The sequence below is a fragment of the Drosophila sechellia genome, unplaced genomic scaffold (assembly GCF_004382195.2).
Source record: "Drosophila sechellia strain sech25 unplaced genomic scaffold, ASM438219v1 Y_39, whole genome shotgun sequence".
In the NCBI taxonomy this organism is placed as follows: Eukaryota; Metazoa; Arthropoda; class Insecta; order Diptera; family Drosophilidae; genus Drosophila; species Drosophila sechellia.
Window position 1 is genome coordinate 64,258 of NW_022611417.1, and position 72,089 is coordinate 136,346.

Here is a 72,089-nt window from a genome sequence, read left to right on the forward strand (position 1 = left end):
CCAGCTGTTGTTGTTGGAGGTAGCGGAGGTAGCGGGGCTTCTGTCGGAGCTAGGAGAGCGGGGGAGCAGGAGCGCGCTCTTTCTTGATTTGTTGGTAGAATAAGGTTTTTTGGGCTATGGGTTATTGACCGCTCGATGTCTGCGTTTGGGATTGTCGGTGAGACGTAGGAGAAGTACGCGTTGTTGCGTTGAATTGAGAGCCGACGTTCGTCTTGCTCGCGCTGTCGCTGAGCGCGAGTGTCGTTCTGACTCATAGTTTTATAATTTAAGATAACAAATCACTAAATAATTAAGCGATCTTGCATCGCATAGAGCGTCTCTTTCGCTTTCGGATTTTTTATTTAGTTTACTTTTTTTGGCGTTCACTTCACTCAAAACAACCGATTTTGTGCGGAGCTCGGTAAAAACGTCTTCACACTTCGGCGGTCGAAATGACTATCCAAGCGGAAATGAATCAGAAAACTCGCGTGTTATTATTTATTGTAATAATTGTGCTTACTGTTCCGCATTGCCTATAGTAATCCTGTTTCTGCTTTCAGTGGTGCTGGTAACGTCGTTGCTGCCGGTATGCAGCACGCATTGGCCAGCTTGGCCCGTCAACTTTGGTGCACGCATAACCTTTTGTGAAGGGAAGGAAAAACATGCGCCGCAGTCCGCGTCGTCAATAGAAAAGGCTTAGGTTTGTCTGTGTGCTGGCGTGAGTACAAGCTGACTGATAGGACAAACATTTCTGCTCTCCCTCGTGTGGATTTAAACATTCAGATCATTCATTGGGACTTTTTGACCGAGGATCCGCTATTCTTGGGCGAGGACTCGGGCGATTCGAGCTTCATCAAGGCCGTCTCGTAAAAACCGGAATCCAAATAGACTGCAAATGTAAGCGCTTTGTGTAGAAAAGAACCAGGACTAAATTCGGAGAATTACTTACCGGGGGACGTCTAGGGCCGGCTCTCAAGTTCGGCCGCTGCGCGAAGAAGTTGTGCGAGAAGCTGGTGCCGAACATTGCTCCGTCCAGCTGTGTATCGTTACAGTGTCGTTACGTATCATCCACTCCTCGCTCCGACATGATGTATCGGGCGTGGATCATGCCGTACCACTTCTCCTCATCGCCGAAGACCCAATCCAAGGAACTGTCGAACACCGGATTCAGGATCACTTGCAGTGTCTCGGTGAAGTACTCCAGGCTCATCTGGTTGAACGTCTCCTGAATGTAGTCGATGGGTACGCGGCAGAGGAACTCGTTGATCCCGAGGAACCATCTGATGCAGCTGCTGTTGTTGTTGTTCTGGCTATAAGATTTTACTGTGAATTGCTATTTTTTCCATAGGAAAAACCTAGTTACTCACGGGCTCGATTTGTTGCCACTTCACTCGTATGAAATAATAAAAAGTACAGTGCGAAATGACAAGGCCTTCTATGCCATAATGACATCTATGTATCAGTTGGGACGCAATCCTTAATCGGCCGAGGACTGAATGGCCTTTACAAAAATCTCAATCTCGTCAAAGCGGCAAGCACAGCGTTTTTATATTATTTTGTAAATTGTATCCAAAGAAAAATGTTTAACATTAAATTGATTAATAAACTTATAACTCAGTTATCTATATATATCTATATGAGGGAGCGTAGATTTAATCCAAATTGTGAAGCGTGTCCCTGTAGTTTTCCTCTTATTGATTCTTGCCGCTGCGTGTGTGTGCTTTTCCTCGTTCTTCTCGATAGACTCGATCTCAATGTTGAAATCTCACAATCGATTACAACTCGTCCTATCGATAAGTCTCGTGAACAGTTAACCATCGATAGGGCGCCTATTTCAAAATATCATTCCCTTCTCCGACACGGCCATTCTGATAAATTACACGCCCCCGTGTATGAGCTACCCTCTGCAATAAATCAACCTTCAACCTTCAGTTGTACTCTTAATGTGACAATCTTATTCATTAACGACTTTGATTTTTTTTAACTTAATCTTTAACATTCATTATTCATTTCTTAGAATTCTTCAATTTCTTGACTATTTCGTTCATTTAAGCAATTTCTTTTCAAATCAACATTTTATTAATTTTCCTTCTTTCATCTAGTCTTTACTTATTCTATTTTCTCATTTTCTTTTCTCATTTTCGTCTCTTTTTTTCTTCTCTCCTTTTCTTTTCTCATTTTTTAACAACATTATCATTTTACCACTCAGGGTCAGGTACCGCCACGTAGCCATCGATAAATTGTGTACTTCCATACACCTTCCGCCAACTGTCTCTTTCAACAGTTTCCATTTCATATCTTTCAACAACTTCACTTACTGTCTCTTTCAACCGTTTCCATACCATTTCTTTCAACAACTTCTCTTACTGTCTCTTTCAACAGTTTACATATCATCTCTTTCATCAACATCACTACTGTCTCTTTCAACAGTTTACATTTCATCTCTTTCATCAACATCACTACTGTCTCTTTCAACAGTTTCACCTGGCGGACTAACATCGATCTCCAGCTCGCTTGGCACCTGCCCATCTGGCAATCTTCTTAATCTCTCATGCGCATACTTATACCGCCTATTACTTTTCAAACTCTTTAAAGTATATCTGTCATTATCCAATACCTCAATAATCTCAAATGGTCCTCTATATTTAGCTTCTAACTTTGTCTGGTTTCTCTCACTATTATTTAGCAACACAAAATCTCCAACACTGAATTTTACTATCTTAGCTCTGCCTTTATCAAATCTTTCCTTCTCATACTTTCCTGATCTTTCTATATTCTCTAAAGCTTGGGTTCTTATCTTAGTCAGATCTATTTCAGTTTCTGGTTCATGAATGGGAACAAGGCCTAAAGGTCGAGCAACCTTTCCCATTAATAATTCTAATGGACTCGCTTTTGTTATCTTATTAGCAGTACAATTAATAGCTAATTGCACGTCACCCAATGCCTCTTGCCACGATCGCGAACTCATTTCAACAGCTGTTAATAAATTTTTCAAGGTACTCATAACTCTCTCAACCTGGCCATTACCTCGGCTTGCTCCTGTTGCTATCAAATGTAATTTTATCTTTTGTGAAGATCAAAATTCAACGAACTTAGCACCTGTAAAACTTCTTCCCTGATCAGCCACAATACGAATAGGGACTCCGAACAACGAAATTGCTGATCTTAACGCCATTACACAGCTTTCTGCACTTAATGTGAACGTGTGGTAGAGATAAACATACTTGGTAAATGCATCTATCTGTACAATAACATATTCTTTACGATCGCTCTTAACACTATGCTTGCCTGATATGTCTATGTGAACATTATGCCACGGAATGTTTACTTTGGGAATAGGATGTAATTCCATTTGTAATTTTCCAGAAGATGATTTGGACACTCGGCAGGTTATACAATTTTCAACAAATCTTCGAACGTATTTGGCCATGCCCTCAAACCAATAGTAATCGTAAACCTTGTCAAGTGTTTTCTCCCAGCCCAGATGCATTATGGATTCATGTACTTGGTTAATAACTGACCATCTAAATCCACGAGGCACCACTGGCAAACATAGGGTCTTGCCATTTCTTTGTATGATTCTATACAAAGCTCCAGCTCTCAAATCATATGTCTTAGCCAAATCGAATGGACATTCATCATTGTTCATCTTGGCAACGATTTCTACGATATCTTGATCTTTCTGTTGCTCTGCACAAATCCAATCCTCAGATACTTCAGTTAAGTCGATTCGCTTTTCAACAACTTTCGCATATTCAGGGGAATTTTCTGGAGGAAGTGGATTTCTGGAAAAGAAATCAGCATGAGCAATACGCTTGCCTTCTCTATACTGTATGTCAAAATCGAATGTCTGTAAATAAGCCCACCAGCGATAGACTCTAGGCAACAACTCAATCTTATTTCGTGATAATTTTAAAGAATTACAATCAGTGAATATTACAAACTTTCTGCCATGTAAGTAGTGCCGGAAATGCTTGACTGCATTTACCACCGCAAGAGTTTCCAACTCATACGAAGTATATTTAGATTCGCATACACTTGTTGTCTTACTGTAGTATTCCACTACATACGGTTTATTTTCAATTCTGTGCAAGAGTATAGCACCATATCCGATTGCACTCGCATCGGTGTGTAACTCTATTGGATATTGCGGGTCAAAGATAATCAAAACTGGTTTATTAGTAAGAATGTGAATAATTTTTCTACGAATTTCCTCATGTTCTATATTCCACTCAAATTTATTTTTCTCTGAGGTGAGAAAATATAAAGGCGTCATTAGCTGTGAAAATCCTGGAACAAACTGACGAAAGTACGATGCTAACCCAATGAACTGTCTCAATGTTGTCACTGACCTAGGAGGTGGCAAGGCATTCAAAGATTCTACTTTGCGAGTATTTGGACTAATCTCACCTGCTCGTACTTCGAATCCTAAATATTGGAAGAAGTCCTCAGAAAGAAGCATTTTTCAACATTGAATGAAAATCCTGCCTTTTTTTTTTTTTTTTTTTTTTTTACGCACGGGTCCCACGGCCACACCTCCCGCCCAACCGACCGAGGGGCGCTGCCGTGTATCGTACGGCTCGATTCGCGAGAAAATATAGACGCGATATAAAAAATAGAATAGGAACGAGGAAATGAATATAATGTGGAAAAACTATGTTAAATATTAGTGTTAGTAGGATCTAATTATGTAATAGAAAAGTTAAAATCGATTGCTTTAATAGCGGCAGAGAGTCAAGATTACAGATAATAGGACAAAGTCTATTATAGTCAGAACATAAAACTCTGTAAGGGTCATGCAACTCATAATTAGATCTACAATGATTTAAGATAAGGGGTATATAGTTTCTAGTGACTCTACTTGGAACCGAGAAGTTAAGCCGACTAATCAAGTCGGGACTCTCAACATCCCCACGAATAAGCTTACAAATAAAGACTGTTCCAAGCATAGTTCTACGGTTAGCTAGGGATGGTAAATTAATTAAAAGTAGTCTACTGGAATAAGGAGGTAATATATGGTTTACATCCCAATTTAGGCGCCGCAAGGCAAAAAGTAAGAAGTTTTTTTGGACCGATTCAATGCGGTCCGAGTGGACTGCGTATTGTGGACTCCAAACATGTGATCCGTACTCGAGAATCGGACGGACTAACGAAATAAATAAGGTTTTAGTCAAGTAAGGGTCTTCAAATTCCTTAGACCACCTTTTTATAAAACCAAGCACACCCCTGGCCTTATTGACAATAGATGAAATATGGTCAGAAAATTTTAGTTTTGGGTCCAGAAGAACACCAAGATCATCAACTCGTGTTATTCTGTCCAGAGGGCAACCACTTAGAGTGTAAGTCGTGCGTATTGGGTTAGCACGACAAAAGGTCATAACTTTACACTTGGAGCCATTTAAGTCTAATATGTTATCACGGCACCATATTTGAAATCGGTCTAGATCGGATTGTAAGTCCAAATGGCAAGAAGTGTCCTTGTACTGGAGGCATAATTTAACATCGTCTGCGTACATAAGTACACGCGAATGTTTTATTATTAAGGGGAGGTCGTTAATGAATAAGGTAAAAAGAAGCGGACCAAGATGGCTCCCTTGTGGGACACCGTATGTGACTCGGAGAATAGAAGATAACGAATTTTTAAAGAGAACTTGTTGTGTCCTGCCATTCAGATAGCTTGAAATCCAATTTAGAAGATCAACAGGGAAACCTATAAGATCTAGTTTTTTTATTAGAAGGTAATGATTAACAGAGTCAAATGCTTTACTAAAATCAGTGTAGATGACATCTGTTTGAAGATTATTTTTGAAACCATGTATTACGAAAGAAGTTAGCTCCAAGAGGTTAGTGGTTGTAGATCTGCGTTTCATAGAACCGTGTTGACACCGTGATATGATAGATCTACAAAGGTGCTGCAAATGAGGAGTGGTAACATTTTCGAAAAGTTTTAGGATAGCCGACAATTTAGAGATTCCTTTGTAATTGCTTGCATCCAGTTTGCTACCTTTTTTGTGAAGAGGAATCACAAAGGACTCCTTCCATATATGAGGGAATTGTGAGGATTCCAAAGATAAGGTAAACAGTTTCAGTAGAGGCTTGCACAAGGCTTCCGCACAGAATCTGAGCACACAGCCAGGGATTCCATCGGGACCTGGCGAATAGACCGGTTTAACACGCTGAAGATCGTTAACCAGTAAGCTTTCGTTTATAGTGGGGCAAAATATTAGATTCGACTTAGATACCGCATAAGAGTATGCTGTTCGGAATGAGGTAAAGTTGAATATGTTGTTTGAAAAAACTTGGCGAATAGATCGGCTATTGCCTGATCCGATGTAACCGTAGAGTTTTCAAAAAATAGCGAGTAAGGGTAAAAACTAGTTTTTCGAACGAAATTATAAAACTGTTTCGGATCCTGTGCAAACTGGAACTTACAACGGTTTAAATAATTTTTGTAGCACTGAGCTTAAGCACGGTAAAGTTTAACTGAGCGCTTAAATTGACAGCTGATCAGTTGTGGAGTCCTGTTGATCATTTGCCCGTGGTTGCGGGGCCTTAGGCAGCCTACCACCAGCGGCTTTTTTGCGCTTTGGAGATTCATCTAATAGCTTAAGGCCATTTAACTGTGAATTAAGCGCGGAAAGAAGATCATCGGCTCGACGAAAACTATCTCTAGCTACGTCAAAACTGTTGATCAGTTCTTTCAAGCCACCTTTAGTTTGGTGCATAAATTGTTTCATCTCGTTCGCAACTACAAGGCAAGCATCACAACAGTAATTTAGATTTTTACCCTTTGCTAGGTCATCACTTGTACGGCCATTAAAACCAGCGCACTTAGTATGCACCATTCTATCACATAGCCAACAAGTCATTTTTGGCTGCTCAGGTTTTGTAACCTGGCAAAAATTTTTATAAAAGCAGACAACATTTACGGTTTCCATGTTTAACTGAAATCAGACCACGAAAAGACAAGACCACAACTTTCAAGCGAGCTGTTAAAAGAACCGCACGAGAGCAGTCTGCACGCTGAGAAATTTAGATTTTGTGTGGGAGAGCGAAAGAGAGAGAGAGAGAGAGAGTGAGATCGAAAAGTGCAGTTTATGTGCATGCAAAAAAAACAACACCAAACACCACTGCGAACAACGCACAAAAAGGGAGAGTAAACAAAACAAAGAGACGAAAAATGCAAACTACTTTGTATATTTGTTTAAACTACTGCACAAATCACAAAAGAATCACTCGCGAAGCGAACGGATCTATAATAATTATGTTTAGATATATAATTATTATAGAAAATTATTTAAAAACCACGGCTGGTTTGACAAACACAAAATAAAAACCGGGGAGCAAAAAAAACACGACCGTTCGCTTTGAAAGCTAAAGCTAATATTCCTTTGATAAAATATCCAAAACAATCTTTAACCTTTCGAGTGCCGTTTCCTTGGTTGGAGCTACAATCATTATGTCGTCCATATACACAATGACATACGAATAAGCGACCTCGCTTAATGCCTTTATAACTGCTCTTTGAAAGACTGATGGCGCATTCTTAAGTCCAAATGGCATCGACAGGAACTCATATTGGCCGTCAGGGGTGACAAATGCCGTGTACTCGACAGAGTTCGGATGCATAGGAGCCTGATAATAGCCACTTGCCATGTCCAAGCAAGTAAAGAACTTTGCACCACGAAACCTGGCTATCTGATCAGATATTAAAGGCAACGGAAACTTGTCAGCTACTGTATTCGAATTCAATTCTCTATAATCCACACAAAGCCTAGCTGATCCATTCTTCTTCTTCACCAATAGAATAGGGCTCGCAAAAGGGCAGCTACTCGGTCTGATAACTTTGCAATCTAATAATTCTTGAACTTTGTTTCGAACCACATCTCTCTCACTGGGGCTTCGAATGAGTTTTCTATGAACTTAGAGCACGAATTAACAGTTTTTGTTTCATTCTTAATTATTTCTACTCCTTTACAAGACACTACAGCAGCATATCCCTGAGCTAATACTTCTCGTCCTAGTACGATATTATTTGACATACAATCATCTGGTACTACATGAAATATTACATTTAAACTGTTTCCATTAATGAGAATATTGTTATCGATTTGAATTGTACTGCAAACATTTGCATTTCCAATACCTTTCAGGATTACTACGTTATTTATTATTTTACCGCTTATGTTTTTAGCAAAACTCTCTTTAATCAAAGAGCACTCTGCTCCAGAGTCAAAGATAATTGGAAAGTTCTCACCTCGTAGCAGCATACTTGTCTTTGGTTCATCCACCACGCACAGCTCAGCTCTCTTCTCGTTCCGACATCCAGCTCCACCACTTGCCATATTTTTGGGGCATTGTGAAGCTATGTGACCTTGCTCCTGGCAGCGATAGCAAGTTATACTGCCTTTACAATGCTGCTGAAATGATTGGCTTCCTCGGTGATCCCGTCTCGACATGCCAGCGCTCTGCTTCCTGTTTCGGCAGTCCATCATCTTGTGCCCCATTTTACCACAAAGATGGCACTTCAAGGGCGCGAACTTAGCTCGCTTTCCTCCAGATTCCTCATTTCCAGAATGATGTGTGCGCCTGTCAAAAGCGAAGACCTGCAACTCAGCCTGTAGGTCGCGTCTATTCTTGATCTCGGCAGTGTAGGCAATTCTTTGTAATCGGCGATCAAAGTTGGCCAAATGTCCCAAAACCACAGACACAGCAATCCTCTCGGTATCCAAGCCCTTCCATTTGCAAACGAGTGACGTCACCATGCGACTAGCATATATGGCAAGGCATTCACTGTTGCCTGGGCGACTGTTCAGTAACTGTAAAAACATGGCGGCTGGCGTCTCTGCATTTGCATAGAGTTATTGGAATAACTGCTTAAATTCCAACCATGTCACACCAGCATAGCACACTTCTGACAGCCATTGAACGCACTTCCTTCCAGCGATTTTGTTAAGGCCAATATTAATGCACTGCCTTCCAGAGGTTTTTCAGACACAATAATATCAACCGTAGAGCACCATTGAGTAGCGTCGGCGCCTGGAATGCCGGCGTTAAACTTTGGCAATGTGACGACGCCATTTTGTGCCGGTGCACAAGTGCAAGATGCGCAGTTGGTCCTCCATGGTGTGCAGACGAAGGCACAATCCCACTTCTGATAACGGAGCGTAGATTTAATCCAAATTGTGAAGCGTCCCTGTAGTTTTCCTCTTATTGATTCTTGCCGCTGCGTGTGTGTGCTTTTCCTCGTTCTCTTCTCGATAGACACGCACGGCCACACACTATCAGGGCCACACTCGATCTGAATTTTATTGAAATCTCATATCATTCCCTTCTCCGACATATATATAAAAATTAAACCCGTTTCGCGTTGTCACGGCATCACGTGTGAACGGCTGAACCAATTTCGATAATTCTTTTTTTTAAATGTTTGTGGAAGTCCAAGGATGGTTCTTACGGAAAAAAATATTAAGAAAATCTCTCAGAAATATTGAAAAGTATACATTTAATTTAGCATATTTTAAAAAAAGCGCGTTCAGTGTTGGCTAATGAATTTTCACCACCACATTTATGGGTGATTTTGCGACCAGCCGCGTACGGTCACACCATTGGCAAAGCACAAACAAAATACGAACTTTTCTGATAGAAGAATTACAAATCAGTTGATTCCGTTACTAATGAAGATGAAGTTGTGAATTATCCAACATAATTTTTAAATTCGCTGGAATTGCCGGGTTACCACCTCATAATCTGCAATTAAAAATCGGATCAGTAATTATTATGTTACGGAACATAAACCAGCCACGTCTGTGTAATGGCACCCGGCTTGCGGTGAAGAAATTATTGAACAACGTCATCGAAGCCACAATTTTGAAAGGGAATTACAAAGGCGAAGATGTTTTAATCCCACGCATCCCTATGATACCGAACGATATGCCATTCAGCTTTAAGCGTTTACAGTTTCCAGTGCGGCTTCCATTTGCAATGTCAATAAATAAATCACAAGGGCAGTCGCTAAGTGTATGTGGCATCAATCTAGAAAATCCATGTTTTTCACATGGCCAATTATATGTCGCCTGTTCCCGTGTAGGAAAACCATCAGCATTATTTATTTACGCGCCAGAACATAAAACTAAAATTATAGTGTACCAAAAAGCATTAGATTAAAGATAAAGCAGCATTAGAATAGAGAGAAACAGTGAAGGGTATAGAGGCTATTAGTTGTTTTCTAGAGCGCGCGTGGTGTTAAGCTCAGTATTTACTTCAAAATGCCAAGTTGTTCAATAGCGATTTGTAAAAATATAAGTGGAATTATTGAATCGTATGGAATAAACACTATTATGAAAATATATATTTTGTTTTGTATTTAATAAAATTAGGTCCTTTTCAGATATGGCGAGAACAGGGAAATAGGGATTAATTTATATATGGAGGATTATAGATGGATATATGGATATATTATAGATTCCAGTTTAAGTTGAATAGTTATTCATACCTAAGATAGGTCAACTATACAAAATAAAGTAGTGCATCAAAGCTACGCTAAGGCGGTACGAAGTTCGCCGGGTCAGCTAGTATTAAATAAAATACAATTCATATATTAATATTTTTTCAAATTTTTCTTAGTCTCGTAATGACAAAATATTAGATCTTTCATCAACTGACATTCAGAATTTTTATTTATAATTTCAAAAATGAATTTATATTAGAATATTTGTCAGAGTATTCAGCTTGCGACGTGAGAAAAATTAATAAGGCAGTGATTGTTGAGTGCTTGTGTCCGCACTTCGGGAAATTAAAGGCGAAATCTGATTTATTTTTTAATATTGGCAAGATAAACATTAAACATTAAACTTTTCGAAAATATTTTTAAAAATAATAAAAAACAAGTGTTATACAAAAATAGTGCCTTCTCATTATGGTTTTATGAAAATAATGAATGTTATGCACATAGAACAGATCTGTTAAACAAACTTATAAAGGTTTTGCAGGCGTGGATGATATGCGCCAAAAGTATGAGAGAGGCGACTTCGAAGTGTGTCCAAAGCTCTCCTGTAGGCAGAAAGCCCTGCCTGTGGGCCCCAGCGACGTGTGGGTCAAGTCCAACGTGAAGATCTGCTGCCCTCGCTGTAACAATGCACACCTGGACCAAAGACACTAGAATAACAAGATGCGTAACGCCATACGATTTTTTGGAACGCGATTTTTTGGCCGTTGCTCTAGAGGTGGCTCCAGGCTCTCTCGAGTTTTTGTTTGAGAGAGAAAGAGCGGAGAGCGCTACAGCAAACAGCTCTTTTCTACGCATACAGTGATAGCACACAACTGTATGTGTGCACACGTATGCTCATGCATTGTAAATTTTACAAAAAATTCCCTTCACATTAGAAGTTCGTAGACTTTAAATCTATATTATTTTTGATCAATTAGCACCATGTGAAAAATTCTTGTTTTGCATTGCCTTAACGTTATTCTTATTTAAATAAAATAGTAATAATATAGTAATAAATAGTAACAGCCGAATCATAATAACACAAACAAAATTTCAAAATTTCAAAATTTATATTAGAATATTTGTCAGAGTATTCAGCTTGCGACGTGTGAAAAATTAATAAGGCAATGATTGTTGATTGAGTGCTTGTGTCCGCACTTCGTGCCTCAAGATATGACTCTTGCAACAAACTGTTTTCATATTTTTATTTTCTAAATTTTTATTACTTAAATTTTTAATACTTTGGAAAACTGAAGACACCATCTGATCTTTTTTTAATATTTGTAAAAATATTTTTAAAAATAATAAAAAACAAATGTGTATAAAAAATTTAATTTAATTTAAATTAAATTAATTTTAATTTTAAATTTAAATTTAAATTTGTTAAAATTTATGCTCAACAGCATTAAGTGCACAAATAAAAGTAGTGCTTTCTCATTATGATTTTATGTAAATAATGAATGTTATATGTACATATATATTACACATAATTAATTATCGTCATAAATATAAATATGTAAAGGGTAGCTAATTCGAGCGGCGATCTTAACATACGAATTTAAAAAACTTTAAAATTATTAATAGTCAGGGCGTGAATTATTAATTTTAATTTTTTTCATCATATTGCCAAAACTCCAAATATGTAAATTCACATCTTCGATCAGAATCGAAAATCGTCTTCCAGCACAAGTACGCACACATACACACGTTCTCGTCTATTGTTTTTACTCACACAAGCAAGCAAATTCTATTTTTAGATTTCTTACGCTCTCAGCGTAAGCGAGCGGACAGAGAGCAATTTTGGCCGTCACTCTCTTAGCTTGTCGACTGAATAGTCGCTTCTGAATGGCCGTGTCATGGGAGGAGAAACGTGGTCTTCTGTCGTTCAAGTTTTGCCGAAAAGGATTTAGCATTGCCTTTCTGGCGGCCTCCTGGCGAGCTTCACCGATTGACCTGCTCAGGATTGCTAAGCTGTACGGCAAACGAGGGGTATTATTGCGTGGAGGTGGGCCTTGTCGTCTATACATGTTATTTGTTGGGTCTTTGATTGTCCGTATTTTGTTTATATCAATGTTGCTTGCCGCCAGAAACCGCCTTGTACGCAGTGTATGCTCTCCAGAGCAGTTGACGCAAGTGGCAGGGGTGGACTTAGCTTGGTGCAGCAGGATGACAGATGATCGCCAGTGCATTTCATGCATCTTGGCGGCCTCATCCATAAATTTTTGGCATGCCTGAAGCCCTGGCATCTGTAGACCGGCTCCCGTGTCCTTTCAATATCCACCCTTTGCCCAACGTTTGTTTGAGTGAGATAATTTTGTCATGATTGCCGTCCTTGGCCATGACGATCTCCACTTTAAACATTCGAAGGGGCCACCTGTAGCCGGATTCGTCATATTTCTGACGAAGCGCGCATGGAATTCGAGCTTCAGCAGCTCCTGGACTATCCACGAGCATGGAGTGGGAGTGGTGGAGATGTCTGATAACTACTCGAAAACCCCTCTCGGACTTGGGCTGGTTCGTGAATAGAGGGAAGCCGTTAGCTGTCAGGACTTCTTTAATTTTGAGGTAGGTGGTCGTAGCTCTGTATCTGAATTTTGACGGGGTGGGGGGGCATTCCCGGGTGGCGCCGCTGCGCTACGAGCAGAATCATTGATGCTGTAGGGTAACGGCTGGCGGGGGGGTCCATTCCTGGCTTTGGATTCCTCGTAAACAGATTGAGTTGCCTTGCTTTCTGAAAACGGGTGTGGTGAGGGGGGAAAAAGGCTGGGAGTTTCGAAGTTAGATGTGGAGCATAATCTTTTGTTTTTTTTTTTATACATTTTTAACGTCTATTGACGCTTTTCATTGTCCTCCGATTTTTGCTTAAAAATATATAGTGACAATTTGTGGCATATTACATTTTCGGATTTCTTGGCGGCAGATATGCGCGCCATACTTACAAGTATTAATTTATGATTTAAATTTGCGGAATACATTTTAGAATTACTTGGCGGCAGTTTTGCACGCCATGGTTCGAGTGTGGAATTTAAATTTAAATATTACGTTACTTAGGAAATAGCTTATGCAATAGGAAAAAATAGTTTTGGTAATTTTAGAGTATAGTCAAGCGATGACGTGGTATCCAACGATGAGACTATTATTGATGGCGGTGAGGATGAGCAGTTACCATCGTCCGATGAGATGGATAACACCGATGCCCATCCTCCTCTGGGTACAAGATTTTACTGTGATTTGCTATTTTCCATAGGGAAAACCTAGTTATTCACGGGCACGATTTGTTGCCAGTTCACTCGTATGAAATAATAAAAAGTACATTGCGAAATGACAAGGCCTACTATGCCATAATGACATCTATGTATCAGTTGGGCCGCAATCCTTAATCGGCCGAGGACTGAATGGCCTTTACAAAAATCTCAATCTCGTCAAAGCGGCAAGCACAGCGTTTTTATATTATTTTATAAATAGTATCCAAAGGAAAATGTTTAACATTAAATTCATTAATAAACTTATAACTCAGTTATCTATATATATCTATATATAAAAATGAAACCCGTTTCGCGTTGTCACGGCATCACGTGTGAACGGCTGAACCAATTTCGATAATTCTTTTTTTTTAAATGTTTGTGGAAGTCCAAGGATGGTTCTTACGGAAAAAAATATTAAGAAAATCTCTCAGAAATATTGAAAAGTATACATTTAATTTAGCATATTTTAAAAAAAGCGCGTTCAGTGTTGGCTAATGAATTTTCACCACCACATTTATGGGTGATTTTGCGACCAGCCGCGTACAGTCACACCATTGGCAAAGCACAAACAAAATACGAACTTTTCTGATAGAAGAATTACAAATCAGTTGATTCCGTTACTAATGAAGATGAAGTTGTGAATTATCCAACATAATTTTTAAATTCGCTGGAATTGCCGGGTTACCACCTCATAATCTGCAATTAAAAATCGGATCAGTAATTATTATGTTACGGAACATAAACCAGCCACGTCTGTGTAATGGCACCCGGCTTGCGGTGAAGAAATTATTGAACAACGTCATCGAAGCCACAATTTTGAAAGGGAATTACAATGGCGAAGATGTTTTAATCCCACGCATCCCTATGATACCGAACGATATGCCATTCAGCTTTAAGCGTTTACAGTTTCCAGTGCGGCTTGCATTTGCAATGTCAATAAATAAATCACAAGGGCAGTCGCTAAGTGTATGTGGCATCAATCTAGAAAATCCGTGTTTTTCACATGGCCAATTATATGTCGCTTGTTCCCGTGTCGGAAAACCATCAGCATTATTTATTTACGCGCCAGAACATAAAATTAAATTATAGTGTACCAAAAAGCATTAGATTAAAGATAAAGCAGCATTAGAATAGAGAGAAACAGTGAAGGGTATAGAGGCTATTAGTTGTTTTCTAGAGCGCGCGTGGTGTTAAGCTCACTATTTACTTCAAAATGCCAAGTTGTTCAATAGCGATTTGTAAAAATATAAGTGGAATTATTGAATCGTATGGAATAAACACTATTATGAAAATATATATTTTGTTTTGTATTTAATAAAATTAGGTCCTTTTCAGATATGGCGAGACCAGGGAAATAGGGATTAATTTATATATGGAGGATTATAGATGGATATATGGATATATTATAGATTCCAGTTTAAATTGAATAGGTACTCATACCTAAGATAGGTCAACTATACAAAATAAAGTAGTGCATCAAAGCTACGCTAAGGCGGTACGAAGTTCGCCGGGTCAGCTAGTATTAAATAAAATACAATTCATATATTAATATTTTTTCAAATTTTTCTTAGTCTCGTAATGACAAAATATTAGATCTTTCATCAACTAACATTCAGAATTTTTATCATTTCAAAAAAATTCTGATCAAAATACCGATTATTTTTTTTACAGAAAATGGTTTTTATTATATTATTCAAAAATCATTTTCCATCAAATTATTCATTTGTTTCAAAAATTTAATTTATACGATTGTAAATATTTTCGAGCGAAGAGCGCTACAGCAAACAGCTCTTTTCTACGCATACAGTGATAGCAGACAACTGTATGTGTGCACACGTATGCTCATGCATTGTAAATTTGACAAAAAGTTCCCTTCACCTTAGAAGTTCGTAGACTTTAAATCTATATTATTTTTGGTCAATTGGCACCATGCGAAAAATTCTTGTTTTGCATTGCCTTAATAACGTTATTTAAATAAAATAGTAATAATATAGTAATAAATAATAATAGCCGAATCATAATATCACGAACAAAATTTCAAAAATGAATTTATATTAGAATATTTGTCAGAGTATTCAGCTTGCGACGTGAGAAAAATTAATAAGGAAGTGATTGTTGAGTGCTTGTGTCAGCACTTCGGGAAATTAAAGGCGCCATCTGATTTATTTTTTAATATTGGCAAAATACACATTAAACTTTTCGAAAATATTTTTAAAAATAATAAAAAACTAGTCCAACGTGAAGATCTTCTGCCCTCGCTGTAACAATGCACAGCTGGACCAAAGACACTAGAATAACAAGATGCGTAACGCCATACGATTTTTTGGCACGCGATTTTTTGGCCGTGGCTCTAGAGGTGGCTCCAGGCTCTCTCGAGTTTTTGTTTGAGAGAGAAAGAGCGGAGAGCGCTACAGCGAACAGCTCTTTTCTACGCATACAGTGATACCAGACAACTGTATGTGTGCACACGTATGCTCATGCATTGTAAATTTTACAAAAAATTCCCTTCACATTAGAAGTTCGTAGACTTTAAATCTATATTATTTTTGATCAATTAGCACCATGTGAAAAATTCTTGTTTTGCATTGCCTTAACGTTATTCTTATTTAAATAAAATAGTAATAATATAGTAATAAATAGTAACAGCCGAATCATAATAACACAAACAAAATTTCAAAATTTATATTAGAATATTTGTCAGAGTATTCAGCTTGCGACGTGTGAAAAATTAATAAGGCAATGATTGTTGATTGAGTGCTTGTGTCTGCACTTCGTGCCTCAAGATATGACTCTTGCAAAAAACTGTTTTCATATTTTTATTTTCTAAATTTTTATTACTTAAATTTTTAATACTTTGGAAAACTGAAGACACCATCATCCATCCATATATTTTGTTTTGTATTTAATAAAATTAGGTCCTTTTCAGATATGGCGAGAACAGGGAAATAGGGATTAATTTATATATGGAGGATTATAGATGGATATATGGATATATTATAGATTCCAGTTTAAATTGAATATGTATTCATACCTAAGATAGGTCAACTATACAAAATAAAGTAGTGCATCAAAGCTACGCTAAGGCGGTACGAAGTTCGCCGGGTCAGCTAGTATTAAATAAAATACAATTCATATATTAATATTTTTTCAAATTTTTCTTAGTCTCGTAATGACAAAATATTAGATCTTTCATCAACTGACATTCAGAATTTTTATTTATAATTTCAAAAATGAATTTATATTAGAATATTTGTCAGAGTATTCAGCTTGCGACGTGAGAAAAATTAATAAGGCAGTGATTGTTGAGTGCTTGTGTCCGCACTTCGGGAAATTAAAGGCGAAATCTGATTTATTTTTTAATATTGGCAAGATAAACATTAAACATTAAACTTTTCGAAAATATTTTTAAAAATAATAAAAAACAAGTGTTATACAAAAATTTATTGTTGAGCAATGTATTAAGTGCACAAATGAAAATAGTGCCTTCTCATTATGGTTTTATGAAAATAATGAATGTTATGCACATAGAACAGATCTGTTAAACAAACTTATAAAGGTTTTGCAGGCGTGGATGATATGCGCCAAAAGTATGAGAGAGGCGACTTCGAAGTGTGTCCAAAGCTCTCCTGTAGGCAGAAAGCCCTGCCTGTGGGCCCCAGCGACGTGTGGGTCAAGTCCAACGTGAAGATCTGCTGCCCTCGCTGTAACAATGCACACCTGGACCAAAGACACTAGAATAACAAGATGCGTAACGCCATACGATTTTTTGGAACGCGATTTTTTGGCCGTTGCTCTAGAGGTGGCTCCAGGCTCTCTCGAGTTTTTGTTTGAGAGAGAAAGAGCGGAGAGCGCTACAGCAAACAGCTCTTTTCTACGCATACAGTGATAGCACACAACTGTATGTGTGCACACGTATGCTCATGCATTGTAAATTTTAAAAAAAATTCCCTTCACATTAGAAGTTCGTAGACTTTAAATCTATATTATTTTTGATCAATTAGCACCATGTGAAAAATTCTTGTTTTGCATTGCCTTAACGTTATTCTTATTTAAATAAAATAGTAATAATATAGTAATAAATAGTAACAGCCGAATCATAATAACACAAACAAAATTTCAAAATTTCAAAATTTATATTAGAATATTTGTCAGAGTATTCAGCTTGCGACGTGTGAAAAATGATTAAGGCAATGATTGTTGATTGAGTGCTTGTGTCCGCACTTCGTGCCTCAAGATATGACTCTTGCAACAAACTGTTTTCATATTTTTATTTTCTAAATTTTTATTACTTAAATTTTTAATACTTTGGAAAACTGAAGACACCATCTGATCTTTTTTTAATATTTGTAAAAATATTTTTAAAAATAATAAAAAACAAATGTGTATAAAAAATTTAAATTAATTTAAATTAAATTAATTTTAATTTTAAATTTAAATTTAAATTTGTTAAAATTTATGCTCAACAGCATTAAGTGCACAAATAAAAGTAGTGCTTTCTCATTATGATTTTATGTAAATAATGAATGTTATATGTACATATATATTACACATAATTAATTATAATTATCATAAATATAAATATGTAAAGGGTAGCTAATTCGAGCGGCGATCTTAACATACGAATTTAAAAAACTTTAAAATTATTAATAGTCAGGGCGTGAATTATTAATTTTAATTTTTTTCATCATATTGCCAAAACTCCAAATATGTAAATTCACATCTTCGATCAGAATCGAAAATCGTCTTCCAGCACAAGTACGCACACATACACACGTTCTCGTCTATTGTTTTTACTCACACAAGCAAGCAAATTCTATTTTTAGATTTCTTACGCTCTCAGCGTAAGCGAGCGGACAGAGAGCAATTTTGGCCGTCACTCTCTTAGCTTGTCGACTGAATAGTCGCTTCTGAATGGCCGTGTCATGGGAGGAGAAACGTGGTCTTCTGTCGTTCAAGTTTTGCCGAAAAGGATTTAGCATTGCCTTTCTGGCGGCCTCCTGGCGAGCTTCACCGATTGACCTGCTCAGGATTGCTAAGCTGTACGGCAAACGAGGGGTATTATTGCGTGGAGGTGGGCCTTGTCGTCTATACATGTTATTTGTTGGGTCTTTGATTGTCCGTATTTTGTTTATATCAATGTTGCTTGCCGCCAGAAACCGCCTTGTACGCAGTGTATGCTCTCCAGAGCAGTTGACGCAAGTGGCAGGGGTGGACTTAGCTTGGTGCAGCAGGATGACAGATGATCGCCAGTGCATTTCATGCATCTTGGCGGCCTCATCCATAAATTTTTGGCATGCCTGAAGCCCTGGCATCTGTAGACCGGCTCCCGTGTCCTTTCAATATCCACCCTTTGCCCAACGTTTGTTTGAGTGAGATAATTTTGTCATGATTGCCGTCCTTGGCCATGACGATCTCCACTTTAAACATTCGAAGGGGCCACCTGTAGCCGGATTCGTCATATTTCTGACGAAGCGCGCATGGAATTCGAGCTTCAGCAGCTCCTGGACTATCCACGAGCATGGAGTGGGAGTGGTGGAGATGTCTGATAACTACTCGAAAACCCCTCTCGGACTTGGGCTGGTTCGTGAATAGAGGGAAGCCGTTAGCTGTCAGGACTTCTTTAATTTTGAGGTAGGTGGTCGTAGCTCTGTATCTGAATTTTGACGGGGTGGGGGGGCATTCCCGGGTGGCGCCGCTGCGCTACGAGCAGAATCATTGATGCTGTAGGGTAACGGCTGGCGGGGGGGTCCATTCCTGGCTTTGGATTCCTCGTAAACAGATTGAGTTGCCTTGCTTTCTGAAAACGGGTGTGGTGAGGGGGGAAAAAGGCTGGGAGTTTCGAAGTTAGATGTGGAGCATAATCTTTTGTTTTTTTTTTTATACATTTTTAACGTCTATTGACGCTTTTCATTGTCCTCCGATTTTTGCTTAAAAATATATAGTGACAATTTGTGGCATATTACATTTTCGGATTTCTTGGCGGCAGATATGCGCGCCATACTTACAAGTATTAATTTATGATTTAAATTTGCGGAATACATTTTAGAATTACTTGGCGCGCCATGGTTCGAGTGTGGAATTTAAATTTAAATATTACGTTACTTAGGAAATAGCTTATGCAATAGGAAAAAATAGTTTTGGTAATTTTAGAGTATAGTCAAGCGATGACGTGGTATCCAACGATGAGACTATTATTGATGGCGTTGAGGATGAGCAGTTACCATCGTCCGATGAGATGGATAACACCGATGCCCATCCTCCTCTGGGTACAAGATTTTACTGTGATTTGCTATTTTCCATAGGGAAAACCTAGTTATTCACGGGCACGATTTGTTGCCAGTTCACTCGTATGAAATAATAAAAAGTACATTGCGAAATGACAAGGCCTACTATGCCATAATGACATCTATGTATCAGTTGGGCCGCAATCCTTAATCGGCCGAGGACTGAATGGCCTTTACAAAAATCTCAATCTCGTCAAAGCGGCAAGCAAAGCGTTTTTATATTATTTTATAAATAGTATCCAAAGGAAAATGTTTAACATTAAATTCATTAATAAACTTATAACTCAGTTATCTATATATATCTATATATAAAAATGAAACCCGTTTCGCGTTGTCACGGCATCACGTGTGAACGGCTGAACCAATTTCGATAATTCTTTTTTTTTAAATGTTTGTGGAAGTCCAAGGATGGTTCTTACGGAAAAAAATATTAAGAAAATCTCTCAGAAATATTGAAAAGTATACATTTAATTTAGCATATTTTAAAAAAAGCGCGTTCAGTGTTGGCTAATGAATTTTCACCACCACATTTATGGGTGATTTTGCGACCAGCCGCTTACGGTCACACCATTGGCAAAGCACAAACAAAATACGAACTTTTCTGATAGAAGAATTACAAATCAGTTGATTCCGTTACTAATGAAGATGAAGTTGTGAATTATCCAACATAATTTTTAAATTCGCTGGAATTGCCGGGTTACCACCTCATAATCTGCAATTAAAAATCGGATCAGTAATTATTATGTTACGGAACATAAACCAGCCACGTCTGTGTAATGGCACCCGGCTTGCGGTGAAGAAATTATTGAACAACGTCATCGAAGCCACAATTTTGAAAGGGAATTACAATGGCGAAGATGTTTTAATCCCACGCATCCCTATGATACCGAACGATATGCCATTCAGCTTTAAGCGTTTACAGTTTCCAGTGCGGCTTGCATTTGCAATGTCAATAAATAAATCACAAGGGCAGTCGCTAAGTGTATGTGGCATCAATCTAGAAAATCCGTGTTTTTCACATGGCCAATTATATGTCGCTTGTTCCCGTGTCGGAAAACCATCAGCATTATTTATTTACGCGCCAGAACATAAAACTAAAATTATAGTGTACCAAAAAGCATTAGATTAAAGATAAAGCAGCATTAGAATAGAGAGAAACAGTGAAGGGTATAGAGGCTATTAGTTGTTTTCTAGAGCGCGCGTGGTGTTAAGCTCACTATTTACTTCAAAATGCCAAGTTGTTCAATAGCGATTTGTAAAAATATAAGTGGAATTATTGAATCGTATGGAATAAACACTATTATGAAAATTTATATTTTGTTTTGTATTTAATAAAATTAGGTCCTTTTCAGATATGGCGAGACCAGGGAAATAGGGATTAATTTATATATGGAGGATTATAGATGGATATATGGATATATTATAGATTCCAGTTTAAATTGAATAGGTACTCATACCTAAGATAGGTCAACTATACAAAATAAAGTAGTGCATCAAAGCTACGCTAAGGCGGTACGAAGTTCGCCGGGTCAGCTAGTATTAAATAAAATACAATTCATATATTAATATTTTTTCAAATTTTTCTTAGTCTCGTAATGACAAAATATTAGATCTTTCATCAACTAACATTCAGAATTTTTATCATTTCAAAAAAATTCTGATCAAAATAACGATTATTTTTTTTACAGAAAATGGTTTTTATTATATTATTCAAAAATCATTTTCCATCAAATTATTCATTTGTTTCAAAAATTTAATTTATACGATTGTAAATATTTTCGAGCGAAGAGCGCTACAGCAAACAGCTCTTTTCTACGCATACAGTGATAGCAGACAACTGTATGTGTGCACACGTATGCTCATGCATTGTAAATTTTAAAAAAAATTCCCTTCACATTAGAAGTTCGTAGACTTTAAATCTATATTATTTTTGATCAATTAGCACCATGTGAAAAATTCTTGTTTTGCATTGCCTTAACGTTATTCTTATTTAAATAAAATAGTAATAATATAGTAATAAATAGTAACAGCCGAATCATAATAACACAAACAAAATTTCAAAATTTATATTAGAATATTTGTCAGAGTATTCAGCTTGCGACGTGTGAAAAATTAATAAGGCAATAATTGTTGATTGAGTGCTTGTGTCTGCACTTCGTGCCTCAAGATATGACTCTTGCAAAAAACTGTTTTCATATTTTTATTTTCTAAATTTTTATTACTTAAATTTTTAATACTTTGGAAAACTGAAGACACCATCTGATCTTTTTTTAATATTTATAAAATACGCATTTGAAATATTTTTAAAAATAATAAAAAACAAATGTGTATAAAAAAATTTAATTTAATTTAAATTAAATTAATTTTAATTTTAAATTTAAATTTAAATTTAATAAAATTTATGCTCAACAGCATTAGTGCACAAATAAAAGTAATGCTATCTGATTATGGTTTTATGTAAATAATGAATGTTATATGTATATGTCGGGTTATGAATATCAGGAGCCTCGCCGTCCGTCCGTCCGTCCGTCCATATCGGCGTCGCTCATATCCCTTTTCACTATATAATTTTATGCAGCTGTGCGCAGTCAACGAGTCCACTTGCGTCTGCTTTGGCTTCTCCACGATTAATGCCCTCACTCCAGTTTCGTGCAGCCTGCTTTGTCTCTTCTCAATTTTTGGCATTCCCTTTTCATTATATCGTTTTCCCTTTCTAACCAAGCAGCGCAAGTGGCCACTTTCAGCAACAGCTCTATCGCTCTCGTTTTTATAATAAATTGACAATAAAAAGGAACACGCATAATAGCAAAGGGAACATGGAGAAGAAGTAAACAGCGACTACACGCATACTCATATATATATTACAAATAATTAATTATCGTCATAAATATAAATATGTAAAGGGTAGCTAATTCGAGCGGCGATCTTAACATACGAATTTAAAAAACTTTTAAATTATTATCTCTTATATATATATCTCGCGTGACCGCCGAAGTGTGAAGACGTTTTTTATCGAGCTCCGCACAAAATCGGTTGTTTTGAGTGAAGTGAACGCCAAAAAAAGTAATCTAAATAAAAAAAAAAAAAAAAAAAAAAAAAAAAAATCCGAAAGCGAAAGAGACGCTCTATGCGATGCAAGATCGCTTAAATATATAGTGATTTGTTATCTTAAATTATAAAACTGAGTCAGAACGAAACTCGCGCTCAGCGACAGCGCGAGCAAGACGAACGCCGGCTCTCAATTCAACGCAACAACGAGTACTTCTCCTACCTCTCACTGATAACCCCAAACGCAGACATCGAGCGGTCAATAACCCATAGCCCAAGAAACCTTTTTCTACCAACAAATCAAGAAAGAGCGCGCTCCTGCTCTCCCGCTCTCTTAGCTCCGACAGAAGCCCTGCTACCTCCAACAACAACAGCTGGAGATAGACCGACAGCCCGCTCTACCTCGTCATCGGCTGCACCCGCTCACGCTCTGACTGAGTCACCGAAAGCAAAACCGCAAGCAATAAACGGTACTGTTGCACTACCAGCAAAACAAAACGAAAACGTAAACAAAAAAGCTGGGTCGACCTGGCAGACTGGAATGGACCGCTACATTACAATAAAGCGAAAGCTCAGCCCGGAAAATTCAGATTTGGAAAACAAGCCGAAAAATACAAGCGACAACTCTACCTTAATCAAAAATGTAGCCCCTGCAAATACCAACAGATTTGCCTTGCTGGTAGATACCGCTGAGGACGTGCCGCTGGGATCCGTTGATATCGAACCGCAGAAAACAAAACCTCCGCCAATATACATCCGCGAGATGAGCACAAGCGGTTTTGTAAATACTTTGATTGGCTTTATTGGAAAAGATAGCTTTCATATAATTCCCCTCGTAAGAGGTACTATCAATGAAATCAAACTTCAGACGAAAACGGAGGACAACTACAGAAAAGTCACAACCTATTTTACCGCACAAAAAATAGGCTTCTACACTTACCAGCTTAAAAGCAGCAAGGGCCTGCAAGTAGTCCTGAAGGACATTGAGTCTGATGTTACGCCCGAAGAGATAACTGAGGCGCTAAAGGAAAAGGGATTTTACGCCAAAAGCATGTTCAATATCAAAAACAGAAACAGGCAGTCCCAACCACTCTTCAAGATTGAGCTTGAACCAGAAAACAAGCCTCAAAAAAAAAACGAGGTTCAACCAATATACAAACTCCAGCTCCTTCTGCACCGTAGGATCACGGTAGAAGAGCCGCACAAACGTAACGCTCCTGTACAATGTACAAACTGACAAGAGTATGGCCACACGAGGTCGTATTGTACACTTCGCCCGGTGTGCGTAGTCTGTGGAGATCTCCAAGACTCCAAACAGTGTCAAACTAACAAAAAAAAATGCATGCGAGAAAAAATGCAATAACTGTGGGGGCAATCACACAGCAAACTACAGAGGCTGTCCAATCTACAAAGAGCTGAAAATCCGTCTTCACATGAGCTATCTCAATTCCTACATGAGAAGCATATCGACGTAATGCTTCTTTCGGAAACTCATCTCATAAGCAAATACAATTTTCAAATAAGAGATTACCATTTCTACGGTACAAATCATCCCGACGGAAAAGCACACGGTGGCACCGCCATACTCATAAGGAACCGTATGAAGCACCACTTTTACAAAGAATTTGCGGAAAATAATCTTCAGGCCACATCTATCAACATTCAGCTGGATGACAACACTCTCCTTACACTAGCGGCCGTATACTGCCCCCCCCCCGTTTCACAGTATTAGAAGCTCAATTCCTGGATTTCTTCCAAGCACTAGGGCCACACTTCATTGCAGCAGGCGACTACAACGCTAAACATACTCACTGGTGATCGCGACTTGTGAACCCAAAAGGAAAACAGCTTTATAAGACTATAATAAAAGCCACAAATAAACTTGACCATGTTTCCCCCGGGAGTCCTACATACTGGCCATCAGACCTCAATAAGCTGCCTGACCTGATCGACTTCGCAGTTACGAAAAATATTTCCCGCAGTTTGGTTAAAGCTGAATGTCTGCCGGATCTGTCATCTGATCACTTGCCTATACTAATTCACCTCCGCCGGTACGCAGAAAACGTGAAAACACCATTCAGATTGACTTCTCACAAAACAAACTGGCTCAGGTATAAAAAAAAAATATAAAAGACCAACGTACAAATCGAGCAACTCGTCCACGTAAAACGACGCTTACGCAGAGAATGGCAATCTTTCAGATATCCAACTGCAAAACAAAAGCTAAAAGTAGCCACACGGAAACTGGCCAACGCTCTGAAACAAGAAGAGGACGACGATCAGCGCCGATACATAGAGCAACTCACACCAACAGGCACAAAACAAAAGTCACTGTGGCGAGCCCACTCAACTTTTCGCCCACCGACTGAAACCGTTTTGCCGATAAGGAATTCCTCAGGTGGCTGGGCCCGTAGTGATGAAGACAAAACCACCACATTTGCCGCTTACCTACAAAATGTGTTCACGCCAAACCAGGCTACTAGCACATTCGCGCTACCGTCCTATCCCGTAAACCGCCACCAGCAACACACCCCAATTGTGTTTCGTCCTAAAGAAGTAACTAAAATAATCAACGACAATCTCAGCCCGAAAAAATCCCCCGGCTGCGACCTTATAACACCGGAAATGATCATCCAGCTGCCACATTCTGCAGTTCGCTACATAACCAAGCTCTTTAATGCCATCACCAAACTTGGTTACTTTCCCCAACGATGGAAGAGGTCGATTATCATAATGATTTCAAAACCTGGTAAGAACCACACAGTCGCTTCATCTTACAGACCAATAAGTCTACTCTCATGTATTTCGAAACTATTCGAAAAATACCTGCTGATCCGACTTAATCAACATCTGATATACCACAATATAATCCCAGCCCACCAATTTGGATTTCGTGAAAGCCATGGAACCATTGAACAGGTGAATCGTATTACAACGGAAATAAGAACTGCATTTGAATATCGCGAATACTGCACAGCAGTATTTTTAGACGTATCCCAAGCATTCGACAGAGTCTGGCTCGACAGCCTAATGTTTAAAATCATCCCTACCCGAAAGCACACACAAACTTCTAAAGTCTTACCTCTATGACAGAAAGTTTGCAGTGCGGTGCAACACTGCCACTTCCACTGATCATACAATTGAGGTTGGAGTCCCCCAAGGCAGCGTTCTTGGGCCAACCTTATACCTCATCTATACAGCCGACATCCCTACAAATAGTCGCTTAACAGTATCCACATTTGCCGACGATACAGCTATCCTTAGCCGTTCAAGGTCCCCTATCCAAGCTACAGCACAGTTGGCACTGTACCTCATCGACATTGAGAAGTGGCTCTCTGACTGGCGAATAAAAGTAAACGAGCAAAAATGCAAGCACGTGACGTTTACGCTAAACAGACAAGACTGTCCTCCGCTCTTGTTGAACAACATACCACTCCCGAAAGCAGATGAGGTAGCGTACCTAGGAGTACACCTTGACAGAAGACTCACATGGCGCAGGCACATTGAAGCCAAAAAACCCAACTTAAACTCAAAGCCAACAACTTACACTGGCTCATCAACTCTGGTTCTCCGCTCAGCCTAGATCACAAGGTCTTGCTCTACAATTCTATATTGAAACCTATCTGGACCTATGGCTCACAGCTATGGGCAATGCCAGCAACAGCAATATTGACATCATACAGCGAACACAATCAAAGATCCTGAGAACCATCACTGGGGCACAGTGGTACGTTCGGAGTGAAAACATCCAAAGAGACTTAAATATCCCATCAGTTACCAACGCAATCACGGAACTTAAGGAAAAATACCATAGCAAGCTTTACACGCACCCCAACCACCTAGCGCGAGGTCTAATCCAGCTCAGCAGCCGTTCCCGTCTCCGGCGAAAGGACCTACCAACCCAGCGAATAAATTATTAGGGCCGCTTAATCATAGAACAGTTGGAAAAATAATACAACTGTTCAAAAAATACTTGTTATAGTTAAGATTTTTAAACTTATTGTTAGTTCTTATACAAGAAGATTCAATAAATAAAAAGCAAAGCAAAACAAAAAAAAAAAAAAAAAAAAAAAAATTATTAATAGTCAGGGCGTGAATTATTAATTTTAATTTTTTTCATCATATTGCCAAAACTCCAAATATGTAAATTCACATCTTCGATCAGAATCGAAAATCGTCTTCCAGCACAAGTACGCACACATACACACGTTCTCGTCTATTGTTTTTACTCACACAAGCAAGCAAATTCTATTTTTAGATTTCTTACGCTCTCAGCGTAAGCGAGCGGACAGAGAGCAATTTTGGCCGTCACTCTCTTAGCTTGTCGACTATCTTATAGCTAGGTTTGTGTCGTCCGCGAAGCTTTTTTGTAAATATGGGTTGGAATTTCCTGGCGATGGTGTGTTTTCGTCAATGAATCTTGGCTTAAAGCTAGTTCTGGCGGTTCTGCTGGTGGTCGGTGGGCTGTCATTGTCCACTCGCGTGGGTTTCGAAGTACCTCTTTCAGGTTCCTGGTAGTTTTCCAGATGTTTTTGCGCTGGGTTGCTTGTCTGGGATAAAGGTAGTGGATTTGCCTTGTCCTTTGAAGCGATACTATTCTTTTTTGGGATCTTATTTGTGTTCCGGCGCCATTTATTCAGTCGCTTCTGAATGGCCGTGTCATGGAAGGAGAAACGTGGTCTTCTGTCGTTCAAGTTTTGCCAAAAAGGATTTAGCATTGCCTTTCTGGCGGCCTCCTGGCGAGCTTCACCGATTGACCTGCTCAGGATTGCTAAGCTGTACGGCAAACGAGGGGTATTATTGCGTGGAGGAGGGCCTTGTCGTCTATACATGTTATTTGTTGGTCTTTGATTGTCCGTATTTTGTTTATATCAATGTTGCTTGCCGCCAGAAACCGCCTTGTACGCAGTGTATGCTCTCCAGAGCAGTTGACGCAAGTGGGTGGATTTAGCTTGGTGGAGAAGGATGACAGATGATCGCCAGTGCATTTCATGCATCTTGGCGGCCTCATGCATAAATTTTCGGCATGCTTGAAGCCCTGGCATCTGTAGCACTGGACCGGCTCCCGTGTCCTTTCAATATCCACCCTTTGCCCACCGTTTGTTTGAGTGAGATAATTTTCTCATGACTGCCGTCCTTGGCCATGACGATCTCCACTTTAAAAATTCGAGGGGCCACCTGTAGCCGGATTCGTCATTTTTCTGACGCATGGAATCCGAGCTTCAGCAGCTCCTGGACTATCCACGAGCATGGAGTGGGAGTGGTGGAGATGTCTGATAACTACTCGAAAACCCCTCTCGGACTTGGGCTGGTTGGTGAATAGAGGGAAGCCGTTAGCTGTCAGGACTTCTTTAATTTTGAGGTAGGTGGTCGTAGCTCTGTATCTGAATTTTGACGGGGTGGGGGGTCATTCCCGGGTGGTGCCGCTGCGCTACGAGCAGAATCATTGATGCTGTAGGGTAAAGGCTGGCGGGGGGGTCCATTCCTGGCTTTGGATTCCTCGTAAACAGATTGAGTTGCCTTGCTTTCTGAAAACGGGTGTGGTGAGGGGGGAAAAAGGCTGGGAGTTTCGAAGTTAGATGTGGAGCATAATCTTTTGTTTTTTTTTTTATACATTTTTAACGTTTATTGACGCTTTTCATTGTCCTCCGATTTTTGCTTAAAAATATATAGTGACAATTTGTGGCATATTACATTTTCGGATTTCTTGGCGGCAGATATGCGCGCCATACTTACAAGTATTAATTTATGATTTAAATTTGCGGAATACATTTTAGAATTACTTGGCGGCAGTTTTGCGCGCCATGGTTCGAGTGTGGAATTTAAATTTAAATATTACGTTACTTAGGAAATAGCTTATGCAATAGGAAAAAATAGTTTTGGTAATTTTAGAGTATAGTCAAGCGATGACGTGGTATCCAACGATGAGACTATTATTGATGGCGGTGAGGATGAGCAGTTACCATCGTCCGATGAGATGGATAACACCGATGCCCATCCTCCTCTGGGTACAAGATTTTACTGTGAATTGCTATTTTTTCCATAGGGAAAACCTAGTTATTCACGGGCACGATTTGTTGCCAGTTCACTCGTATGAAATAATAAAAAGTACATTGCGAAATGACAAGGCCTACTATGCCATAATGACATCTATGTATCAGTTGGGCCGCAATCCTTAATCGGCCGAGGACTGAATGGCCTTTACAAAAATCTCAATCTCGTCAAAGCGGCAAGCACAGCGTTTTTATATTATTTTATAAATAGTATCCAAAGGAAAATGTTTAACATTAAATTCATTAATAAACTTATAACTCAATTATCTATATATATCTATATATAAAAATTAAACCCGTTTCGCGTTGTCACGGCATCACGTGTGAACGGCTGAACCAATTTCGATAATTCTTTTTTTTTAAATGTTTGTGGAAGTCCAAGGATGGTTCTTACGGAAAAAAATATTAAGAAAATCTCTCAGAAATATTGAAAAGTATACATTTAATTTTGCATACTTTAAAAAAAGCGCGTTCAGTGTTGGCTAATGAATTTTCACCACCACATTTATGGGTGATTTTGCGACAAGCCGCGTACGGTCACACCATTGGCAAAGCACAAACAAAATACGAACTTTTCTGATAGAAGAATTACAAATCAGTTGATTCCGTTACTAATGAAGATGAAGTTGTGAATTATCCAACATAATTTTTAAATTCGCTAGAATTTCCCGGGTTACCACCTCATAATCTGCAAGTAAAAATCGGATCAGTAATTATTATGTTACGGAACATAAACCAGCCATGTCTGTGTAATGGCACCCGGCTTGCGGTGAAGAAATTATTGAACAACGTCATCGAAGCCACGCATCCCTATGATACCGAACGATATGCCATTCAGCTTTAAGCGTTTACAGTTTCCAGTGCGGCTTCCATTTGCAATGTCAATAAATAAATCACAAGGGCAGTCGCTAAGTGTATGTGGCATCAATCTAGAAAATCCATGTTTTTCACATGGCCAATTATATGTCGCCTGTTCCCGTGTAGGAAAACCATCAGCATTATTTATTTACGCGCCAGAACATAAAACTAAAATTATAGTGTACCAAAAAGCATTAGATTAAAGATAAAGCAGCATTAGAATAGAGAGAAACAGTGAAGGTATAGAGGCTATTAGTTGTTTTCTAGAGCGCTAGTTACCGGTCGTGGGTTAGGGCAACCGTGTTTCATAGTAGCACTGGTTATGGAATGTTCAAACTGTTCCAATTAAACACGTCCTCGTTGGTTGAAGTGAACAAAACGACTATTTATTGATAGTGGTAATTGTGCTGCTCACAGGCAGCTCTTATATATATATGTGAGTGTTTTGCTACATAGTTCCGCAAGTAGATCACTCTGTCCCTGTCTCTGTACTTCTGTAAGTTGTGTGTGTTGGTGCTGCTCAGAGTCCCGGTTGATGGCATAGGCGTAGTACGGGAAGTCTGCAGGGGAACACTGAAAGTGGTAACTCCTCCCCCCCTAGAATGTCGTGACGGCCAGCGAGATGGAATGCTTGACGGAACGACTTGCGGTGTAGCTAGTGTACTTATAATTAACATTAATATTGTAGTGCTTATATGTATATATGTTCGTGTGTGTTTTTTGTAATAAATATTATTATTATTTACATTAATAATGCTTATCGTGTTGTGGTTCTATTTCTTCTTGCAACAGGTGATGGTTTTTTTTTTTTTTTTTTTTTTTTTTTTTTCTTTTTTATTTATTATTATTTTGTTTGTATTTTATATCTTTATTTTATTTATTTTATTTCTATTCTAAACTGTTTGTCTATCTTTAAATTTGTTTTCATTTTTTCTTTATGAACTTTCTGTCCTTTTTTCGTTTCAAAAGTTATTCCGTGGTCTGTTCTAACTATATGCTTAGAAAATCTTGGCGTTATCTTATTTCTTCTATTTTCTTTTCTAAATACTATATCTTCTGCTGTTAGTGGTAGTGGGTCTGTCCTTGTTTCATTCTGTTTCTGATTTCTCTCTATGGCCTTTGCTGTCATTTCTGTTTGAACTTGGGTGTATAATTTTGCCTTAAATCGTTAAGTTTCTGTAAATAATCGTGTTCATGTGAAAACTCTACTGTTCTATTGAATACATGGGTCTTTCCTGTAAATAATTCGAATGGTGTCAATTTTGTTGCCGAATGTATTGCATTGTTGTAGGTTATTAAGGTTTCGGTTAGTATTTCTTCGTGGTCACAGTTTATTTTATGGTCTTTTTTTACTTTATAAATTATTCTGTACGTTTCCGTCAGAGTGGAATGTAGTCTTTCTACTGTGGAATTACTACTAGACTGCTGGAATGAAGTAAAATGAAGTTGCATGTTATATTGTTTACAAAAATCTTTGAATAGTTTAGAGTTAAATTCTGCCCCCTGATCACAAATAATTAGTTGAGGTAACCCATAATTTAAAACGAATTTTTTCAATTCCTTAATAATAGTAATAGTATTTCTATTCTGGATTGTGTATGCTGCTGCAAACTTAGAAAACTTGTCTATGATTGTTAACATAATTGCGCTGTATTTTGTATTTTATTAACAAATCTATGTGAACTATCTGTAGCGGTAATGCTGGTATTTGAGGTACTTGAAATTTAAGTTTCTGGGGGTTTCTGTCGTATTTCATAGTCTGACAAATGTCACAATTATTAATTATTTTTGTTACAACTTCTTTTACTCTTGGGAAATAATACAATCTTCTTACATGCAATGTGGTCTCATCTATTCCCCTGTGATTACTATTTTCGTGATCTTTTATTAATATGGAATTTTGTTCTTCAGGGTTTAACACCTCTTTGAGGAACAGTGTCGCACGAATAATTTTACAACCCTTTTTTTCAAAGTAATCTTATATATCATAAATATTCTGTTGAATATATCGTTGCTTGTCATAATCGCACAAAGCCTTCCTGATTTTAAGGTGTCCTTAAGTATTTTTAATATATTGTCGTCCGTATATTGTGGCTGTACGAATGTTATCCTTCTATTGTTTTTAAAAGGTGTTTCAGTTATCTTGTCTACAATTTCTCCTTTTTTCAAAATTAATTGCATCTTAAAATCGTTTATTGGTTTTTCCGTTATTTTCGCGATTTCTCCTGAATCCCCAGGGTCATCCCCGTTGACTGCTTCTACTGACTCACATTCATTTACAAATGTTTCGACTTGCATTCTACTTAATGCATCTGCGTTAGTATTAAATTTGCCTTTCTTATAAACTACATCATATTCTATTAACTGTAGTCTCCACCTTATTAGTTTAGCGTTATTTTTTATATTATTTAAATAAATTAAGGGCTGGTGATCTGTATAAATCGTAAACTTTGTCCCGTATAAGTATTGTCGAAATTGTTTAACCGCCCAGACTATGCTAGCATTTCTTTTTCTGAAGCGGAATAATTAACTTCAGCCCTATTTAGCGTCCGACTTGCATATGCTACTGGTTTGTCATTTCCTACTTTTCCTTGTGACAACACTGCTCCTAGTGCGTAGTTACTAGCGTCTGTCGTTAGTAAGAACGGTTTGTCATAATCTGGATATTGTAAAATCGGGTCGTTGCATAGTAATGTTTTTGCGTACTGAAAAGCTTCTCTAAATTCTTGGGTTATCTCCACCGCTTTTTTTTTTTTAGTTGTACTGTCAAAGGCTTTATTATTTTTGCTAAGTCTTTTATAAATTTCCTATAATAAATCCCTATAAATGATTTTATTTGTCTCCTAGTTCTCGGTAAGACAAAAGTTTGTATTGCCTCTATTTTTTTTGGATTAGGTTTTGTACCCTCGGGTGTCACTATGTGTCCCAAGAATTCTAACTCTTTCTTTAAAAACTCTGATTTATCTTGTTGTATTTTAAGATTAGCTGATTTTAATTTATTGAACACAACTTTTAAATCCTGCATATGTTGCTGCAACGATGCTGAATAAACGATGATATCGTCCATATATACTAAGCAACTTTTTCCTATGATTTCGCCTAATAACTTGTTCATGAATCTTTGGAAGGTGGCTGGGGCATTGGTTAGTCCGAAAGGCATTCTTATAAACTCATAGTGCCCCCCTACCGCTGTGAAAGCTGTTTTTGGAATATCTCCCGGGTTCATTTTTATCTGGTGATACCCGCTCTTTAAGTCTAATGAAGAAAAGTATTTAGCTTTGCCTAAAGAATCTAATACCTCACTGATAAGTGGTAAGGGATACTTATCCTTAATAGTTTTCTCATTGAGTTTTCTGAAGTCTACAACTAATCTACATTTTCTTTCTCCGGAAGCGTCTTCCTTTTTAGGCACTAGCCATACAGGTGCACTCCATGGTGAATAATATTTTTTATAATATCCTGGTCTAATAGGTCTGTAATCTGTCTTTTGATTTCTTGATTTTCTTTCAGCGAATATCTAAAGGGTCTTACATAAATTGGGTTTTCGTCCGTTAGTTTTATTGTATGGTTGGCGCCCTTTGTTACTGTTAATTTGTCCCCTTTTTGGTAAAATAAATTCCTATATTGTTTGCATAGTTTTATCACCGCGAATTTTTCTTCTTATTTAGGTGTTCTATTCTTAATTTTAACTTGGTTGCTTTTTCTGTATTTACTTCCTTTTCAGTTATCTCATTTATAAATAAAAACTCACAGAAGTTTTCACTGTCATACCGCTGTGCATCTATTGGTTTATTAATTGTGATTGTCAAATCTTGTTCGGATGCGTTAATTATTTCGACTTTTGCCTTGTAGTTTTCTGCTCTATAAATTCCTTCCGTAATGGCAATCCGTCTTGTATATATATTTCGTTTATGTATATATCTCCTTCTTTATTTATTACTGGTATTTCTATCAAGGTTTTTTTTGACCCTGTATTAACGTCGACGTTTGTGATTTCTTCTCCTTTTTAAATAACTTAATCGTTGCGTTTATCGTTTCTAACTTTTCTTCCTCAATATCGATTTTAGCTCCTACTTTCGTTAGGAAATCCATTCCTAATATTCCGTCAAAAAATGGATGAAATTTAAATATAAGAAATGTAAAGTCTCCCTCTTGTTTAAATTCATTAAAAATCTTATACGTAATTTTATTATGAATATCATGTGTATTCAGTACTGTTCGAATTTGTACTGGATTTCTAAGTGATTGTTGAGTACCTTTCTGAACGAATTCGGGGCTAATTATAGATATAGTGGATCCCGTATCAATCAAGAATCTCACCTGTCTACCAAATGGTGAATTTATCTGGACATAAAGGAGTTCCTTTCCGAATCTTGATTGTTCGGTATAGTCTGTGGTTCCGAGCATTTACTGAAAAATTTTCAGTTTGATTAGTGTTGCTAGCTTCTGTGTGAAACATATTGTTGTGTCCACTACTGCCAGATTGTTGGCTCCTGTCAGAATTAGTACCATTTCCAGATCTAGTTGATCCTTGATAATTCCGTCCTCTGTCCGAAGAACCTAAAAACCTTCCTCTCTTTTGGTGTTGTCCTCTGTTACTATTGCTATCGTCATTTGACCTGTCCCGTCCTCTCTTGTAATTATTGTTTCGTTGTTCATCGTTATTAGTTGAGTTATTGTATTGTTGTTGTTCTGAATTATATCTATTACTATTATTATATTGTCCTCGTCCACGTCCCCGTCCTCCAGGGTTGTGGTACTCATCTCTATTTCTGTCTCTTATGTAGTCATCTCTCAACTCCTTTGCTATTTCGTTAGCCTGTCTGAGAGTCTTAGGGTTTTGTGCCTTTACTGTCCATCTCAAAGGATTCTTTAAGCCTGCGATGAATTTTTGTATGTAAGTTTTTTCATACGAACTTTCTTTTATTTTTCTTATTTCAATATTAGTTTCATCTCTCTCTAAAACTTCTAACATTGCGACTCTTATTCCTGCAATCTCCTGATATAGATTCTTAATAGCTAGTTTTTTATAAGGAATCTCGCGGAGATCATCCATTAAATTTTCCTCGCTTCTCGATTCCCCAAAATTATCCGTTAAGGCTTGTTTAATGTCATCCCAGTTTAACGGCACTCTCTCTCGAATTAATATTTTGTCTGCATGTCCAATAACTTTGTCTCTAATTACTCCTAATAGTAATTCCCCATATGCTGTCTTGTCTATATTCGTGATCAGCTTCAATACTCGTTCTACACTTGTAATGAATTTATTTAGTAATTCTTTGTCTCCGTCATAAGTGGGTTAGTTTTATTGCGTCGGGTATTTGTAGTTCGTCCATCACGTCTCTATTGGTTCTTTGTGTCATAGTGGTTTGGTTTATTAGGGATAAATTGTTTTCTTCTTCCTCTTGTTCTGTAAGTTGCAAGTTTCTAATTGCTCTTTCTCTTTCTGCTGCCCTAACTAGGTTTCTCGTTAAAGGTATGGTTCTTCCTTGTTTAGCTGACATGTATTACTATATGAGATTGATAAAAGTTGATATCGTAATGCGTATGTAGTGAAATATTATATATGTGTATGTGTGTGGATATATATGTGTGTATGTATATGTTTTTTTTCAAATAAATGTGTATGTGGGTATTACTATATTTGTATATATATAAATGTGTATTTATTTCATTTGTGTGTATTATAGTATGTTGTTTGGGTTGAATAGTGTATGTGTTTAGTGTACTATGCTTAATATAATATTTGTATCTATATATGTGCGTTAAATTTATATGTATGTATGTGTATACATGTGGATATATATATATGAGTATATTTAGGGATTTATATATATGGGGTTATATATATATATATAGATTTATGCGTGTGCTTACTTTTATAATATATATATATTTTTGTGTGTGACAAGTAAATGTATATCTTTTCACGAATATGGTATATTTTGATTTTAACTTATTGTAATATGGTTTGTTGTTTGGTTGTGATAAATGGCGAAGAATTTTGTATCGATTTTACGATTTAATTTCTTTGTGCACTTTGTTTCACTGTTAGCGTAAACACTTAAATGCATTTACAAATGTCACTTTCACGTCTTTTGCGTATAGATGTTTGTGTCACGATTAATGTTACTATATATTTTTATATTTGATTTGCGTTTTTGCATACAAAATTGATATTTCACAACGATCTTGCTTCACTGGAGGACAACTCTTGAATGATCTAGAGAATTTTAATATTGCCTTACCATAGCTGTGGTCTGTGGCAGCGACGTCGACGACGCTGGCTTAGGCGCCATAGATGTCGCGACGAAAATTTTTTATTATATATATTTTTTTTTTTTTTTTTAATTTTTTCCGTTGCAAGGCCTGTGGTAGTAGTTGGGTTATACACGTGATCGGACGACATTTACCGTTTCTCGGCTTAGCTGTATTTAGCTGTTAGTCGTGAGTCGGCGGTGGCGACTCGCAACGCCAGCCAGGCGACGTCGTCGACGCTAGGTAGGCGCCGGAGTCGTCGCGCAGAACTGCCGAATTGCCATAGATGTCGCGACGAAAATTTTTATTATATATTTTTTTTTAATTTTTTCCGTTGCAAGCCCTGTGGTAGTAGTTGGGTTATACCCGTGATCGGACGACATTTACCGTTTCTCGGCTTAGCTGTATTTAGCTGTTAGTCGTGAGTCGGCGGTGGCGACTCGCAACGCCAGCCAGGCGACGTCGTCGACGCTAGGTAGGCGCCGGAGTCGTCGCGCAGAACTGCCGAATTGATATACATGCTTATATGTATGGTATGTGTATGTATGTATTATATGTGTGTTTGTATATATGTATTTTTTTGTACGTTTTGTATGTATGTTCAGATCAGCTACTGTAATGTAAGCGAACTATTCGACCGATATGAATTCGGCACCTCACACTGCCATATAGAGGATAGCGTGTGGGGTTCTTCGTCCTCGGCTCTTCATGTAGTCCAATGACGAGTCCGACTGCGCCAGTTACCGGTCGTGGGTAAGGGCAACCGTGTTTCATAGTAGCACTGGTTATGGAATGTTCAAACTGTTCCAATTAAACACGTCCTCGTTGGTTGAAGTGAACAAAACGACTGTTTATTGATAGTGGTAATTGTGCTGCTCACAGGCAGCTCTTATATATATATGTGAGTGTTTTGCTACATAGTTCCGCAAGTAGATCGCTCTGTCCCTGTCTCTGTACTTCTGTAAGTTGTGTGTGTTGGTGCTGCTCAGAGTCCCGGTTGATGGCATAGGCGTAGTACGGGAAGTCTGCAGGGGAACACTGAAAGTGGTAACTCGCGCGCTCTAGAAAACAACTAATAGCCTCTATATCCTTCACTGTTTCTCTCTATTCTAATGCTGCTTTATCTTTAATCTAATGCTTTTTGGTACACTATAATTTTAGTTTTATGTTCTGGCGCGTAAATAAATAATGCTGATGGTTTTCCGACACGGATCCATGTGAAAAACATGGATTTTCTAGATTGATGCCACATACACTTAGCGACTGCCCTTGTGATTTATTTATTGACATTGCAAATGGAAGCCGCACTGGAAACTGTAAACGCTTAAAGCTGAATGGCATATCGTTCGGTATCATAGGGATGCGTGGCTTCGATGACGTTGTTCAATAATTTCTTCACCGCAAGCCGGGTGCCATTACACAGACATGGCTGGTTTATGTTCCGTAACATAATAATTACTGATCCGATTTTTAATTGCAGATTATGAGGTGGTAACCCGGGAAATTCTAGCGAATTTAAAAATTATGTTGGATAATTCACAACTTCATCTTCATTAGTAACGGAATCAACTGATTTGTAATTCTTCTATCAGAAAAGTTCGTATTTTGTTTGTGCTTTGCCAATGGTGTGACCGTACGCGGCTGGTCGCAAAATCACCCATAAATGTGGTGGTGAAAATTCATTAGCCAACACTGAACGCGCTTTTTTTAAAGTATGCAAAATTAAATGTATACTTTTCAATATTTCTGAGAGATTTTCTTAATATTTTTTTCCGTAAGAACCATCCTTGGACTTCCACAAACATTTAAAAAAAAAGAATTATCGAAATTGGTTCAGCCGTTCACACGTGATGCCGTGACAACGCGAAACGGGTTTCATTTTTATATATAGATATATATAGATAACTGAGTTATAAGTTTATTAATGAATTTAATGTTAAACATTTTCCTTTGGATACTATTTATAAAATAATATAAAAACGCTGTGCTTGCCGCTTTGACGAGATTGAGATTTTTGTAAAGGCCATTCAGTCCTCGGCCGATTCAGGATTGCGGCCCAACTGATACATAGATGTCATTATGGCATAGTAGGCCTTGTCATTTCGCACTGTACTTTTTATTATTTCTTACGAGTGAACTGGAAACAAATCGAGCCCGTGAATAACTAGGTTTTTTCTATGGAAAAAATAGCAATTCACAGTAAAATCTTGTACCCAGAACAACAACAACAGCAGCTGGATCAGATTATTCCTCGGGATCAACGAGTTCGTCTGCCGCGTACCCATCGACTACACCATTCAACCAGATGAGCCTGGAGTACTTCACCGAGACACTGCAAGTGATCTTGAATCCGGTGTTCGACAGTTCCTTGGACTGGTTGTACGGTATGATCCACGCCCGATACATCATGTCGGAGCGAGTCGTGGATGATATGCGCCAAAAGTATGAGAGAGGCGACTTCGAAGTGTGTCCAAAGCTCTCCTGTAGGAAGAAAGCCCTTCCTGTGGGTCCCAGCGACGTGTGGGTCAAGTCCAACGTAAAGATCTTCTGCCCTCGCTGTAACGATTCACAGCTGGACCAAAGACACTAGAATAACAAGATGCGTAACGCCATACGATTTTTTGGCACGAGTTTTTGGGGCCGTGGCTCTAGAGGTGGCTCCAGGGTCTCTCGAGTTTTTGTTTGAGAGAGACAGAACGGAGAGCGCTACAGCGAACAGATCTTTTCTACGCATACAGTGATAGCAGACAACTGTATGTGTGCAAACTAAAATTGTTAATCTTTATTTATTAAAAAAAAATAAATATTTATTTTTATAATTTTACATTTATTCGGTGATAAACTTTTTCACTTATACTATTACGAGACACTTTGTTGGTAGCTTATCTTTAGCTTCGAGCTGTTGACGATCTCGTCCCTATTCAGGCTGATCTTCAAATTCTAAGTCCTAATCCAATCAACCTCGGCCAGAAGCTTTTCTTTCGGAAAATTACCGAACTTTCGATAAAAGCTTTATGCTGGAATTATTCCACTGCATTGTGAAATTCAATTATGCTGATCGATGCAGTTTTTGATTGATGCGCAATAAGTCGGCCGTGGTTTGGTCTCCAAGCGGAAGCTGTGTTTACGTTAAGTTTGGGTTGCTTATGCTAGCGGGTAGCTGAGTGCTGGCAAAGGCAATAACAAAAACAAAGACAAAGGAAATGCCGATGAGATTGAGAATTGAAATTTGTTTATAAACTGTGGAAGGGAGCTATGTTCATGGGTTGGATAACTCTCCCCCTTCTAAAATGAGGCGTCCCGCTTCATTATTAAATTCGTTCAAACGCTCATTTAATTCTGTTAAAAATTCTACATCATTATTTGGTTTTTCTGGTTCTGGCCGTTTTTGTTTCGTTACAAATATATAATATCTGAATTTTATTATTAATATAGTAATGATATACAAAATGATTAAAATTAATAATATAAATGAAATTGAATTTTTCCAATTGTAAATTTCAATAAATGGGTTTAAAATATTAATGTTGTCAAGAGAAAGTTCTGAATTGTTGGATTTTATATATTCTGATATTTCTACGTTTTTAAAGTGGTTGGTAGTTATGTACTCAAGTATTTTGTTTTCTGAATTGGTGTATGAAATATTATTTATTGTAGTTGTGTTGTTAAATGTTATTAAATATGACCCGTTTAAATGACAATCGTTCACAATATTATTTCCATTTATTAGAATGGCAACTTCTTGAATGATATCTATATTCTTATTATTTTCTAGAATTTTAGTGCAAATTGATTTTTCTCTATTTAGTAAGCGGGTAAAACAAGTCTTATCTTTACATTTAATACAATAGTGGTTGAAAAGTTCGTTCTTAAAATTAGATATTTCATAAAAGGTATTTTCGCATTTTGCGACCTGGTTACTTATAAGTAATTTTCCATCATTATGTGAAATGGATCTGGCATAGTAAATTTCGCATCTGTTTGTTATAACGGGGTATTTTATATAAATTATTAAGAGTTCTTTATGCAATACAATTTTGAATATGGCGATGTCCATTAAGTCTGCAATAAGTATAGGCTGTTGTTCGTGACCTAATTTTTCTTTAATATCTTCATAATTTAAAATTTTTGTGTTGAATAAATCAATTTTGGCCAGTGTGATAGTATCAATAATGTTTTGTAAGTCAAATGCTAATAAACGTAAACGATGTTTTCGTAATGGCAATTCTTGATCAATAAAAATGTTTTTAAAATGATCGGAAAGTGATTTTATCTCTTTAAACAATTTGGAATTAATAATAAATTGTTGGTTATTGTTTTCAATTAAATCATTTATTTTATTCTGTATTTTAATGAAATCATCGTGATCCGGAGTTCCAGCTAACCATTTCCAAACAGTGCCTAACTCATTTATTCCCCTTTTTGATCTAGTTGATATCAGTTGTGACAAAATTAATTCTATTATCTGTATTTCGTCAGTAATTTTCCATTGTGTCCGTATATTTTTATCTGTTCTTACATATCCTGATTCTAGATTGATTACTTCTTTATAAAAACTTATGGTATTTGTTAAAACTTTATGTTGTATTTAGCTTATTTCTTTCTCCGTGTTTCTTCTCATAAACAACTTGACCTACATGATATTCTTTTTCATTACGACCTTCATTGTGTGTTACTAACATTTGAAATATTTTCGTGATCAATTTTATTATAAAGAATATCAAAAGGTTTTTGGTTTGTTGTAGAATGCTTTGATTGCATTCTTTTGCGGCTATAATAATTATTTCAGAATAGTCAGTGAGATTAAATTCTTCTTTTATACAACGAGCTAATTCTGTTAATGTTGAATGTGCCCTTTCTACTTGTCCGTTCGAGGTACTGTGTCTGGGGTCGGCGAAATGTAGAGTTAAACCTCATCTTTGTGCAAAGGATTTAAATTGAGCAGAGGTGAAGCTCGGTTCATTATCAATCATAATTACTTTGGCGTGGGGAAACTGTTGGAGTAATTCCATTACTTTATTCTCGATGTTTAGTTTATTTTGAATTTCTTTTACAACCAGGAATTTTGAATATGCGTCAATACAGGTTAGAAAAATAAGACTTTGTGCGTAATAAATGTCGATGTGTAAATTCTCTCCTTCTTTAGTGGGAATAGGAGCTTCCCCAATAGGAATTTTAATAGGATGCCGGTTGTATTTATTTTCGTTGCAAATTGTACAATTTTTTATATATTCCTTTAATTTGATATATAAATTTAACCAATAAAATAATCTATTGATTTGTTTATAATTTTTGTCTAGTCCTCTGTGAGCACGACTATGTGTTTCTTCTATTATGATAGCCTTATCTTCATTATTTTCCACGTCTTGTAGAAATATTTTAGTATAAAAAATTTGTTGGTAAAGTTATTTTTTAATGGTAATTGAATATGATAAAGATCTTTTAAAGTGCAATGAATTCCTACCGTTATGTTTGGTTTTAGATACTCCCTTAATATTTCTATTAAGTTTTCTGAACTCTGAAACTTTCTATAAAGGTGTACCATCTTTTCATTTCTACGTTCGGGTTTTTATCTGAGATTGTGAAAGATAAAGATTGATGGTCTGTTTGTATTTCTATACCAATTACACCATATAAGTAATTCCTGAGATTTTTAAGAGCCCAAACTATTGCCAACAATTCTTTTTTATTTGTGGCATAAAGTTGTTCGGTTTTATTTAAAGTTTTGGATATGAAAGTAATTGGTTTATTATCCTGTGATAAAGCTGCTCCGATAGCTACATCCGATAGCTACATTTTTTTTTTCTTGTTGAACTAATTCTACTTGTGCTATTAAATTATCTTTAAGTTCGTTAAAAGCTTTAACAGCTGGGTCGTCTAACTGTATTGTAATTTTTGTGGACATTCTCCTGGAAATTTTTGCATTATCTCCTCCTAGGTATTTGGCTAAAGGTTTGGCAATTTTTGAATAATTTCGGACAAATTTACGGTAGTAGCCGGTGAGGCCTAGAAAATTTCGAAGCTCTCTTAGATTTTGTGGAATCGGATACTTCATAATTGTGGAGATTTTTTCAGGATCTGTTTTAATTACATTTTGAGATACTATATAACCTAAAAATGCTGTTTCTAATTTAAAGAATTTAGATTTTTCTAGAGAAATTTTCATATTTGCTTGTAAAATAATTATTATTTGAATTAAATCAGTATAATGTTGTTCAATTGTATTAGAAAAGATTATTATATCATCCATATAAACATGACAAGTTTTTCCGACTTGTTCTCTCAATATGTCATCCATTGCTCTTTGAAATATTCTAGGGGCGTTTGTTAACCCAAATGGCATTCGTAAGAATTCAAATTTTCCGTTATTTATAGAGAAAGCTGTTTTTTCAATATCTGAATTTTTCATTAAAATTTGGTGGAATCCTGATTCCAGATCAATTGTTGAGAAATATTTTGACTTCCCTAAGTTAGATAATATTACAGACGGATCTTGCATCGGGTATCTGTCAGGTATTGTGCTTTCATTTAATTTTTTATAGTCAATAACTATCCGATGTTTTGGAGATCCATCTTCGTTTTGACCTTTTTAGGGCACTACGAAGACTGGTGAATTGTAGGGGCATTAGCATTCTATCGATTTCATTATTAACGAAATCTGAGACCGACATAGCATAAGGATATTGCTTATATTTAGGTTATGAATTTTTTTTCTTTGTCGGAAAACTCAACGACTGCGTGCTCGGTATTTGTTTTTTTTTTTTTTTTTTTTTTTTTTTTGGAGTAACTAATTCTATTTATTAAGATTTCAAAAGGAATCGTTCAGTAATTCCTCTGAACTTAACCTAATGTGTGATAAAGATAAATGAGACCAAGTGGTATCTTAATTATAAAGTACAAAAGAAAATGTAATATGTTATGTTATCCTCCGGGTAAGGAGATCACTGGGGTGTACTCTCTTCAGTCTTCGGAGAGAGATGGGATCAGCTAGGATAGTTGCTAGTCGGTTCGGGTGGGCCATAAGCCTGTCGGCATAACGGCTGCTGTGGAAATTAATCTGATCCCTAAGAAGGGTAACTTTCAGATCTCTTTCGATGACTATGTTCGTCACGTACCAGGGGAGCCCAGATGCGTGACGTGCAGCTCTTGACTGGACCACACGGAGCCTATTAAGCTGGGATTTGGCGGCAGTTCCCCACACCTGGATGGCATAACTCCACGTTGGAGCGAGAATGGCTTTGATTAAAAGAGCCTTAGAGCTCATTTGAAGTTTGCTGGAGTGGAAGAGCCAGTCGAGCTTTTTTAGCTTCGCCAGTGACTTTGATTTGACCGACGTGATGTGGGCCCCCCAGGTCAGTCTCCGATCTAGATGAACTCCTAGGTAGCAGTGCGATCTAGCATTGGTGATAGGGCTTCCATTGAAGGTCAGATCTGTGCAGGTTCCGGGTCGCAGGGAAAAAGTTACACAGGCTGACTTTGAGGAGTTAATGGCCACATTCCATTTGGCAGTCCATTTTTCGATTGCGTGCAGCCAATCCTGGACCGCGTTGGAGGCAGTTTGCAGTGAAGGATGAGACGCCAGCATGGCAGTGTCATCGGCGTAAGTGGCCAGGAGCAGCTGAGCCGGGGGGACTTCGGCGTTGTTTGCGGGAGATGGCATGTCAGCAGTGTACAGGGTGTATAGGAAGGGCCCAAGAACACTTCCCTGTGGAACTCCTGCATGAATCTCCTCCAGGCTGGATCGAGCATCACGCACTGCAACGTCGAACGTCCGATTAGAGATGAACGATCTCAGGATGGCATAGTAGGGAGCAGGAAGGAGAGTTTTCATCTTGTATAGAAGGCCCTCATGCCACACCTTGTCAAACGCTTGCTTCACGTCTAGAAAGACGCCGACCGTGTAGAGTGTGTGCTCGAAGCCATGCGTCACCTGGTTTACCAGTCGATGTATTTGTTCAGGGCAGCCGTGGGACTTCCTGAAACCAAATTGGTGTGGAGGTATATGGTTCACTACTTGCGGCAGTTCCATCAGGCGGGCTAAGAGTATTCTCTCAAAAATCTTAGAGAATGTTGATAGCAGGCTGATTGGGCGATATGCATCGATCTGCGTTGGCGGCTTTCCGGCTTTAGGTATCATAATGATACGTGCTCGCTTCCATTGCCTTGGAAAGTGCCCTAGCCTTAGCATGGCATTAAAAATTTTTACTAAGGCTAGGACTCCTTTGCGTGGCAGAGACTTCGCAGCACGATTGTCGATGCTATCGTAACCAGGGGTTTTCTTGATGTGTAGCGCCTTCAGCTGCATCATGACTTCCTGCGGAGTGGTATGCCTAATGGGGCGAGCCGGTACAGTCGGGGCGTCCAGAAAATTATTGATTTCTACGCGGTTTGAGTCGTCTGTTAGGTTGAAGGGCAAGAAGGTGGAGGTCAGGTGCAAAGCAAATGCCCTCGCTTTTTCATCGTCCGTCTTGAGCCAGAGGCCACTTTGACTCAGGATGGGAGATTGAAACATCGGCTGCCTCTTGATATTTCTTGTGAGCCTCCATAACGAGAAGTTGCTGTTGTTATCTGGGCCAATACCCTCAAGCAGGGTATCCAGATTATCTCGTCGGGTCCTGGCTAGCAAACGATGCAGTCTGTTTGTGGTACTAGAGTATAGCTGCTTGATGTTCGGATCTCCTGTGGCGATATACCGTCTCCTGAGGCTCCTTTTGTGGGAGAGCAGCTCCCTAGCCTCCAAGCTCAAGATGGGAGCCCTCCTTGCGGTCGTGTGACGAGCTTGATGTGGGGGAGGTGTGGCCCTCCGTGCTGCTTCCGCGATTGTAGCTACGAGGTAATCTACATAAGCTTCCAGACTACTGCATGTGTCAATGGGGATGTTGAGATCAACTGTGGCCTCAATGTGCTCCTTGAAGGCCACAGTATTTGCAGTAGGTGACAGCATTTTAGTGACACCTTTGAAAAGCTGAGCGTCTTCATCCAGCACAAACAGCAGGGGAGATGGTCAGACGACAGTTCTGTCAGGGTTTGCACGTTGATTTCTTGCTGTCTGAATCCTTTGGAGATCCCGAAATCAATTGCACTTGGAGTGACACTTGTTCGAAAGGGATAGCAAGTAGCTTCTCCAGTTGCAACAATGTCAATACCTTTGCCCGCCAGAGCGGAGAGCAGCACCCTGCCTCTAGTGCACATCCTGTAGTTTCCCCACCATCTGTGCTTTGCGTTCGAATCACCTGCCGCTAGGAACTTTGTGCCAAATTGAGAGATGATAAGCTCAACGTCAGCCTCCGTCCACCTGAGGTTAGGAGGGCAGTATACTGAGGCAATGTTAAAAGTACCCCTGCTTGCCGTCAGCTGGATAACTGCTGCCTGGATGTGATTTTCCGACAGGGTGGAGAAGAGTTGATGGGAGATGAGTGATCTAATAAGGATCGCCGCACCTCCGCGACGGCTGTCATCCGGGTGGTTGGCAGTGTGGAGGGTAAAGCCAGGAATTCTAAAAGTGGACCGGGAAACGAAGTGGGTTTCCGACAGCAGGAGGATGTCGATTTCGTGAAGCTCGATGAAGGCGAGGATCTCATTGGTCTTCGAGGAGGCCCCATTGGCATTCCAAGCTGCTATCTTAAGAGGACCCATTTTGAGCAGCAGAAGGGAAGGTGCGATTTTGCATGAGCAGTTGCATTAGTGTTTCAACTAGTGACAACATCCTGTCAAGCCTAGAAAACAGTTGTTCCAGCTTAGACTCAAGGTTGGCGCTTGCAGGGGGACAGTAACGGCAGGCTTGGCGACGGGCTGACTTCCTCTGACTATACTAGCAAAGGAAGGCTTACCAGACATAAGGACTGGTGGACTGGGTTGGTGTACTCCTCTTGCAGGACCAGAAACAGAGGGTTCATTGACTTTCCGTTGATGTTTGCGGTTAGAAGCCTCTAGCAGGTATTTTTTGCAACCTTTAAAGTTTGCTGCATGGGGGCCGCCACAGTGAAAACAGAATCTGGCCTCGTCCTGTTCCAGCTTGCACTCTGCAGTGGGGTGATTTTCTCCGCATTCTCTGCATATATAGTGCCGAGAACAATATGCCTTGGTATGACCATAGCCTTGGCACCTGTGGCATTGAATCGGTTCCGATTGTTTACGGGGTTTCTCCCAAGTTACCCTGTGCCTACAGACAACCGGTATGCCCTTTACTTGATTGTTGTTCTCAGCTTTTTTGAGGTCAATGAACCTCATATTAAGAGGAAGAGAGGTAGCCTTGTTGCGCGGAGTATAAATCCGTACAACGTTATGTCCTTCGTTCTGGAGGGCTGCGATGATATCCACCGATGGGACTCCGTGGTGAATATTGCGCATGACAATCTTGTAGGGTCGGTCCTCCGGTAGCTGATGGTGATGGAAAAGGGATCCTTTGTCGAGAAAGTGACGGGCCACCAGCCTGTAGCTTTCTGGGGAGTTGCACTGAACAGCGCAATCTCCCGAATTCAGGGCCTTTATTGTATAGGAGTCTCCCACAAGAGCGTCCAGCTCGTCGCGAAATGATGTGAAGTTCACCACATTGGGAAACATCATTCTAGGTACCTTAGAGTGACGGCTTGATTTCGGGGCTGGTACAGTTTGGTGAGCACCTTTCAGCTGTTGTTTTTGTCCTGCTTTCCTTGCGGCACGGTTGAGGGCGGTATTCGAGGAGCATGGCTCGTCGTTGTCACTCGAAGATTCCACGCCCAGGACCATATCTTCCTTGTCGCTAAGGGCTTGGAAGCGATTGGCAGTGATTATAGCCGGCTTGTCAGACGCCACCTTTTTTACCATTTTAGGGGAGAGGACCGCACCTGCTCTCTTTATATTTCCTCTATTCCTAGATTTAAAGGAGACATCCTGCCAGCCGGAGGCAGATTGTGGCTTCGCAATTGAGCTGACAGATGCACTGTTGTGAGTTGTACTGGCAGTAGTAGAGCATACGTTGCCGCTCAAGGAGGAGGTGAATATGTACGCAGACGAGATAGTCGAGCTGGTGGTGGTCAGTGTGAAGGTCGAACTGCAGTAGGTATTAGAAATACTGGTAGTAGCGAAGGCTGGATCTTCACTCAGCCAGCTCTTTGTCAATTCCTTCCGAATCTCTTTAGGGCCAGCGCCAGCAATTAGCTTCATCGACTCATAATCGATAGATTTTTGCTGTGGATCGTTATCCATAATCAAAATCTGCCATCTAAAAGCTTACAGTTCAAGCAGCAGAGTGTCTAAGACACAAGCGACCGCGTGGCCGCTGGGCAGCGGAGCCCCACTTCGTGCAAACAAATTCACGTTGAGTTCCACTACAATATCACAGATAGCGACTTAAGGGTCACTATTAACAATTTGTGCCACTATTTTGGATTTGATTTTAGTTTAAAAATTCGGTATTTGTGGATTCCAAACTATTTGATTTAAGACTGACGGAATTAACATCGTCGTCTTGTTCAGGATTTTTCAATCCCAAACTGATATATTGTTTATTAGCGGATAAATCTACGCTGGCGTGCTCAGGATTCATAGATCCCGAACTATTAGTTTTATTAATGACGGATAATTCAACGTCGTCGTGGTCAGGATTCATTGATCCCAAGCTATATAAACTGCCTTCAGCAATTACCGTTTCGGTTTTATTTACCTGTTGCTCATTTAAATATTTTTTAATAATATATTCTTTTAATGGAAGAATATTTTTTTCCTCAATTAAACAAAAATCGTTTTTATCCTCGTCAAAATATTCGAGTTTCTCTTTATTTCCCTTATACTCCATGATTCCTTTCTCGATATCCAATTTAGCTCCAATCTTTCTTAACAAATTGAATCCAATTAATAGATCAGATTCTAAACCCTCAATTTCATTGAATAAATGTTGTTCCCCAAATATATTTATCAAATGATAATATTTTATGATTGAATATCCATGAACTGTAGATACTCTTTTGTGTATTGATAATTCCCTTTTATTCTGATAAATACCCTTTTTTATATAGCACGCGGTGGCTCCTGTATCTATTAATATTTTGAGTTGTCTTTTAGTTTTTCTGTCTACCCTTGTTATATGAGGCCTCCCTCTGTAAGGTGCTGATCTGAAAAATGGCCCTCGTTGATATTATTTACTCTCATTGTTTTTTGAGCTGACTGGTTGACTGTTCCCGTTGATTCCCGTTTTATCGGGTGTGTTTCGGACATGACCTGCGCTTGTGTTGTGTTTTTGCGCTGGGTATTGATTATAATTATTTCTTTGGAAATTATTATTAAAATTGTGTCGGTTATTATTATAATTCCACTGGTTGTTATTATACTTAGGATGATTATAATTTTTATACGGACGATTTTGAACTCTTATGGAGTCGTCTACTTCCATAGGTTCTGGTGGTGGTTGAACTTTTGAATTATTATTAAAATTCCAATTGTTTTTCGCTCCCAAGTTCCCGTTTTGCGACCAATTATTATTTATCCTATTTGGTGTATTATTAATCTGTCTAGAGGCAAATCTAAGGTTGTTTCCTTGATTTTTATTTTCACTCCTAAATCCATTATACCTATTTGGAAATTGCGCTCTAAAGCTGTTAGACTCTAATTCCTGACACTTTGCCAAAGCATTTGGCAAGTCTGGTGGGTTAAGAGAGAAGAGTGTTTCTGAGATTGACCCGTTTAATCCAGAAATAAAAATTCTTAGAGCGTTGCTCCTATTTGTTTTATTTTTTTCCTTGGTTATAAGGCTGTCCTTTCCATAAGTCATTATAGTTTTATTTATGAGTAAAGTCATTTTCTTGTTTACTTCGTTGTAGAATTCTGTAATGGTCATGCGTCCCTGTCTTAAGATGCTTAATTCTGATTCGAGTACATGGATTAGTCTTTTATCGTTATAAATAAAATCCAATCTGGAAAGAATTGCTTGAAAGTTTAAAACGGTACCATGGTTGGTTAGAGGATCGTGTGCTGCTCCCATGACTTTATTACGTAAAATTGTTAAAGCGATAAAATATTGTTCACTTTCAATTTTATATAGACTTATTGCGGTTTCCGCCGCTTCCCTCCAGCCTACATATTGGGTTATTTCACCTGTGAACTTTGGTAAGGATTTAATTACCTCTAATGTAGTTTCGCATTTTATGGTTCGGTCAATTGTTTGGATCTTATAGTCTTCTACCTCATTTTTGTTAGCGGTTAACTGCTCTTCTAACCCTTCAAGTTTTCTGGTTACTTCACTCAACTGTAAATTTATTAATCGGTTTATTAATTCCATTGTCAGATTGCTGGCGCTGGATATCCCGCCTGCAGAAAGAGTTGAAACTGAACCTCCGGTTGCCATTGTTAAATTTAAATTATCAAAACTATTTCTCAAATCTTCCATATTGTTTCAATTAAATTGATACTGTAATATTTCATTTTAATGTAGTATTCTCTGTATCTTAATCTTAATTTTTTTGAATTTTATTTAAAGACTTGGTGTTGTTTCTATCTGCTCACGATACTTTCCGTGGGAGTTCTTCCTTCAGCGTAGTTGGTGGAGGGTAGGGGTCTTCCTTCAATTGGTTGGTCTTAATAATTCTTTGTTGGAGTCTTCCTTCAATTGGATCGTTTTGATTCTAATTTATTGGAGTCTTCCTTTAATTTTTTATATACCCTTTTTTTTAAATTTGTTTGAATTTCTTTGGGTTCGTAGTTGAGTTCTGAATTTTTATTATTATGTTATGTTTATTATTATTATGTTCTCGTAATTTGTATTAAGTATTCAGTCCACCTTTTTATGTTAAATTCTTAATTGGATTGTTGCATTTATTGATTTCCAATTAAGTTTTTTTTTTCACGATCACTTTCACAGTATTTAGATGTCGTTGTATTGTTGTGGATGTTTTAATTTTTTTACTAAAAATATGGATTGATGGCGGCGCGAGATCCGTTTTATGTTTATTTAGAACTTTTAAATACGCCGCCCCACGATGGGCGCCAATTAAAATAAATTTTATTTTTTATTATTTAACATTTATTTGGTGATAAACTTTTTCACTTATACTATTACGAGACACTTTGTTGGTAGCTTATCTTTAGCTTCGAGCTGTTGACGATCTCGTCCCGATTCAGACTCCGACTCAGACTCCTAATCCAATCAACCTCGGCCAGAAGCTTTTCTTTCGGAAAATTACCGAACTTTCGATAAAAGCTTAATGCTGCAATTATTCCACTGCATTGTGAAATTCAACTATGCTGATCGATGCAGTTTTTGATTGATGCGCAATAAGTCGGAGGTTGAAATTTTGAAATTTGTTTATAAACTGTGGAAGGGAGCTATGTTCATGGGTTGGATAACTTGCACACGTTTGCTCTCATGCATTGTAAATTTGACAAAAAATTCCCTTCACATTAGAAGTTTGTAGACTTTAAATCTATATTATTTTTGATCAATTAGCACCATGTGAAAAATTCTTGTTTTGCATTGCCTTAACGTTATTCTTATTTAAATAAAATAGTAATAATATAGTAATAAATAGTAATAGCCAAATCATAATATCACGAACAAAATTTCAAAAATGAATTTATATTAATATTCGGGGAATTAAAGGCTCCATCTGATTTATTTTTTAATATTTGCCAGATACACATTAAACTTTTCGAAAATATTATTAAAAATAATAAAAAACAAGTGTGTATACAAAAATGTATTGTTGAGTAATGTATTAAGTGCACAAATAAAAATAGTGCCTTCTCATTATGGTTTTATAAAAATAATGAATGTTATGCACATAGAACAGATCTGTTAAACAAACTTATAAAGGCTTTGCAGGCGTGGATGATATGCGCCAAAAGTATGAGAGAGGCGACTTCGAAGTGTGTCCAGAGCTCTCCTGTAGGCAGAAAGCCCTGCCTGTGGGCCCCAGCGACGTGTGGGTCAAGTCTAACGTGAAGATCTTCTGCCCTCGCTGTAACAATACACAGCTGGACCAAAGACACTAGAATAACAAGATGCGTAACGCCATACAATTTTTTGGCACGCGATTTTTTGGCCGTGGCTCTAGAGGTGGCTCCAGGCTCTCTCGAGTTTTTGTTTGAGAGATGGTGTGTTTTCGTCAATGATTCTTGGCTTAAAGCTAGTCGCTTCTGAATGGCCGTGTCATGGGAGGAGAAACGTGGTCTTCTGTCGTTCAAGTTTTGCCGAAAAGGATTTAGCATTGCCTTTCTGGCGGCCTCCTGGCGAGCTTCACCGATTGACCTGCTCAGGATTGCTGAGCTGTACGGCAGACGAAGGGTATTATTGCGTGGAGGGGAGCCTTGTCGTCTATAAATGTTATTTGTTGCATCTTTAATTGTCCGTATTTTGTTTAGGTCAATGTTGCTTGCCGCCAGAAACCGCCTTGTACGCACTAATATGCTCTCCAGAGCAGTTGACGCAAGTGGCAGGGGTGGACTTAGCTTGGTGCAGAAGGATGACAGATGATCGCCAGTGCATTTCATGAATCTTGGCGGCCTCACCCATAAATTTTTGGCATGCCTGAAGCCCTGGCATCTGTAGCACTGGACCGGCTCCCGTGTCCTTTCAATATCCACCCTTTGCCACTGTTTGTTTGAGTGAGATAATTTTGTCATGACTGCCGTCCTTGGCCATGACGATCTCCACTTCAAACATTCGCATGGGGCCAACTGTAGCCGGATTCGTCATATTTCTGACGAAGCGCGCATGGAATCCGAGCTTCAGCAGCTCCTGGACTATCCACGAGCATGGAGTGGGAGTGGTGGAGATGTCTGATAACTACTAGAAAACCCCTCTCGGACTTGGGCTGGTTGGTGAATAGAGGGAAGCCGTTAGCTGTCAGGACTTCTTTAATTTTGAGGTAGGTGGTCGTAGTTCTGTATCTGAATTTTGACGGGGTGGGGGGGCATTCCCGGCTGGCGCCGCTGCGCTACGAGCAGAATCATTGATGCTGTAGGGTAACGGCTGGCGGGGGGGTCCATTCCTGGCTTTGGATTCCTCGTAAACAGATTGAGCTGCCTTGCTTTTGAAAACGGGTGTGGTGAGGGGGGAAAAAGGCTGGGAGTAGATGTGTAGCATAATCTTTTGTTTTTTTTTATACATTTTTAATGTCTATTGAAGCTTTTCATTGTCCTCCGAATTTTGCTTAAAAATATATAGTGACAATTTGTGGCATATTACATTTTCGGATTTCTTGGCGGCAGATATGCGCGCCATACTTACAAGTATTAATTTATGATTTAAATTTGCGGAAGACATTTTTGAATTACTTGGCGGCAGTTTTGCGCGCCATGGTTCGAGTTTGGAATTTAAATTTAAATATTACGTTACTTAGGAAATAGCTTATGGAATAGGAAAAAATAGTTTTGGTAATTTTAGAGTATAGTTAAGCGATGACGTGGTATCCAGCGATTAGACTATTATTGATGGCGGTGAGGATGAGCAGTTACTATCGTCCGATGAGATGGATAACACCGATGCCCATCCTCCGCTTTGGTTCACGTTCTGGCCGTCCATAAGTTGTTGTTGTTGCTGCTGGCTTCACTCTTTGCTACTGTTGGGCGCGCGCTTCTGTCTGTTTTATAATCTCAACTGACTTGCAGCATAGGGCTAGGCACGTAGGCGGGCTTCTTCGATAGCTCAAAGGCATGGCGGATGATCGATATGCTAGCAATTTTCCGGTCAGCCTTTTTGGCGGGCTTATAGGCTAGTATCTTTTTTCTCCGCCAACTGACAATCGGGCAAAAATACTAGAATTGTTCAAGTTAGTATTTTTGGGATTCTAGTATTTTTCCCGCCAGTTACTCGCGTTTGTCAGAGTCAATGGCATTTCGGGAAACTGGTCTCTCCTCTCCCAACCGGAAACGAATCAGAAAACTCGCGTGTTATTTTTTATTGTAATAATTGTGCTTACTGTTCCGCATTGCCTACAGTAATCCTGTTTCTGCTTTCAGTGGTGCTGGTAACGTCGTTGCTACCGGTATGCAGCAAGCATTGGCCAGCTTGGCCCGTCAACTTTGGTGACCGCATAACCTTTTTTGAAGGGAAGGAAAAACATGCGCCGCTGTCCGCGTCGTCAATAGAAAAGGCTTAGGTTTGTCTGTGTGTTGGCGTGAGTACAAGCTGACTGATAGGACAAACATTTCTGCTCTCCCTCGTCTGTATTTAAACATTCAGATCATTCATTGGGACTTGTTGACCGAAGATTCGATATTCTTGGGCGAGGACTCGAGCGATTCGAGCTTCATCAAGGACGTCTCGTAAAAACCGGAACCGGCCTCTCTCATACTTTTGGCGCATATCATCCACGCCTCGCTCCGACATGATTTATCGGGCGTGGATCATGCCGTACCACTTCTCCTCATCGCCGAAGACCCAATCCAAGGAACTGTCGAACACCGGATTCAGGATCACTTGCAGTGTCTCGGTGAAGTACTCCAGGCTCATCTGGTTGAACGTCTCCTGAATGTAGTCGATGGGTACGCGGCAGAGGAACTCGTTGATCCCGAGGAACCATCTGATCCAGCTGCTGTTGTTGTTGTTCTGGCTACAAGATTTTACTGTGAAAAACCTAGTTACTCACGGGCTCGATTTGTTGCCAGTTCACTCGTATGAAATAATAAAAAGTACAGTGCGAAATGACAAGGCCTACTATGCCATAATGACATCTATGTATCAGTTGGGCCGCAATCCTTAATCGGCCGAGGACTGAATGGCCTTTACAAAAATCTCAATCTCGTCAAAGCGGCAAGCACAGCGTTTTTATATTATTTTATAAATAGTATCCAAAGGAAAATGTTTAACATTAAATTCATTAATAAACTTATAATTCAGTTATCTATATATATCTATATATAAAAATGAAACCCGTTTTGCGTTGTCACGGCATCACGTGTGAACGGCTGAACCAATTTCGATAATTCTTTTTTTTAAATGTTTGTGGAAGTCCAAGGATGGTTCTTACGGAAAAAAATATTAAGAAAATCTCTCAGAAATATTGAAAAGTATACATTTAATTTTGCATATTTTAAAAAAAGCGCGTTCAGTGTTGGCTAATGAATTTTCACCACCACATTTATGGGTGATTTTGCGACCAGCCGCGTACGGTCACACCATTGGCAAAGCACAAACAAAATACGAACTTTTCTGATAGAAGAATTACAAATCAGTTGATTCCGTTACTAATGAAGATGAAGTTGTGAATTGTCCAACATAATTTTTAAATTCGCTGGAATTGCCGGGTTACCACCTCATAATCTGCAATTAAAAATCGGATCAGTAATTATTATGTTACGGAACATAAACCAGCCATGTCTGTGTAATGGCACCCGGCTTGCGGTGAAGAAATTATTGAACAACGTCATCGAAGCCACAATTTTGAAAGGGAAGTACAAAGGCGAAGATGTTTTAATCCCACGCATCCCTATGATACCGAACGATATGCCATTCAGCTTTAAGCGTTTACAGTTTCCAGTGCGGCTTCCATTTGCAATGTCAATAAATAAATCACAAGGGCAGTCGCTAGGTGTATGTGGCATCAATCTAGAAAATCCATGTTTTTCACATGGCCAATTATATGTCGCCTGTTCCCGTTTCGGAAAACCATCAGCATTATTTATTTACGCGCCAGAACATAAAACTAAAAATATAGTGTACCAAAAAGCATTAGATTAAAGAAACAGCAGCATTAGAATAGAGAGAAACAGTAAAGGGTATAGAGGCTATTAGTTGTTTTCTAGAGCGCGCGTGGTGTTAAGCTCACTATTTACTTCAAAATGCCAAGTTGTTCAATAGCGATTTGTAAAAATATAAGTGGAATTATTGAATCGTATGGAATAGACACTATTATGAAAATATATATTTTGTTTTGTATTTAATAAAATTAGGTCCTTTTCAGATATGGCGAGACCAGGGAAATAGGAATTAATTTATATATGGAGGATTATAGATGGATATATGGATATATTATAGATTCCAGTTTAAATTGAATAGGTACTCATACCTAAGATAGGTCAACTATACATAATAAAGTAGTGCATCAAAGCTACGCTAAGGCGGTACGAAGTTCGCCGGGTCAGCTAGTATTAAATAAAATACAATTCATATATTAATATTTTTTCAAATTTTTCTTAGTCTCGTAATGACAAAATATTAGATCTTTCATCAACTAACATTCAGAATTTTTATCATTTCAAAAAAATTCTGATCAAAATACCGATTATTTTTTTTACAGAAATATTTTCGAGCGAAGAGCGCTACAGCAAACAGCTCTTTTCTACGCATACAGTGATAGCAGACAACTGTATGTGTTCACAAGTATGCTCATGCATTGTAAATTTGACAAAAAATTCCCTTCACCTTAGAAGTTCGTAGACTTTAAATCTATATTATTTTAGATCAATTGGCACCATGTGAAAAATTCTTGTTTTGCATTGCCTTAACGTTATTCTTATTTAAATAAAATAGTAATAATATAGTAATAAATAGTAATAGCCGAATCATAATATCACGAACAAAATTTCAAAATGAATTTATATTAGAATATTTGTCAGAGTATTCAGCTTGCGACGTGAGAAAAATTAATAAGGCAGTGATTGTTGAATGCTTGTGTCCGCACTTCGGGAAATTAAAGGCGCCATCTGATTTATTTTTTAATATTGGCAAGATACACATTAAACTTTTCGAAAATATTTTTAAAAATAATAAAAACAAGTGTGTATACAAAAATGTATTGTTGAGCAATGTATTAAGTGCACAAATAAAAATAGTGCCCTCTCATTATGGTTTTATGAAAATAATGAATGTTATGCACATAGAACAGATCTGTTAAACAAACTTATAAAGGTTTTGCAGGCGTGGATGATATGCGCCAAAAGTATGAGAGAGGCGACTTCGAAGTGTGTCCAAAGCTCTCCTGTAGGCAGAAAGCCCTGCCTGTGGGCCCCAGCGACGTGTGGGTCAAGTCCAACGTGAAGATCTTCTGCCCTCGCTGTAACAATGCACAGCTGGACCAAAGACACTAGAATAACAAGATGCGTAACGCCATACGATTTTTTTTGGCCGTGGCTCTAGAGGTGGCTCCAGGCTCTCTCGTGTTTTTGTTTGAGAGAGAAAGAGCGGAGAGCGCTACAGCGAACAGCTCTTTTCTACGCATACCATGATAGCAGACAACTGTATGTGTGCACACGTATGCTCATGCATTGTAAATTTGACAAAAAATTCCCTTCACCTTAGAAGTTCGTAGACTTTAAATCTATATTATTTTTGATCAATTGGCACCATGTGAAAAATTCTTGTTTTGCATTGCCTTAACGTTATTCTTATTTAAATAAAATAGTAATAATATAGTAATAAATAGTAATAGCCGAATCATAATATCACGAACAAAATTCAAAAATGAATTTATATGAGAATATTTGTCAGAGTATTCAGCTTGCGACGTGTGAAAAATTAATAAGGCAATGTTTGTTGAGTGCTTGTGTCCGCACTTCGTGCCTCAACATATGACTCTTGCAACAAACTGTTTTCATATTTTTATTTATTTTTACTATTACTTAAATTCTTAATACTTTGGAATACTAAAGGCAATTAAATACTGAAAATACTAAAAATCAAATGTGTATAAAAAAATTTAATTTAATTTAAATTAAATTAATATTAATTTTAAATTTAAATTTAAATTTAATAAAATTTATGGTCAACAGCATTGGTTTCAACAGCATATGGTTTTATGTAAATAATGAATGTTATATGTATATATATATTACACATAATTAATTATTGTCATAAATATAAATATGTAAAGGGTATCTAATTCGAGCGGCGATCTTAACATACGAATTTAAAAAACTTTAAAATTATTAATAGTCAGGGCGTGAATTATTAATTTTAATTTTTTTCATCATATTGCCAAAACTCCAAATATGTAAATTCACATCTTCGATCAGAATCGAAAATCGTCTTCCAGCACAAGTAGCACACATACACACGTTCTCGTCTATTGTTTTTACTCACACAAGCAAGCAAATTCTATTTTTAGATTTCTTACGCTCTCAGCGTAAGCGAGCGGACAGAGAGCAATTTTGGCCGTCACTCTCTTAGCTTGTCGACTATCTTATAGCTAGGTTCGTGTCGCGAAGCTTTTTTGTACATATGGGTTGGAATTTCCTGGCGATGGTGTGTTTTCGTCAATGATTCTTGGCTTAAAGCTAGTTCTGGCGGCTCTGCTGGGCTGTCATTGTCGACTCGCGTGGGGTTCGAAGTACCTCTTTCAGATTCCTGGTCATTTTTCCACTGCTTTCCTTTCGGAGCATGTCCTGGTAGTTTTCCAGATGCTTTTGCGCTGTGTTGCTTGTCTTGGATAAAGGTCGTGGATTTGCCTTTGTCCTTTGAAGCGATCCTATTTTTTTTTGGGATCTTATTTGTGTTCCGGCGCCATTTATTTAGTCGCTTCTGAATGGCCGTGTCATGGGAGGAGAAACGTGGTCTTCTGTCGTTCAAGTTTTGCCGAAAAGGATTTAGCATTGCCTTTCTGGCGGCCTCCTGGCGAGCTTCACCGATTGACCTGCTCAGGATTGCTGAGCTGTACGGCAGACGAAGGGTATTATTGCGTGGAGGGGAGCCTTGTCGTCTATAAATGTTATTTGTTGCATCTTTAATTGTCCGTATTTTGTTTAGGCCAATGTTGCTTGCCGCCAGAAACCGCCTTGTACGCACTAATATGCTCTCCAGAGCAGTTGACGCAAGTGGCAGGGGTGGACTTAGCTTGGTGCAGAAGGATGACAGATGATCGCCAGTGCATTTCATGAATCTTGGCGGCCTCATCCATAAATTTTTGGCATGCCTGAAGCCCTGGCATCTGTAGCACTGGACCGGCTCCCGTGTCCTTTCAATATCCACCCTTTGCCACTGTTTGTTTGAGTGAGATAATTTTGTCATGACTGCCGTCCTTGGCCATGACGATCTCCACTTCAAACATTCGCATGGGGCCAACTGTAGCCGGATTCGTCATATTTCTGACGAAGCGCGCATGGAATCCGAGCTTCAACAGCTCCTGGACTATCCACGAGCATGGAGTGGGAGTGGTGGAGATGTCTGATAACTACTCGAAAACCCCTCTCGGACTTGGGCTGGTTGGTGAATAGAGGGAAGCCGTTAGCTGTCAGGACTTCTTTAATTTTGAGGTAGGTGGTCGTAGTTCTGTATCTGAATTTTGACGGGTGGGGGGGCATTCCCGGCTGGCGCCGCTGCGCTACGAGCAGAATCATTGATGCTGTAGGGTAACGGCTGGCGGGGGGGTCCATTCCTGGCTTTGGATTCCTCGTAAACAGATTGAGCTGCCTTGCTTTTGAAAACGGGTGTGGTGAGGGGGGAAAAAGGCTGGGAGTAGATGTGTAGCATAATCTTTTGTTTTTTTTTTATACATTTTTAATGTCTATTGAAGCTTTTCATTGTCCTCCGAATTTTGCTTAAAAATATATAGTGACAATTTGTGGCATATTACATTTTCGGATTTCTTGGCGGCAGATATGCGCGCCATACTTACAAGTATTAATTTATGATTTAAATTTGCGGAAGACATTTTTGAATTACTTGGCGGCAGTTTTGCGCGCCATGGTTCGAGTTTGGAATTTAAATTTAAATATTACGTTACTTAGGAAATAGCTTATGGAATAGGAAAAAATAGTTTTGGTAATTTTAGAGTATAGTTAAGCGATGACGTGGTATCCAGCGATTAGACTATTATTGATGGCGGTGAGGATGAGCAGTTACTATCGTCCGATGAGATGGATGACACCGATGCCCATCCTCCGCTTTGGTTCACGTTCTGGCCGTCCATAAGTTGTTGTTGTTGCTGCTGGCTTCACTCTTTGCTACTGTTGGGCGCGCGCTTCTGTCTGTTTTATAATCTCAACTGACTTGCAGCATAGGGCTAGGCACGTAGGCGGGCTTCTTCGATAGCTCAAAGGCATGGCGGATGATCGATATGCTAGCAATTTTCCGGTCAGCCTTTTTGGCGGGCTTATAGGCTAGTATCTTTTTTCTCCGCCAACTGACAATCGGGCAAAAATACTAGAATTGTTCAAGTTAGTATTTTTGGGATTCTAGTATTTTTCCCGCCAGTTACTCGCGTTTGTCAGTGTCAATGGCATTTCGGGAAACTGGTCTCTCCTCTCCCAAGCGGAAACGAAGCAGAAAACTCGCGTGTTATTTCTTATTGTAATAATTGTGCTTACTGTTCCTGCGCATTGCCTACAGTAATCCAGTTTCTGCTTTCAGTGGTGCTGGTAACGTCGTTGCTACCGGTATGCAGCAAGCATTGGCCAGCCTGGCCCGTCAACTTTGGTGCACGCATAACCTTTTGTGAAGGGAAGGAAAAACATGCGCCCCAGTCCGCGTCGTCAATAGAAAAGGCTTAGGTTTGTCTGTGTGTTGTCGTAAGTACAAGCTGACTGATATATAGGACAAACATTTCTGCTCTCCCTCGTGTGGAATTAAACATTCAGATCATTCATTGGGACTTGTTGACCGAGGATCTGATATTCTTGGGAGAGGACTCGGGCGATTCGAGCTTCATCAAGGCCGTCTCGTAAAAACCGGAAGCCAAATAGACTGCATGTGCAAGCGCTTTGTGTAGAAAAGAACAAGGACTAAATAAGAAGAATTACTTACCGGGGGACGTCCAGGGGCGGCTGGGGTCTCAAGTTCGGCCGCTGCTCGAAGAAGTTGTGCAAGAAGCTGGTCCCGAACATTGCTCCGTCCAGCTGTGTATCGTTACAGCGAGGGCAGAAGATATTCACGTTGGACTTGACCCACACGTCGCTGGGGCCCACAGGAAGGGCTTTCTGCCTACAGGAGAGCTTTGGACACACTTCGAAGTCGCCTCTCTCATACTTTTGGCGCATATCATCCACGCCTCGCTCCGACATGATGTATCGGGCGTGGATCATGCCGTACCACTTCTCCTCATCGCCGAAGACCCAATCCAAGGAACTGTCGAACACCGGATTCAGGATCACTTGCAGTGTCTCGGTGAAGTACTCCAGGCCCATCTGGTTGAACGTCTCCTGAATGTAGTCGATGGGTACGCGGCAGAGGAACTCGTTGATCCCGAGGAACCATCTGATCCAGCTGCTGTTGTTGTTGTTCTGGCTACAAGATTTTACTGTGAATTGCTATTTTTTCCATAGGAAAAACCTAGTTACTCACGGGCTCGATTTGTTGCCAGTTCACTCGTATGAAATAATAAAAGTACAGTGCGAAATGATAAGGCCTACTATGCCATAATGACATCTATGTATCAGTTGGGCCGCAATCCTTAATCGGCCGAGGACTGAATGGCCTTTACAAAAATCTCAATCTCGTCAAAGCGGCAAGCACAGCGTTTTTATATTATTTTATAAATAGTATCCAAAGGAAAATGTTTAACATTAAATTCATTAATAAACTTATAATTCAGTTATCTATATATATATATATATATAAAAGTGAAACCCGTTTCGCGTTGTCACGGCATCACGTGTGAACGGCTGAACCAATTTCGATAATTCTTTTTTTTAAATGTTTGTGGAAGTCCAAGCGCGTTCAGTGTTGGCTAATGAATTTTCACCACCACATTTATGGGTGATTTTGCGACCAGCCGCGTACGGTCACACCATTGGCAAAGCACAAACAAAATACGAACTTTTCTGCTAGAAGAATTACAAATCAGTTGATTCCGTTACTAATGAAGATGAAGTTGTGAATTGTCCAACATAATTTTTAAATTCGCTGGAATTGCCGGGTTACCACCTCATAATCTGCAATTAAAAATCGGATCAGTAATTATTATGTTACGGAACATAAACCAGCCATGTCTGTGAAATGGCACCCGGCTTGCGGTGAAGAAATTATTGAACAACGTCATCGAAGCCACAATTTTGAAAGGGAAGTACAAAGGCGAAGATGTTTTAATCCCACGCATCCCTATGATACCGAACGATATGCCATTCAGCTTTAAGCGTTTACAGTTTCCAGTGCGGCTTCCATTTGCAATGTCAATAAATAAATCACAAGGGCAGTCGCTAGGTGTATGTGGCATCAATCTAGAAAATCCATGTTTTTCACATGGCCAATTATATGTCGCCCGTTCCCGTGTCGGAAAACCATCAGCATTATTTATTTACGCACCAGAACATAAAACTAAATATATAGTGTACCAAAAAGCATTACCTCGTCATCGGCTGCACCCGCTCACGCTCTGACTGAGTCAGCGAAAGCAAAACCGCAAGCAATAAACGTACTGCTGCACTACCAGCAAAACAAAACGAAAACGTAAACAAAAAAGCTGGGTCGACCTGGCAGACTGGAATGGACCGCTACATTACAATAAAGCGAAAGCTCAGACCGGAAAATTCAGATTTGGAAAACAAGCCGAAAAATACACGCGACAACTCTACCTTAATCAAAAATGTAGCCCCTGCAAATACCAACGGATTTGCCTTGCTGGTAGATACCGCTGAGGACGTGCCGCTGGGATCCGTTGATATCGAACCGAAGAAAACAAAACCTCCGCCAATATACATCCGCGAGAAGAGCACAAGCGGTTTTGTAAATACTTGGATTGGCCTTATTGGAAAAGATAGCTTTCATATAATTCCCCTCGTAAGAGGTACTATCAATGAAATCAAACTTCAGACGAAAACGGAGGACAACTACAGAAAAGTCAAAAACTATTTTACCGCACAAAAAATAGGCTTCTACACTTACCAGCTTAAAAGCAGCAAAGGCCTGCAAGTAGTCCTGAAGGGCATTGAGTCTGATGTTACGCCCGAAGAGATAACTGAGGCGCTAAAGGAAAAGGGATTTTACGCCAAAAGCGTGTTCAAAAACAGAAACAGGCAGCCCCAACCACTCTTCAAGATTGAGCTTGAACCAGAAAACAAGCCTCCTAGAAAAAACGAGGTTCACCCAATTTACAAACTCCAGATCCTTCTGCACCGTAGGATCACGGTAGAAGAGCCGCACAAACGTAACGCTCCTGTACAATGTACAAACTGCCAAGAGTATGGCCACACGAGGTCGTATTGCACACTTCGCCCGGTGTGCGTAGTCTGTGGAGATCTCCACGACTCCAAACAGTGTCAAACTAACAAAAAAAAATGCATGCGAGAAAAAATGCAATACTGTGGGGGCAATCGAACAGCAAACTACAGAGGCTGTCCAATCTACAAAGAGCTGAAAATCCGTCTTCACAAAAGAATGAACACGGCGCGGGCACACCAAGGAACAGCTACGCTGATACCATCAGAGACAAATCCTGAAGTAATTTTCTCGAAAGCAGCAAGTTTCGCTCCCTGGCCTACATCCAACACTAACAAGACAACATTTGCAAGCGTTTTAAAATCAGGTATGACGCCTCCAACCCAAAATTCCCGAACTCCACATGAAGTGCACACAAAATTAGACACACAACAAAACTATAACCCAGCTGCGCAGCAGGAAACAAAAACTGAAGCTATGATGCAAGCCTTACAACAGAGCATGATGGAATTTATGACATTTATGAAGACCACCATTCAAGACATGATGCGTAATCAAAACCTTTTGATACAAATGCTTGTAGCCCAACAATCAAATAAATAATGGCTACCTTACGCATAGCTACGTGGAACGCCAATGGCGTTTCACAGCGCAAACATGAGCTAGCTCAATTCCTACATGAGAAGCATATCGACACATAATGCTTCTTTCGGAAACTCATCTCACAAGCAAATACAATTTTCAAATAAGAGACTACCATTTCTACGGTACAAATCATCCCGACGGAAAAGCACACGGTGGCACCGCCATACTCATAAGGAACCGTATGAAGCACCACTTTTACAAAGAATTTGCGGAAAATAATCTTCAGGCCACATCTATCAACATTCAGCTGGATGACAATACTCTCCTTACACTACCGGCCGTATACTGCCCCCCCCCGTTTCACAGTATTAGAAGCTCAATTCCTGGATTTCTTCCAAGCACTAGGGCCACACTTCATTGCAGCAGGCGACTACAACGCTAAACATACTCACTGGTGATCGCGACTTGTGAACCCAAAAGGAAAACAGCTTTATAAGACTATAATAAAAGCCACTAATAAACTTGACCGTGTCATGGGAGGAGAAACGTGGTCTTCTGTCGTTCAAGTTTTGGCGAAAAGGATTTAGCATTGCTTTTCTGGCGGCCTCCTGGCGAGCTTCACCGATTAACCTGCTCAGGATTGCTGAGCTGTACGGCAGACGAGGGGTATTATTGCGTGGAGGGGAGCCTTGTCGTCTATAAATGTTATTTGTTGCATCTTTAATTGTCCGTATTTTGTTTAGGTCAATGTTGCTTGCCGCCAGAAACCGCCTTGTACGCACTAATATGCTCTCCAGAGCAGTTGACGCAAGTGGCAGGGGTGGACTTAGCTTGGTGCAGCAGGATGACACATGATCGCCAGTGCATTTCATGAATCTTGGCGGCCTCATCCATAAATTTTTGGCATGCCTGAAGCCCTGGCATCTGTAGCACTGGACCGGCTCCCGTGTCCTTTCAATATCCACCCTTTGCCACTGTTTGTTTGAGTGAGATAATTTTGTCATGACTGCCGTCCTTGGCCATGACGATCTCCACTTCAAACATTCGCATGGGGCCAACTGTAGCCGGATTCGTCATATTTCTGACGAAGCGCGCATGGAATCCGAGCTTCAGCAGCTCCTGGACTATCCACGAGCATGGAGTGGGAGTGGTGGAGATGTCTGATAACTACTCGAAAACCCCTCTCGGACTTGGGCTGGTTGGTGAATAGAGGGAAGCCGTTAGCTGTCAGGACTTCTTTAATTTTGAGGTAGGTGGTCGTAGTTCTGTATCTGAATTTTGACGGGGTGGGGGGGCATTCCCGGCTGGCGCCGCTGCGCTACGAGCAGAATCATTGATGCTGTAGGGTAACGGCTGGCGGGGGGGTCCATTCCTGGCTTTGGATTCCTCGTAAACAGATTGAGCTGCCTTGCTTTCTGAAAACGGGTGTGGTGAGGGGGGAAAAAGGCTGGGAGTAGATGTGGAGCATAATCTTTTGTTTTTTTTATACATTTTTAATGTCTATTGAAGCTTTTCATTGTCCTCCGAATTTTGCTTAAAAATATATAGTGACAATTTGTGGCATATTACATTTTCGGATTTCTTGGCGGCAGATATGCGCGCCATACTTACAAGTATTAATTTATGATTTAAATTTGCGGAAGACATTTTTGAATTCGAGTGTGGAATTTAAATTTAAATATTACGTTACTTAGGAAATAGCTTATGGAATAGGAAAAATAGTTTTGGTAATTTTAGAGTATAGTTAAGCGATGACGTGGTATCCAGCGATTAGACTATTATTGATGGCGGTGAGGATGAGCAGTTACTATCGTCCGATGAGATGGATAACACCGATGCCCATCCTCCGCTTTGGTTCACGTTCTGGCCGTCCATAAGTTGTTGTTGTTGCTGCTGGCTTCACTCTTTGCTACTGTTGGGCGCGCGCTTCTGTCTGTTTTATAATCTCAACTGACTTGCAGCTTAGGGCTAGGCACGTAGGCGGGCTTCTTCGATAGCTCAAAGGCATGGCGGATGATCGATATGCTAGCAATTTTCCGGTCAGCCTTTATGGCGGGCTTATAGGCTAGTATCTTTTTTCTCCGCCAACTGACAATCGGGCAAAAATACTAGAATTGTTCAAGTTAGTATTTTTGGGATTCTAGTATTTTTCCCGCCAGTTACTCGCGTTTGTCAGTGTCAATGGCATTTCGGGAAACTGGTCTCTCCTCTCCCAAGCGGAAACGAAGCAGAAAACTCGCGTGTTATTTCTTATTGTAATAATTGTGCTTACTGTTCCTGCGCATTGCCTACAGTAATCCTGTTTCTGCTTTCAGTGGTGCTGGTAACGTCGTTGCTACCGGTATGCAGCAAGCATTGGCCAGCCTGGCCCGTCAACTTTGGTGCACGCATAACCTTTTGTGAAGGGAAGGAAAAACATGCGCCGCAGTCCGCGTCGTCAATAGAAAAGGCTTAGGTTTGTCTGTGTTTTGTCGTAAGTACAAGCCGACTGATATATAGGACAAACATTTCTGCTCTTCCTCGTGTGGAATTAAACATTCAGATCATTCATTGGGACTTGTTGACCGAGGATCTGATATTCTTGGGAGAGGACTCGGGCGATTCGAGCTTCATCAAGGCCGTCTCGTAAAAACCGGAAGCCAAATAGACTGCATGTGCAAGCGCTTTGTGTAGAAAAGAACAAGGACTAAATAACAAGAATTACTTACCGGGGGACGTCCAGGGGCGGCTGGGGTCTCAAGTTCAGCCGCTGCTCGAAGAAGTTGTGCAAGAAGCTGGTCCCGAACATTGCTCCGTCCAGCTGTGTATCGTTACAGCGAGGGCAGAAGATATTCACGTTGGACTTGACCCACACGTCGCTGGGGCCCACAGGAAGGGCTTTCTGCCTACAGGAGAGCTTTGGACACACTTCGAAGTCGCCTCTCTCATACTTTTGGCGCATATCATCCACGCCTCGCTCCGACATGATGTATCGGGCGTGGATCATGCCGTACCACTTCTCCTCATCGCCGAAGACACAATCCAAGGAACTGTCGAACACCGGATTCAGGATCACTTGCAGTGTCTCGGTGAAGTACTCCAGGCCCATCTGGTTGAACGTCTCCTGAATGTAGTCGATGGGTACGCGGCAGAGGAACTCGTTGATCCCGAGGAACCATCTGATCCAGCTGCTGTTGTTGTTGTTCTGGCTACAAGATTTTACTGTGAATTGCTATTTTTTCCATAGGAAAAACCTAGTTACTCACGGGCTCGATTTGTTGCCAGTTCACTCGTATGAAATAATAAAAAGTACAGTGCGAAATGATAAGGCGTACTATGCCATAATGACATCTATGTATCAGTTGGGCCGCAATCCTTAATCGGCCGAGGACTGAATGGCCTTTACAAAAATCTCAATCTCGTCAAAGCGGCAAGCACAGCGTTTTTATATTATTTTATAAATAGTATCCAAAGGAAAATGTTTAACATTAAATTCATTAATAAACTTATAATTCAGTTATCTATATATATATATATATATAAAAGTGAAACCCGTTTCGCGTTGTCACGGCATCACGTGTGAACGGCTGAACCAATTTCGATAATTCTTTTTTTTAAATGTTTGTGGAAGTCCAAGGATGGTTCTTACGGAAAAAAATATTAAGAAAATCTCTCGGAAATATTGAAAAGTATACATTTAATTTTGCATATTTTAAAAAAAGCGCGTTCAGTGTTGGCTAATGAATTTTCACCACCACATTTATGGGTGATTTTGCGACCAGCCGCGTACGGTCACACCATTGGCAAAGCACAAACAAAATACGAACTTTTCTGCTAGAAGAATTACAAATCAGTTGATTCCGTTACTAATGAAGATGAAGTTGTGAATTGTCCAACATAATTTTTAAATTCGCTGGAATTGCCGGGTTACCACCTCATAATCTGCAATTAAAAATCGGATCAGTAATTATTATGTTACGGAACATAAACCAGCCATGTCTGTGTAATGGCACGCGGCTTGCGGTGAAGAAATTATTGAACAACGTCATCGAAGCCACAATTTTGAAAGGGAAGTACAAAGGCGAAGATGTTTTAATCCCACGCATCCCTATGATACCGAACGATATGCCATTCAGCTTTAAGCGTTTACAGTTTCCAGTGCGGCTTCCATTTGCAATGTCAATAAATAAATCACAAGGGCAGTCGCTAGGTGTATGTGGCATCAATCTAGAAAATCCATGTTTTTCACATGGCCAATTATATGTCGCCCGTTCCCGTGTCGGAAAACCATCAGCATTATTTATTTACGCACCAGAACATAAAACTAAAAATATAGTGTACCAAAAAGCATTACCTCGTCATCGGCTGCACCCGCTCACGCTCTGACTGAGTTAGCGAAAGCAAAACCGCAAGCAATAAACGGTACTGCTGCACTACCAGCAAAACAAAACGAAAACGTAAACAAAAAAGCTGGGTCGACCTGGCAGACTGGAATGGACCGCTACATTACAATAAAGCGAAAGCTCAGACCGGAAAATTCAGATTTGGAAAACAAGCCGAAAAATACACGCGACAACTCTACCTTAATCAAAAATGTAGCCCCTGCAAATACCAACGGATTTGCCTTGCTGGTAGATACCGCTAAGGACGTGCCGCTGGGATCCGTTGATATCGAACCGAAGAAAACAAAACCTCCGCCAATATACATCCGCGAGAAGAGCACAAGCGGTTTTGTAAATCAATCAAACAGCAAACTACAGAGGCTGTCCAATCTACAAAGAGCTGAAAATCCGTCTTCACAAAAGAATGAACACGGCGCGGGCACACCAAGGAACAGCTACGCTGATACCATCAGAGACAAATCCTGAAGTAATTTTCTCGAAAATTTCGAGAATGTCCACACGGACATAAAGCCCGAGAATGTCCTCCTGTGCGTGGACGAGCCTCATGTGCGCTCACGCTCCGTGGAGAATACATCTTCGGCTACGAATGGACCGCATTCGAATCCAACGCTGCCAACACCTTCTCCGCCGCCGCAAGCAAAGGACACGGCTAAACAGGATCCGGCGTTAGAGGAATGCAAAGTCAACGTAAAGATCGCCGATCTGGGAAACGCTTGTTGGGTTGATCATCACTTGACCAAGACCATTCAAACGCGCCAATATCGGTCACTAGAAGTTATTATCGGTGCGGGCTATATCTGGAGCACTGCATGCATGGTATTCGAACTGGCCACCGGTGACTATCTTTTTGAGCCACACTCCGGCGAATCGTACACCCGCAACGAGGACCATTTGGCCCACATCATCGAGCTGCTGGGTCCAATACCGCGGAACATTTTGTTAAACGGCACCTATGCGGCGAAGTCGTTTACCCGTTCCTGCGAGCTACGAAATATCTCGGGCCTTAAGCCCTGGGGCCTAATGGACGTTCTTCTGGAGAAGTACGAGTGGTCGCAAAAGGATGCGGCGTCATTCGCTTCGTTCCTTAAGCCCATGCTCGAGCTCGATCCGAACAAGCGTGCCACCGCTGCGGAGTGTCTGCAGCATCCGTGGCTTAGATAAGTTACGATGCAACCTGGTTGTTGGCTGCGTGCCACACAGCCAGCAACAGCAGATGGAGGGGGAGCTCTAGCAGGAACCGGAACAGGAAAAGGAACAAGAGCAACAGCACTAAAAGGTGGATCACTGGCAGTAACAGCAGACGGAGAAGTTGGCAGGGGCTATATAGAATCTTCGGCATCGGTGGCTACTTTGGCTTTCATCTCATCAATTGCTTCCACATCGGCTGCAGCAATTGCGGCACTGAAGGCCCGACCTTATTTGGTTGCACCCTTTGTAACCACAGCCTCAGCAACACCCACTCCACAAACCCACGCATCAATTTCGACAAACACGGCCCGCACATCGCCAGCTACACCTACACGTCGTCGCATCGCTTCCGGAAACGATTTGGACTTGGTTGAGGACTTGGGTGTGGCACTTGCTCAAATAGAGGAACCGCAGACACCCACCAAGAACAAATCGCATCGCTTTTTCTGGCGCAAGGCACTGCGACGTGTCTTCCAGCGTCGTAAGTGACGGCGTCGCCGGCAGGACTTGCCCCGCTGGCATCGTCCCGCCCGTCGCTGTCGTCGTCGCAACCTGGATGAGACGCATCTGCGCCTGATGTGCCTACGGCCAGATCCACTGCGTGCAGCCCGCGTGGCCCTGCTCAGCTGCATCCGCTACATCCGCTGGCGAGCCATGGCAACATACGCAACAACAACTTTTACTTCAGCAACCACTAAAACATCAGCAGCCAGCCAGCCAACCAGCAGTCGCTAATCTCCGTGATCCAGTTAACTCAATTACCATTCGATTTAGTTTTACACATGCCAGCGCTTAACTTATTACCTGTGTTTTAGATCGACAATTAGACCATCCTTGTTGCTACATATGAAATTATAATATTGTATTACCGCCTACACGAACACGTCCCCACGAATCCTGTACATAGGCTCGACAGTTCTCGATACCATTATTTATTTTAATTAAAGCGACGCATAAGAGTGCGATGGTAGAGCATGAGCAATTGCCGCATACAAACCATATATGTGTTAGTGTACATTTACCCGAAATGCGAATCGGCAAATCTACATTTATAAGCGTACGTAGTTAAATGAAATGGAGTCGATCCATCGATGGGTGTCTCACACGCGTCATCGTCGATTCGGTGGAATAGGGCATATATGTATATGTACATGGATGCAGAAACTTGTGCTGAACATAACAATAATGTTAACGTAGTTAATTAGTTTATCCTCGGCTTAGTGATCGACATGAACAATTTAAAATGGCATTAGTAACTCTTAAAAACGTAACCTGAAATAGAAAAGCGAATGCTTTTCTATAACGTAACAACCATCAAGTACTATCCTTAACCCCTAATCGGAACTAATAAGCGTATAAATATGATTAAATCATCCGTATTTTTCGTATTTTTCTACATTAAATATAAGTGCAAGCGCAAAATAATTGCAGCTTTATCAAATAGATAAATGTTCAAGACACAGGCGTGTCTTGGACGTGGCTCTAGAGGTGGCTCCAGGCTCTCTCGAGTTTTTGTTCGAGAGAGAAAGAGCGGATAGCGCTACAGCAAAGAGCTCTTTTCTTCGCATACAGTGACAGCAGACGACTGTACGTGTGCACACGTATGCTCATGCATTGTAAATTTTACAAAATATGCCCTTCACCTTAGAAGTTCGTTGACTTTAAATCTATATTATTTTTTATCAATTGGCACCATTTGAAAAATTCTTGTTTTGCATTGCCTTAACGTTATTATTATTATTTAAATAAATCTTAGAAATTGTAATAGACAAATCTATGGCACTATGCAGCCACTTTTTTGGTGAAGGCCAAATTTGCTCTCTTTCCGCTCGCTTACGCTGGGAGCGTAAGAAATCTAAAAATAGAATTTGCTTGCTTGTGTGAGTAAAAACAAGAGGAGAGAACGCGTATATGTGTGCGTGTTGCGCCAGAAGACGATTTTCGGGCCGAAATCAATTCTGATCGAAGAAACGAATTTACATATTTGGAGTATTTCGTAGCAATATGATGAAATAAAATAATAATTAATTATTATCGAATTATCTACCCTCTACATATTTATATTTATGTTGATAATTAATTATGTGTAATATTGGGTTGTGTCTGGAGGCTGCGCGCGCCCTTGCGGTAGCGCCTTAATAGCTTCACGCGTTCCTTCTTCAGCCAGCAAGGAAAACATATTTGTGGCAAATAGGGTTGCAGCCATTCAGGAGCTGACAGATGTCACGGCTTGGCGTTATGTTCCAACAGCTTTAAATCCGTCTGACATCTTATCCAGAGGATCCCTGCCGTCTGAGCCTAGCGAGTCGTCACTCTGGGCGCATGGACCCGCCTATCTTACGGAGCCTGAAAGAGATTGGCCAACAGCTGTTTGACCTGACAAAACTATTATTTCGCATTACCATGAAAGCGATCTTCATGCCGGACCTCGAGCTCTTCTGGGTGCAACTCGATCCCAATATTGGCCAATTGGGGGGAGGAAGACGGTTACCAAAACCGTGAACAGGTGCATCAGATGTTTTCGGATTAAGCCGCGGCTGATAGAGCACATAATGGCGGACCTTCCCAAGGAGCGCTTAGAAGGATCTCACGCTGTTGAGATTACTGGTATAGACTTCTGTGGACCCTTCTTTTACAAGTCGGATACTTGAAACAAGACCGCGGTTAAATCCTACGTCTACGTATTTATATGCTTTGCAACCAAGGCACTACACCTGGAGCTGATCAAGGATCTCTCGACAGTTGCGTTTCTGTGCGGACTCAAGAGGTTCATATGCACCCGACGGAAGCCGAAGCAAATTTGGTCAGACAACGCCACCAACTTTGTCGCCGCCATTTGCCAATTATTCGTGTTTCGGAAAAGACCAAACTTACGCATTCAATTATCGCTATCGTAAAAGAATAACAATTCGTAAATAAACAGTGTCGTAATAAAAACAAACTTTCTTCGGTTTTTTATTATTCGCAACAGCTATTAAAAAAGCTCAATAGCTAAACAAAATCTATATTATTATTGATCAATTGGCACCATGTGAAAAATTCTTGTTTTGCATTGCCTTACATTGTTATTATTACATATAGCTTAGAAATAGTAATAGCCGAATCATAATATCACAAAATAAATTTTAAAAATGACTTTATAGTAGAATAATAGTCATTAGAGTATTCAGCGTGCGGCGTGTGAAAAATTAATAAGGCAATGATTGTTGAGTGCTTGTGTCCGCACTTCGTGCCTCCAGATATGACTTTTGCAACAAACCTTTTTTTCAAATTTTTATTTATTTTATATATTTTTATTACTTAAATTTTTAATACTTCGGAAAACTAAAGGTACCTTCTGATCTTTTTTTAATATTTGTAAAATACACATTAAAGATTATGAAATATTTAAAAAAAAAATAAAAACAAACAAAATCAAGTGCACAAATAAAAGTAGTATATATATATTACACATAATTAATTATCAACATAAATATAAATATGTAGAGGGTAGATAATTCGATAATAGTTAATTATTATTTTATTTCATCATATTGCTACGAAATACTCCAAATATGTAAATTCGTTTCTTCGATCAGAATTGATTTCGGCCCGAAAATCGTCTTCTAGCGCAACACGCACACATATACGCGTTCTCTCCTCTTGTTTTTACTCACACAAGCAAGCAAATTCTATTTTTAGATTTCTTACGCTCCCAGCGTAAGCGAGCGGAAAGAGAGCA

General features: G+C 39.5%; 2 protein-coding genes and 4 pseudogenes across 2 annotated transcripts; 2 read left to right on the forward strand and 4 right to left on the reverse strand.

Annotated features, from left to right (window-relative positions):
- Positions 1–1,036: 1,036 nt before the first annotated feature.
- On the reverse strand, positions 1,037–13,811 carry LOC116803481 (stellate protein CG33236/CG33240/CG33244/CG33245-like). The gene is made up of 2 exons (XM_032727177.1): positions 13,804–13,811; positions 1,037–1,289 (listed from the first exon to the last, which is right to left on the reverse strand). The coding sequence occupies exons 1-2, from the start codon at positions 13,809–13,811 to the stop codon at positions 1,037–1,039; spliced, it is 261 nt and encodes an 86-aa protein (XP_032583068.1).
- Positions 13,812–17,289: 3,478 nt separating this feature from the next.
- On the forward strand, positions 17,290–38,812 carry LOC6620973 (annotated as a pseudogene).
- Positions 38,813–53,357: 14,545 nt separating this feature from the next.
- On the reverse strand, positions 53,358–53,852 carry LOC116803482 (annotated as a pseudogene).
- A 5,851-nt stretch (positions 53,853–59,703) lies between these two features.
- LOC6621575 lies at positions 59,704–60,477 on the reverse strand (annotated as a pseudogene).
- Positions 60,478–65,328: 4,851 nt separating this feature from the next.
- Positions 65,329–66,120, reverse strand: LOC6621320 (stellate orphon protein at 12D). Its single transcript, XM_032727178.1, has 3 exons — positions 66,113–66,120; positions 65,507–65,986; positions 65,329–65,446 (listed from the first exon to the last, which is right to left on the reverse strand). The coding sequence occupies exons 1-3, from the start codon at positions 66,118–66,120 to the stop codon at positions 65,329–65,331; spliced, it is 606 nt and encodes a 201-aa protein (XP_032583069.1).
- Positions 66,121–66,539: 419 nt separating this feature from the next.
- On the forward strand, positions 66,540–69,152 carry LOC116803483 (annotated as a pseudogene).
- Positions 69,153–72,089: the final 2,937 nt, after the last annotated feature.

What these genes read in the sequence shown, in the direction of transcription:
- LOC6621320 (XM_032727178.1), bottom strand. An exon ending in CCGCCCCTGGACGTCCCCCG is followed by an intron (nt 65,447 to 65,506) that starts GTAAGTAATTCT and finishes TTGCACATGCAG; the next exon opens with TCTATTTGGCTTCCGGTTTT.